This window comes from Amblyomma americanum, chromosome 8 (genome assembly GCF_052857255.1).
Source record: "Amblyomma americanum isolate KBUSLIRL-KWMA chromosome 8, ASM5285725v1, whole genome shotgun sequence".
NCBI classification, from domain to species: domain Eukaryota; kingdom Metazoa; phylum Arthropoda; class Arachnida; order Ixodida; family Ixodidae; genus Amblyomma; species Amblyomma americanum.
In genome coordinates, this window is record NC_135504.1 from 101,204,650 (window position 1) to 101,276,098 (window position 71,449).

The 71,449-nt window shown below is 49.5% G+C and overlaps 2 protein-coding genes across 2 annotated transcripts; one reads left to right on the top strand and one right to left on the bottom strand.

Annotated features, from left to right (window-relative positions):
* Positions 1 to 23,220: 23,220 nt before the first annotated feature.
* On the top strand, positions 23,221 to 30,513 carry LOC144100592 (uncharacterized). Its single transcript, XM_077633488.1, has 3 exons — positions 23,221 to 23,474; positions 23,549 to 23,749; positions 30,187 to 30,513. The coding sequence occupies exons 1-3, from the start codon at positions 23,221 to 23,223 to the stop codon at positions 30,344 to 30,346; spliced, it is 615 nt and encodes a 204-aa protein (XP_077489614.1). The 3' UTR covers positions 30,347 to 30,513.
* A 911-nt stretch (positions 30,514 to 31,424) lies between these two features.
* LOC144102649 (uncharacterized) lies at positions 31,425 to 34,383 on the bottom strand. Its single transcript, XM_077635864.1, has 5 exons — positions 34,353 to 34,383; positions 33,975 to 34,217; positions 33,524 to 33,695; positions 33,303 to 33,451; positions 31,425 to 31,798 (listed from the first exon to the last, which is right to left on the bottom strand). The coding sequence occupies exons 1-5, from the start codon at positions 34,381 to 34,383 to the stop codon at positions 31,695 to 31,697; spliced, it is 699 nt and encodes a 232-aa protein (XP_077491990.1). The 3' UTR covers positions 31,425 to 31,694.
* Positions 34,384 to 71,449: the final 37,066 nt, after the last annotated feature.

The following is a 71,449-nucleotide window of genomic DNA, read 5'->3' on the forward strand; positions in this document are numbered from 1 at the left end:
ATTCGTCTTGTCATGCATGGCAACGGATGGCAGAACTCACAGCACGGATAGTTCGACTTGAGGATGGGCTTTTTTAATCAGGGCATGATGCTGGGACAGTAACTTCGAGCCGAGTATGTAGTCATGAGAACCAGAAGTAAGGATGATCAATTAAAGAAAATACCTTGCCTCGGCAGCTGCAAAGAGGTGTTGGCTGGAGGTGCTGTCCGTTGGCAGTGCGCAGCGACAATCCAGACGGCGATCGTCACCTTGCGAGGAAAGTAAGCGTTTATGACTGAAACCAAATTACGGCAGCACCAGTGCTCAAGAGCAAGCGTCGAAACACCTAGAAATAAAGATTAAGGTCACGGCGGTCAGGGCAGCAGCAACTGCCGACGGGCGTACTCCTCGCGCCAAAGACGGCAATAACGTTTGTGAGGCAAAGATTACTTGTATGTTCGGATGAGTACGCAGTTCGTGCCACTGAAACTTCGCCGGTTATTTTGCCGCCCCAGCAGAAGGAGGTCGGCGGTACATTGGCGAAATAGAGCGGCTTCGAAGTGAGCATAAGCTACGGGACTGGAAGGAATGATGAGCATATGACTCTGTCGCCGCCCCCACCGTAACTGGGACCTGAAGTAACTAACAGGACATCTGAGGTGGTGCATGGTCAGACAACGGATTGCAGCATCGGCAATAGCGTGCGATGTGTGCGAGTATGCCTAAAGCAAAGTGCACCGGGCGATTTTCCGATGCGCGGGCGACTCAGGCGGCGGCCTAGACATAGCGAATGTGCGTGGCGAGTGCTAATGTTGCGACTAATACCAATATGCCGGGAAGGGAGCTGCCCTAGCCGGCTTCTGCATAGGTACAAGGCACCGCCAGATTGGGGTGCGGCGTAAAGGCCTCGGGGTAACTAAGCGGCGCAACGGGGGGGGGGGGTGGAGGGGGGCAGGCGGAGTGAGAGCGCCCTCAGCAAACGGCAGCGGGGCAGCAACAGGAGGCGGACGGTTTGCCAGAGGAGAAAACTTCGGAAACATCCCTTATAAAAATGAACTATAGACAGTCTTTAGACTTCTTATAGACTCTATTGCCTTCTTATACACATTTATTTTTGTCTATTCATAGTGTAATAGACTGTCTATAAACAAGTCTACTTAAGGTGTTTGGCCGTAAATCTATAGATTGTCTATAGAGTGCCTGCAGGATTTGTATTGCCTATAGCCTGTTCTCTAGGGTTTGTCAATATAGAGTTATGAGACTCTATTAAAAGAAGTCTATGGACAGTCCATAGACTGCCTACAGAAATTTTTATAAGGGATGTCGCTGCATTTCGTGCCAGAGATGCGGCGCAAGGAAAGATTGAGGTCCCGGCGGTCAGGGCAGCAGCAACTGCCGACGGGCGTCCTCCTCGCGCCAAAGCTGCTTGCTTTCAGCGGGAAGAAAAACGGGGCTCGATGTCCGTGGCAAGTGCTGCCAGCGACGCGGCACCAGGGTGAAGAACCAAGCTGCTCGAGCGGGACGCTGCTTGCGTGACTTGTCAGAGCTCTGACAAAGTTATCAGACCGTCGCGGTGGTAGTCGGAGTCTTTATATTGAACATGTTGATTGAGCTGTAATCGACGCCTTTGAAGATGGGCCAAATATAATCTTCTTTTGACATAGCCGGCGAGATAATTTGACATAAGTTCACAACGTCTTTGATATAACTTGTGAAGCTTCCTCATGCCTGCTGCACTCGTGAGCGTAGAAACTGCTACTCATGAAATTTGTGAACGAATGTCCGGCGGAATACTTCAGCAAAGATGGTTTTAAAAGTAGACCATTTGATGATGTCTTAATCGCGGTTCCAATAGGACGAAATGGCAACGGCAGCTAAGTAGAACATTACGTTATTAAGCTTCAGAACACCGTACAAATTTTTCTGCTGGCTCAACCGTTCGGAGGCTAAGAACCAGTCCAAGAATTCTTAGTCACAGATGCCAATGACGATAGCGCGGTCTCGTGGACATGAGGCGACCAGTGAAATTGTGGCTAGGTGTTTCCAGCTTGTCGCCGCCATGGGAACGGACACCGTGATACTGAGAAGTTCTAAGGTGGCGTAGGAGGTGAGAAAACTAGCGCCCCCACCAAGTGAGGAGTGGATTTATTGATTGTCTACTGCGGCCAACCCAGGCTGGAGTTGGCAGTACTGAGTCGTTCCATCTTCTTTCTAAAATGAGTATGCTATAATGAGCAGAGTACGCGATTTTGAAGATTCTACAGATAACCTAAGAAAGCTGAATCTGTTGATGTCTTGAAAAATTTTAGTGGAAATGAAAACCATGACCTTGAAAAATCGAAAACTACTGATATGAGAAGGCACCTCGGCAATCTGCTGTGCTTTTTCTATTACACATGTGCTCTTTTGGTAGTAACATGATGCACGGAATTTGACAAAGTATAAAGATAGGAATGGGGCAGTGGTGACCACTGCTGCGTCGTCTGTCGTGCTTCGTGCGCCTGGGATTATTGGCCATTGAAAGTGCAGGCTGTGATGGAAGAGCAGTGACATATTCCTAGTCCGTTAGATCTTCGTACTCGAATCCATTTGGTCTCCGAGGTTAGAAACAGTTCATCCGCTTCACTCACGGTGTCTCCCTGCAACGCATGCGGCGCCGCCTTCTATGAGAACGAGGTTTGGAAGAGAACTGGCTGGGCAAGCATCCGTTGTGCATTCGAGGAAGGCACCGCTGCACCTTCTGCCATTACTCGCGGCGATAACAAGTGAGCCGGAATTTGATTTTGTTTTGCACTTTGGTATTGATTGGCCGTGCAGGACGGGAACAGTGGTGGCCTTAGCGTAGAGAGAACATCAACGAATGTGTGGCGGTCTCTGGCCAATGGCTATATGTGAATTGACCCGCACTATCAAGCCCTTGCAAACATATCGCTTCTCTAAGCATGTGTTATGCTTATGTTGGGAGTCTCTTTGTGTTCTGGTCGTTCAACAGGCAAATGCGATGTTAGAACAGACCACATAAATTCCACTTGCGCGGCGACGTTTCCGTACCATCCATCCCTCTTCAGAAGAAAGAAGTGATTTAAGCTGTGTTTATACAGCTGTGACCGACCACGTCTTTAACATAGACGCATCAACAAGCACTAGCGGGGCACCCGACAAGAAATCGCAAATGAGAACGCGGCTGGTTAAGAAGCGCCTCCCAGTTATATGTGCGACCACGAGGGGCACTGCAAGTATCGCTGTGCACGAAAGCGAATTGGCGAACAGTGAGTTCATATGGTCGCATTCCTCCTCGCTGTGAAGTGCCCTGTTTAGTTGTTTCTAAGCAACAATACATGTGCGTTATTTTGTCTTATTATCTCAAAAGTGATAGAAAAGACAACAAATGCTCTGAACAAAACATCCTTAAGCTGCCAGTGGCAGTGGCCGCTGCGCCAACTGGTTGCAATAGGCTTATTTCGAAGCCATGTAAACGCTGCTACCTAAAGCTGAATGGGAGGTAGTGGTGTTTTTAAGATGTAATGATTATTTCACTTTTCTTCCTTTGAGCCGGCTATGCGGCTGTCTTGGTCACTGTGTCACCTCTGCTCATTCTGCATTTTTCTTAAAGGCACAGTTTCAACAGACACGCACTGACCAACTCGCTCTTGGGGCCTTTCCGGTACCACGACTGTGGGAAAAGCTTCATACAGCGACCGCAACCTGTCAACCACAAGATGGTCCACGGAGTGGAGAAGCCGTACAAGTGTGCTGACTGGAGAAGGTATTTCAACACTGCTTCCAGCCTGAATCGTCACCGCACCGATCAGCACAGCTTCATTGCCACGTCTACGTCATTTGTTGGTCTTCACTGCGGAAAGGGCTTCTTCCCAAAGGAAAACCTTAAGAGACACGTGAAAACGCACCCGGTAGTAAAACCTCACACCGGATTGAATGTGTATGGAAAAGATTCCCGCACCACAGTCGATCGAAGAAGCACGAGAGCTACAAGTGCAGCCTTCGGTGTCATCTGCACAGGACGCTCTGTGATTCCTCTGCGTTTCCATCGAAAAAAAGGAACGCCATTGCAACAATCAGCAGTGAAGCAGGTGCATGGGCGTCCAGAATAAATGCAATGCGGAAGTGTGCTGTTTGCAAAGTGGACATGAAAAAAAATAAAAACTTAATACCAAGGGCTCAGTGAAGCTCCGGGATTTTCCTCGTTGTTAATGGAAGTAATTATACACTAGTGAAAAGCACGTCGACGCCCTGCTGCGTTGGAGCGCTCTTCCGCCTGCTGAACCACTCTTCCGGCTGTTTCAAGAAATTAACTACATGAAACCGTTGCTTACTTCTGCTGTGGAATGCTTTGTGGGCGAGCGAGTTCGCTCGAATGGACGCCGTATTATCAGTATGCCTCGATTGCAAACCTCTAGCACGGCACACCTTTGCACGCATATCAGTCTTCTGGTTCTGGGCGAGTAATTCGTGAACCGCCGGTCTGTCGTAAAACACTCCCGCTGTGTGCCACGTCGCAAACTGAGTTCAACGACACGACTAAATTAGTTCACTGGCTTACGCCTCAATTTTCACTGAGGACAACAGCTCTGCTGGACCAATTGTCTAATTTATCTTTCACTGAGTAGCATTGTCACCTGGGATTATATGTAGTCAAGCGGAACACATGGGTTGCTTTAGACAGCATACAGAGCGTACTTTCAAACAGCGGGTGTTTTAGCAATTTTTATTTGAGCCAGACAAATTGAAAAGTTCGACCGGCCTTTCTGCTGGCTCAGGTAGCCTGCGGGTACTATATTGAAGACCGGTCTCATGTGGCGTATTTGTAGATAAAACGATGTCTAACGCGAATGTGTCGGGGAACAGGCTAGCACAATAAGGATGCCTCACTGCGCTAACACCTAATACAGTATGAGGCGTTAGATAGCGCTGACAAATATTTTGCAATCGTTTCCATGATATTTAAATTTTGCTGGCTCTTGTACGTCAGATGTTAGGCATGCTTGACTGAAGAAATATATGCCTGTTAAATCGAGGTACTTCTTTTAATCAGAAATGCACAATAAAAAGGAAGGTTTCCGTGGCTCAAAGACTCGAAAAAAAATTTCCGTTAAGCTTTGTACTGTATTCGCTTTTGGCAAGCTGGGTGCGTAAATAAATATTTACACACAGAAATACATTGTAGAATAAACAACTGACCAGAGACCCATGCTTTCATGAGATTTATTTCTTCTTACCTACCGCCTTTTTTGAAATCCGCAGTATGGCGTCTATGCACTGTTTCCCAGAGCTCGCAAGGCTCCTGCAGTCCGAAGAAGAAAGACTTGATCCTGTTTACATTGATCTAAATTTATGCCGTTATGTTCGCTGTTTGCTCGCTCTTTTCATGTTCGGAAATTCATAATTTATAATGTTTTTTTCTTCGTAACTTGGGTGTCGCATGTAAACGGTCGAGTTAGTGTTAACCTGTTCGAAATGTGATCCTTCACGCTGGTGTTGCTCATAGATACCCTCAATCACGTTAAATGTTGTCATGCCGTCTCTTTCGCGCCCTGATGTTTGTTGTTGTTGCGTTCGCGCGTAAATAGATTAGTTCTACAGGAGTCATAGATCGCATTCTGGAGGTTGCTATTACAGACGCTCCGGATTCTGATCTATTCAATTAACGGAGTTGGATCACCAGTCTTCTCTTTGATGATTCTTTAGTTCGTTATCTCAAGTGTCAGCAGGAGTGCTGAGTTGCTTAGGGTTGTTGCCGCATACAATTAGACTCAGTACTGCTTCTTTTCTCTGATCTCAGTATGAAACTTGCTGTTGAATTTATTGATTCTTACGGTCTTTTCGGTCTGCCCGCCCAATTATTGCTAGTAGGTGTACTTCGACGTGAAATTTTGTTGCGATGCGTGCCGCATACCTTTGCTTTGTCGGACGTTGTTTTGAATGCTGCTTATTTTTGAGTTCATTAAAAATTTATAGAATTCGTTCTGTGTTAAACCTTGTTATGCAGCCGGTATGAAGTCATGATCAGAGTGTCTATAAATGAGAAAGGTGTGCTCAGTGTCGCAATATAAAATGCATTTTATTGTTTATTTTTTACTGAAACTTACGTCCCCAAAGACGTTGCAGTCTGAAAGGAGAAGAATGGTATGCGTTCACCATTGTGACCTCTCACAATTTATATTTTAATTGTGGTTTGATATAATTTATTTTGGCACGCCATTTTAAATCGACCGCATCAACTGTGATTAACTTTGCTAACACAGTTCCTGACTTACCTATTTAAAGATATAAAAAGGCAGCAGCTGCAGGTTTTTATCAAAATGCTTTGCTGCATCTGTCAAAGTAGATCCGAGAGCAGATATCCTAAATTGTGTATGAGAAACAACTTAATCGCAGGTGCAGCAGTCATTGTGACGTAGAACAATTTTCCGGCTAGCTTAAAATGATGTGCTTTCATCAAATAAGTACCCCGAATTACGTCGGCGGTCCGTCTTTTGAGGAGTTGAATTCCGATAAAAAATAATTATTATTAGCTCAGGCACATGTTATGATTGCGGAGGACGTAAACAGACTCGTGGGTCTAAATCTGCGGCAAAAAAGTTCCATTAACCTCTTAGCAATCGCAACTGTTCGACTAACAGCAAGCGACCGCATTAGAGAGACAAACGCGCTGTTACCCAAATCCTTGAAAAATCCGAATATCTCCATTTCTTGTGCACTGAACGTAGCCCACAGCACTGTTAAGAACATAAATTCCACCAAGAGACGGTAAAGTTACGTTTTATGCCCAAATAAACATCAGAATAAGGTTCGAAGAAAAAAAAAAGCCTTAAGGGGAAACCTTACATTCGTTTTTTTGTGAGGTTATGCAAGAAAAATAAAGGACACATGCCGGAGAGAGTGACGACGGGATTCCGCTGTTTAAATCCCCAGCCCTTGCTTGTAGCGCCACCAAAATAGCAAAATAGCTGTATAACCTTTCACATACAAGCAGTACTAATAGACAACCTAGATTTTTCGCAGAGGGTTCTGATGTCCATACTAACACAGAATATCACGGTCTCCCAATTCCTGCCAGTCCTCCGGCGAAGACACCGCTGTTCAGCACGATGACACCAATTGCTGAGGGTTGACAGTTCTTTTCCGAGCGGACTCATGGCATAGATGCGAGAATACTTCATTGGATCCGCAGGTGAATTCCACCTCATACTCTGGGGGATGTTGTAGTCGTTGTTTGACGGGTGCCGGAACCACGTTGCATCTTAATCCCCGTCGTCATCCATGGGATCCGGTGACGACGTGGGCAGGTCCAAGTTGATGGAGAGTAGAATGACATTATTATCGAAGTAGTATGTCGATGCGTAGCTTACTTAGTGCACTGCGAGTGGCATCGTATATTGAAAGGCAAGTCAATTCTGGTGTCTGGCGATGTGGTGATCTCATCGACGGAAGAGGAAATTCTATTGGCATGTGTAGCGCCGATGAACGCTGGCTTTGAGCGTGCGTGCTGAATGAAACCTCTTTTTTTGCCTTTCTCGATCTACCCCTGCCTTGTGAGGGGCACGTCAATTTAGGCTGGACAGTGGCATCTTGCACAGTGCCTGCCACAGAGGGGAGCGGATGCTTCAGGAGGAGGCCAGCCCCTCCCACATTGACTCTAAAGCACCTCAGCTTGGTCTCCTTTGTTGCACCGATGAGGGGACTTTGTACAACTACTCCTATACTATACTACTACTATAGAGGAGCAGGGGCGCCCCAAATATTTTTCTATTATTGGAAGAAGGTGTCTTGCATTTCACGTAAGAGGATAGTCGCGATCCGTAGGTCTATAAGTATTTCTCTCTCTTGCAACGCCGGCAGTTTCACAATCTGGATTGGTTATGACGTCATTGGCATGCCGCATTTCTGCCATGCGTGCCTGCTACGGCTCTGGCTAAGGCGAGTTTTGTAGCGATAGCTTCATTACGGTAGCAATGCGAGGCTTCAGCGTGGCGGCGCCGCCACGCTGTCATGTGGTTGGTCGGAGCATCTGACGGCGGCGCGGCGCCGTGCCTGATCACGTGGTTCGTCACGTGGTTGGTCGTGTGACTTAGTTCCACACGGCCAGCTGTAGCTGTCGCGTCACTCCAGGTTTACCCAAAGCTCAACCAACACGTATTTTTTTCGCTCAAGATGCCGAGCAAGGTTCGCGCATTAAAATGGTCCCTGAAAGCCCCCCGTCCTCCTGGAAACACACACACTGGTCTCCACCCGCCTTAAAGTTGCCTAACGTCTCCTCAAAGGGCCTGGAGCCTTCTTCCGCTGCCTACCGCATCTTCCGCCAGGCGGTGGGGTGGTTCTTGGGTTTATCCACAAGGACGTGGTAGGGTTTGTCGGTTTTTCACTGAAATGGCGCTCAAGATATTTGCATAGATGATGGTTTCGCGTTTTGCAAACCGCCTTCTTTGATCAACGAGATCCTTGGTTAACGCTTCTTTTCCTTTTCTATCGCTGTTCAAATTCGTTGTCCTTTCTGCTCCTTTACTAACTTGACCTACCCGTTTGTCTCCGCTTTTTTTGTGTTTTATTCAACCGCGGCTCCTGTGAGAGCTGCTGTGCAGTCCATTATACGGCACCTTGCCCACACCTTTCAATTTGCTTTGAGGGCGGGGATTATACCTCCTCGCTCGCCCTGTGTCCTTATATTGAGAAGACTGTAGCATTATAATCCTGCCCTGACGAAGGGAATGCCATTCCCGAAACTGTTGGCACAATAAACCTTTAAAACGAACAGTCGCGTTTGTCGGAATGCTGTACTTAAACTTGTAAACTGGCGCAATAGAACCCCAACTGAATACAATTACTCACCATGGCTGCCAGCAACCCAAGAGCCGTGCCTCTGATTCGTCATTATCAAAGCCATGCGTTCAAATGTGAAATCATCGGCTACTCTCTTACCAAGTACGTACACAACCACTTAACGCCAAGTGGCCCAGAGGCCCCCGGCTTCCTCTCTTACTGTGGCGCCTCGTATGATGACATCCCCATGCTGCTGCAGTACCTCCCTGCGAGAGTGACCACCCTGACCGTACACGTTGGGACAGTTGACATCGGAAAAAATGGCTCGTCTTCGTCTCTCAAGAGACTCTCACTGCTAGTTGAAGAAATTCGCCAGAAACGACCGGAAATTAAGAAGATAGGCGTGAGCCTTCCTCTTCCGGGGGCCCAAATCGCCGACAGAGAGGATATCAACGATTCGTGAAATGGTTCAACGGTCATGTCTCCAAATTCAAGACCAAAGTTCGTCATCTCTGCAGGAGCAAAGAACTCGGCCCCGGTGTGCGCTACATCGACCACGGATTTACATCACTGCCTCTATGGCGCTTGCTCGCTGCAGACGGACTGCACACCTCTTTTGAGGGCGTCGGATGGTTGGGTCAGCAATTCAAAGCGGATCTTAACTATCCACTTCATGGTTGGCAGCCGACCCCGTTCGTGCCACGCAGCAGAGGTCCTGGGCGCTGCTCAGGAGACGCGGCCCCTTCAACATCACCTTCAAGGATACCTCCATTGCCCGTGCCGCAGCGACGCAACAACACCCACCAGACTTGCGCCATGGCCGCACAGCAGGCGGCGCCTGGACAGAGCAACTGGCTAACTGTTGCAAAAGGTACGGCTCGCGGAGAGCAGACGTGGTCCCAGAAGCTCCTGTCAGTGAGGAAAATATTGATAAGCGCGTAAGATTTGAGCTGCATGCATCTCACCTAACGTCTTACCTGTCGCGGGGAACTGTTCCAAACGCAATTCGTCTGGGCTGCACCCTTTCCGTGTCCACATTCAGGCAGAGAGAAAAAGAGGAATGGGATAATATACTATTGGAAGCATCGCTAAAGCCAACCGAAGCAGCGGTCAACCACAGCAAACGGAAGGTTGCCGAACTTCGAGATGTTGAGGAAAGACAGATGCGCCAGCGTGCTCAAAATCCTGCCGAACTGAGCGAACTCAAAACCTACGAGATATAAAGAAGGCAGGAAGTCTCCAAACGAATATTCAAAACGGATATACAAAACCGAATATACAAAACCAAATCAAACGAATATACAAAAACGAAATCATCCAAGTTGAGCTCTAACGGTGGGTTGGCAGCTGTTGGTCGTGAGACCGCTGTCCCAGCTCAAGAGAATGGGACAACTGCTCATAATTCTCCTAATGTTGTTGGTACGGGGTCCGTAGCTCATAACTGCGAAACAACGTGTCAATACACAAATGTGGTGATTTTTTCACAAAAGTATCTCACACCTGCCCACCTTAGCCTTCTATCCAAATGTTTGACTTTTTGTCCAGCACCTGGTAAGTTCAATGAGTTTCAACTCTTTCAGGACCTGGACAATTTTGCGCGAAACCTCCGCCTTAGGGACTATTACCAGGATTACACCAGCGACCTACAACAAACGATGCCCACTGTATCAGATAAGTTGTGGACACCGAACGAACCACGCGATAGACACCTTGATGAATATATATCTACGGTGCAGAAGGATATCGTCAAGGCGTATGGAAAACAACATTCGTTCGGCAGCAATCTTTTGAACTAGGAACGACAGGCTTTGGAAACGTTGCGTAAAGACAAAAACATCGTAATAAAACCGGCTGACAAGCGTGTACCTATAGTAATGCTGGACAAATCAGAATATTTAAAAGAAGGCCACTGCCAGCTTAACGATGTTTAGTTCTACAGGAAACTTCCCAACGACCCCACACATCAGCTAGTGTTAGAGATAAAGGACACTCTTGCTGGACTCTCTAAGGACGGCAAAATAAGTGAGGCAATGTTAAGATCAATGTTGCCGAACAATCCAGCTCCCGGCTTTTTTTATCTCCTCCCTAAAATACATAAGGCCAACCATCCTGGTCGTCCAGTCGTGTCTAGAAATAGGGCTGCGACGAAGAACATATCTAATTTTACGAACTTTCTCATCAAGGACATCCCTCCCAGTTTTCTTTCTTACATCCAGGACACAAGCCATTTCCTTTGGGATATTTCCAACTTCACCATCTCCATAGGAGGTCTTCCAGCGACATTGGATGTTTGCTCCCTGTATGCAAACATCCCGCACGCCGACGGCATAGCAGCAACTATAGAATCCTTCGAAAGTTAAATTGCTCAGTTGATTTTGACAACGGAACTCTTTCCGTCCTTCTTGAACTGGTCCTGAATTCGAACAATTTTAAGTTTCATAGTAAGCACCACCTCCAGATATGCGGTACTTTGATCGGCACAAAATTGGCATCTAAATACGCCGGAATCTTCATTTCATCAGTAGAAATTCTCTTCCTTGAGAAACAGCAAAAAAAAAAACACTTTTCTACAAGCGTTTCCTGGACGTCATATTTCTTATACGGGAAAATGATGAAGCAAGCCTGTTGGAATTCATTGCACAGTTTAATGCCCTGTACCCCTCAATTAGGTTCACCCATAGTATCTCTGACACTATATTTAATTTTTTCTACGTGGAGATATGGGTGGACTGTTACTGCCTCTTGACTGCACTATACAAAAATTTACGATAGACAGCTATATCTTCATTTCTAGAGTAGCCATCGGAAGCACTGCAAAACAAGCATCCGTCCTCTCAAGCGCACAGATACAGAAAAATATGTTCTACAATAGAGGAATTTGACCAACACACAAGGACTCTCGAAGAAGCTCTGTCAAGACAGAAATACCTCGAGGAAATAGTCGATGACGCGATTCAATGCGCTCGCAACCTATACCGCGCATTCATCCTGGCAGAAAACATTGTGAAAGACGAATGCAAAACAAATTTAATCCTTACATTTTCCTCAACGGCTCTAAGTGTAGGTAACGTTCTAAGCCGTCATTTCAACATAATCAAACTGAGTAATAGGTTGTCACTAATAGCCAAGGAACCGCCCAGAGTGGTGTACCACTGGGAAGAGAGCTTGAGAGGCTTGCTTTTCAATGCGAAAGCAAAGAACTCTGCCCAGAGTGGGTGCCACCCATGCGGAAAGCCCAGGTGCAAAGTCGGTCCGCACATTTTAGACACCAAACTTGCAAAATCGATGTTCGACAACTTTGTGTTTCACATAAGAGAAGACCTCGGCTGCGACTTAAGCAATGTCATTTAGAAACTTCATTGTGAGGTGTATGAGCAAGAGTATATTTGACAGCCCAAGACATCATTTTGTTAAGCTTTAACAATCAGAAAGACCATGTGTGATCCTCACCCAGCTTAGCCCATTCCAAGCACCTAAGTGTGTCACTCCACAGTTTCGAAAACATCCACGTCATCCTTCTACAGTCCGTGTTCTCTAGCGCCCATTACAGGTAACAAAGGGAGTCATACCTCATTCACAACTTTGGCATGTTCTCCCATGGCATGAACGCTACTCCCGGGAGGCTCTACTTGCTTGAAGGAGACAACGGAGGAAATTTCAGCCGTCATAGGCTTTGGACAGCATTAAAAATCAAAATACGCCGGATGTTGTTCTTGAAAACATCAGCCACGCTCTGAAGAAAAGATACATATACGACACGGTTGCAGGTTGCCGTTGCGGCGCAGAACAAGTGTCTCTCGTTTTGAAAAAATACAGCGCAAGAAGACAGGAAGTGCTGAGACAACACAGGACGAGCGTTAACTGACTACTGCAGGTTTATTTGAAATACACACTCGAGGAAACCAGCGCGCATGTTAAGCCACGCAGCAACAAACGGAAATATTAGGGCGCCGTTACAGTTATCATGAAAACATCCCATGTACAAAAATTCAGAGCCCCAGACAAAAGACAACAACAAACACCTCCTTTTTGATCTTTACCTTTCAGCACGGAGACAGAGTTTGCTTTAAATTGAGGAAAAAAAATTCTTTATGCAAGAGAGCAAGGGAAGGTTCGCTAACACACTTGTCCATTCCAGGCCTTGCTAGGCTCCTCAATAATTTCTCTGGCAAGCTGGACTTTGCCGCGGCCAACAACCTTAGTTTTGTACACAAGAGAACGGCACCCGCAGTCCCTACAATGCATGGGAAGCGCCTACACATTACACCCTCGAGTGAATCGGAATGCTCGCGTAAGCGATCATTTCAGCATCGGGCAGTTTCGCCTATGTAGACGCTGCCGCAACTTAGAGAGATTTCGAACACAACACAAACATTGCACTCAACAAATTTATAGCATGTTTGATGTTGCAAGCTGGTTTCCTGGCAATATTCTTGCCAGAATGAGCGCAAAGATTTGAAAGCTTTCGGGGGGCTGTGTAAACCGTATCTGCTCCGAATTTTTTAGCTACTCTTTTTAAATTATGCGAAATGCTGTGGACGTAAGGCAGTACTTCAAATTTCTTTTTCTGATTTTCTTTCTGTGATCCGGTCCGCGTTTCTTCTCGACGTAATTTCTTCATCAAGGTTTCTGCCACTGCCGTGAGAACTGGCATACGAAAACCAGCTTGTTTGATTAGCTCAACTTAGATGTCAAATCTTGAACCCACTCTGTGCAAAAAAAGATATTTAAAGCGCAGCTCTAAAAGACAAGGAAGCTATTCCTCTTCTCACAAGTTTAGAATGCGAAGTCTCAAACGGCAACACACCCTTAGTCGAACGTGGCACATAGTCCCAACAAATGTGGCTAGTCTGGTTAAAAAACAACCGCAAATCTAAAAACTGCAGTTAATGATGTGGGAGCTCAAAGGTGAATTTGTGGCCAATCGAAACAGATGAAAAAGCATGAAGTACATTCTCAGCGATAAAAGCGATAATGTCTTCCGTTGGTTTTAACAGGACCACGAAGTCGTCAACGTACCTAAACACATCAGCAACGGGTTCAGTGTTGAATTTTAGGTTTAGAGCGCAGTCGAACTTTGCTAAAAAGTTTGCCTTGGAAGCAGACGTCAAGAAAAATGAGTGGTTGGCCGCGGTGCGAAGAATTGCAATGAAGGCTGTAACGGAAGGTAAGGATTGGTGCCAAGCTGAAGGAATGGCGTCGGTAAGCAGGAACTTTTGTCGCAAGGGCCGCCAACAGTCAGTTCTTCATGATATTTCCGAATATTTTCGTGAGTCGAATATTTCGCTAACGTTCGCCGATAAAGAAGGTGGTGTCACCGCCTTACCAAAAGGCTTGTTTGATGAAACGGAACAGTTGGCGATACAAAAAACTTCAATTTATCAAGATGCCGAAGAAAGCTAAGACCCGTGGTTCTTGCTCTCCTTAGTTACCTAATTTTGGAAAAGCTGGCCAAAAGTGTGAAGAGCAGCGACGGTCACGTTTTGAAGGCCTTCTTCAGTGTTAAGACACACAAGGCGCAGGTACCTTTCAGACCTTTTGTCACCGAGCGCGACGCAGATAGTCCACTCGCGCCTTTCGAGTGGACTATCGACACACATCGACAAGCACAAAATGCTGTATAAGTCGACGCAGCCATGTACCCCGATTCAAAAAATGCGGTGGCGGTCGTCTTAGACACCAACTTCAAGGAAATCGCCAGCGCCTCCCTACGAAACTGCTCTCCCACAGTAGCAGAAACTGCTGCAATTGCCGTCGCAATCCAGCACGGCGATGCTACGAGAAATGAGTTAAAATTATTACCGACTCCCAGTCCGCGTGTCGCCTCTTCCTCTCTGGCAGACTTCCACAATCCGTCGCTCCCATTCTGACTACCCCACAAGTTCAAAATTCCACATGCAAGCACCAAATCACTTGGACTCCTGGGCACGAGGGGCTCGAGGGAAACGAGGCCACGGACAGTCTAGCTCGAGGATATACTAACCGAGCGACTAACCTCCCCGACTTCACCCCTCTCCCCTCTACGTACGCGAGTGCCTCCTCCTTCTCCGAACACAAAGACAAGTCTATCCCCCACCACACCGTAAGCTAACGGCGGCAGAGGCGAGGGAATGGCGACAACTACAGACGAACACCTTTCCTAATATACACAAGTACCACATCATCTTCCCAGACAGATATGACAGCATCTGCCCCTGGTGTGGCGGAATTCCAACAACATATCATGTAACATGGGGCTGCTCTGGTCCCAAGCCCCCCGAACTAGACAAACATCACTCCGAGGAACAATGGGAGTCTGCCCTGCTCAGCTCTGACTTGGCGACGCAGCGAAAGCTGATATCCCAAGCGAGAGCAACTGAGCAACTGCGGTTGACATTGGGGTCCTGAAATAAGGACTCCACCCAAAATCTATATTTTCGCTTCTCTATCCTACCTTTTTGGAATAAATGTTTTCTACTACTACTACTACTACCGAGCGCGAAACGTGGCAAGCTGAGGTCAGTACGATACTACCGCTTCAATTCGGCAAGCTACAGATTGAAGACCCTTTCAAGGTGCGCAACACGAAAGAAAATGCTCAAGTGCCCGGTGAAGAACGACACGGGGCTAACTGCGTCGTTTCGGTGGATATTGAAGAATTATTTTATTCTGTTCCGCACGATGAGCTTTTGGTAGCTGTTCGCCAGAGCATTGATGTTGCTGCAAGCGTGGCCTTTCAAAACTCCAGTGGCCTTTCTGTTGAAGCCTTCTTGGAGTTACTAACATTTTACCTGAAGAGAGCCATCATCCATTTCAATGAGAACTTCTACAATCAAAAAAGTGGAATATGTATCGGTTCTTGCGTGTGGCCTGTATTGTGTGATATCTTTTTAGCAAAGTTTGACCGCACTATAAGCCAAAAATTCAACACTACACCCGCTGCTGAAGTGTTTAGGTACGTTGACTGCTTCCTGGTCCTGTTACAATCAACGGAAGAATATTTCTTCTTAATCGCTGCAAAAGTTTTTATTGCTTTTCATATGTTTCTATGGGCCTAAAATTCACCTTGGAGCTCCCACATCATCATTCACTGCAGTGTTTAGATTTGAGGTTGTATTTTAACCACACTAGTCACATTTGTTGGGCCTATGTGCCACGTTCGACTAAGGCTGTGTTGCCGTTTGAGTCTTCGCCTTCTAAACTTGTGAAAAGAGAAATACCTTTGTTGTATTTTAGAGGAGCTCTTTTAAAGTCTTGTTTGCACAGAGTGGGTTCAAGGTTTGACCTCCAAGCTGAGCGACTCAAGCAAGCTGGTTTTCCTAGGTCTGTTCTCAAGGCAGTGGCAGAATCTTTGATGAAGAAATTACGTCGAGAAGAAACGCGGTCCGATTCACAGAAAGAAAATCAAACAAACAACTTTGAAGTACTGCCGTACGTTCAAATCATTTCGCCTAATTTAAAAAGAGTTGTTGGAAAATTCGGAGTAGGTATAGTTTCCACAACACCCCGAAAGCTTTCAAGTGTTTGCGCTCTTTCCAGCAGGAATATTGCCAAGAAACAAGCTTACAACATCAAGCATGCTACTAAATTTGTTGAGTGCAATGTTCTCCATGTGTACGAAATTCCTCTAAGTTGCGGCAGCGTCTACATAGGCCAGCCTGGCCAAACATTGAATTATCGCTTACGCTAGCATTCCATTTTACTAGGGGGTGTAAGCGGAAGGCACTTGCTCCGGCAATGTAGGGACTGTGGGTGCCGTTCTTATTTGTACAAAACTAAGGTTGTTGGCCGCGCCAAAGACCAGCTTGCCAGAGAAATTCTTGAGGCGTGTAACATCCAAAGGACTGGAAGGGACAAGTGTGTTAGCGAAACTTCTCTTGATCTCTTGCATAAAGAATTTTGTTTCCTGACTTCAACGTAAAATCTTTCTTCGTGCTGAAAGTTAAAGATCAAAAAGGGGGTGCTTGTTACCTTTTCTCTGGTGCTCTGAACTTTTTACTTGTGATATTTTCATGATAACTGCATCGGCGTCCTAATCTTTACGTTTCTTGCTGCGTGGCTGAAAATACGCACTGGTTTCCTCGAGTGTGGATTTCAAATAAGCCTGCAGTTGTCAGCGCTCGTCCTGTGTTCTCTCTGCACTGTCCTGTCTTCTTTCGTTATGTCTTTTTCTAAAGGTATTCACCAAGAAGCCCAAAGTTCTACCTTATTAGGTGTCTCTCGTGTGCGTCCCCAGCAAGCGTCTCAGGATGCATTATACGAGCCACCCGCGCGGATCCCGCGGCGTCTCGCGGGAGTGTAGTAGTAGGGGGTGGGAAGTGCGGCCTCCCGGTGCGCCGCGCGCCGTGCTTAAGCCTCCTTTCCCTTTTATATCGCTGTTCAAATTCGTTGTCTTTCCTACGCCTTTACTATTTCCAGCTCCCCGTTTTTGTCTGCGTCTTTTCTATGTTTCTTTTATTCATCCGCAGCCCCTGTGAGAGCCGCTGCACGGACTTCTATACGGTCCCTTGCCCGCACTCTCAAGTTTGCTTTGAGGGCGGAGATTGTTCCTCTTCGCTCGCTCTGTGTCCATATATTGACAGAACAGTTCCATTGTAAGCATGCCCTGACGAAGGGAATACCATTTCCGAAACTGTTGGCACAATAAGACTTTAAAACCAACAACCGCGTCTGTCGTAAAGCTGTGTACTTGTAAACTGCAGCATTGAAGCCCCTGCTATATATACACACACATATATATATTGCAGGGGCTTCAATGCTGCAGTATATATATATATATATATATATATATATATATATATATATATATATATATATATATATATGAACAATTCCGTTGTTGGTCGGAGGCGTTTAAGCCACCAACTCTCAAGAACATATCATGACATGGAGGAAGGCACAAAACACACCTGGCTGCGAGGATACAATCATAAAAGGCATTAAAAGACACAGAAAAACAACCAAAATTCAAAAAAAGGGAACGCACATGTGAAAAGCAAAAATGTTTGAGGAGCAGACAAGTAAGCATCCTTAGACTATCGTTTAAACCAGCAGAAACCGCACCAAATTTGTGAATGAGTTATGACTAGCGGGTTTTTATATCATGATGTGTCCTAAATCCTGATTGTGAGATGGTAACTTTTATTCTGTCCAATCAGTGACCAGGAATGATGACATGTTTATATAGCGTAAGGTTGGGGGATAGGGGCAGTGAGCTTCGGGGTTGTTGAAGCGCAAACGGAAATTTCTGTTTTTCCTATGTACTGCTTATTGCGCACAGAGCCCTCCAAGAGATTCACTGCGTTCGAAGTATCGCAGCAAAAAGTGCCTTTAATTGTTTTGTGATGGTTAGAAGCGGAGTTGGTAGCTATTACTCAGGAAGTCTTATATGCGCAGATTTTGCATCTTTGCTTTCTAGACGGGCGGCGGCAGCCTTTCTAGACATGATGTGAAATTTTTGAAGAAGTTAGCAAGTCACGCAGATTTTTTGATCGCATGTAGACTACTCAGGGCGGGTCTGTGAACGTCAGTTTAAGTCGTTCGCGTTGTCCGATGTTTTTATGATGCTTGCGAAGAATGCCGGTGAAGTTTGGAAGAAAAGCTTAATGCATCAGTTTCAAGTTGGTTTGCAAAACTAAGTTGGGGCGATTGGATCCGTCAAAGGGGGCCTTTCGGTCAACTTGGGCCCCACGTGCAAACATATCATCGATGAGTGAAGCGGGGTACTTTCGCTCTAATAATGTTTTTTCAATGTCATGCAGTTACGATTAAAATCAGAGTGCTCAGAGCAGATTCGTATGTAGCGGAATGCTTGGCCGTAGCGAATACTTGTTTTGCAGTGCGTTACGTGGTTACTATGGAAGTGAAAGTACCGGTGTCTGTGAGTGGTTTTCTTGTACAGCGAAGTAAATATTTTTTATCACGGCGGGGCCCTGTAACGCCGAGAAAGTTCATGCGGTCAGTTGAGTAGGCGTGCGAAAATGATATCGAATTATGCATGTCGTTAAAGCAGCGATGAAAGAAAGTAGTTCAGGCTCGCTATGCTGGCAATTTAGGAATATGTCATCTCTGTAGGGTTTATAATAAATAAAGGCTTGAGTGAGTGATCGGACAAGAAGCTGTTTCCTGATACACCCACGAATATACCTGCATAGTTAGGACCGTTTTTCGTGCCCAATGACATTCAGCTACTTGAACGTAATGATCGTTATTAAATTCAGAATTGTTAAGCCCAACGATTAATTCAGCAAAGTTTCGTGGTTTAAGCCATCAACACGATTGTTAATCAATGAAGTGTCTTAGATTTGTTTTACGTATTTGCGCCATCCTCGTCTGTATGTCTGTGTACTGCGAACAACAAATCTAAGGCAACGAGAATAGAGTCGCAATTGAGATCGAGGTCAGCAACGTAGCCTGAAAGGGGTTGCTGTTTTTTCTATGAGATGAAAATGTAGAGTGGATATAGCTTATTAGGCGAACAAAAAAACTTCTGAGGTTTTCGTCACGGTTTTAAAGCCCGAAACAATTGGTCGTCCACTGACGTTGGGCTTGTACACCTTCGCCAATAGATGGAATGTGCCTGAATTCGGGCTTAGTGGATGAACGGAGTGCTTGTCATTAGCAGTGATTATTGTTTCTTTGCGGAGTTTCTCAGTGGATTCTTTGTTTATAGAATGGAATTAACGATCCGCCGTTCGAGACGCCTTGGCTTTCCCCCACCGACACCAGAAAATTCTCCAAAGGAAGACCAAAACCCCGCTTTCTAAACAAACCCAGCCGTCTCACTGAACACACCAAAATCAGATGCGCACTAGTGTTAGGCGAGTTCCTCACGTCCTCGTGAAAGGTTAGATAAATACCAATTCCTAAGGGTGACACTTTAACAAAAAAAATTGGCGGTGGTTCAGCTCTGCATAAACCTGGAGTGACGCAATAGCTACAGCTGGCCGAGTAAAACCTCCTTAGTTGAAATGAAAAATCAGCCATTCTCCGCTTCGTTACTGTGCGCATTCCTTTTTCATCTTTTTCCCGCTTGACACGGCGCATGAGAACAGCTGTTGCGGCTCGGTTTCTCCGGTGCGCCGCGCCGCCGGTACCAGCAGTTGCTCCGCCCCACGTGACCAGCCACGGCGCAGCGCCGCCGGCAGGTGCTCCACACCACGGGACCACGTCGCTGCGACGGCGCCGCCACGGCACGGCTAAGCTGAAGGATCGAAACGCTGCCGTAATGTACGCTCCGTTTCATAGATCAGATGGAACGCTGCCAAAAGTAGCGCTCTCTTTTGCGCAACCTGCATCCGCAACACACAGTAGTGCGTCACTTGTGGTGCGCCAGAAATAACGGATGCTTTGCCGGCAGGCTACGTGGATAATACATTTGTCATCAGCGTCACAAAAACGCTCTTATTGCGATCAAGTCGATCGAGATTTGCGATTCTGTATTTTGCGTTTGTCGTCTTTTTTAATTTCACGTTTTCGCTGTCCCCGCAAATCTGGCCGCCTCGTTTACTCTTAAGCGCTCCCTTTCACTTTTAAGAAAATGGCGTCCGGCTCAGCGGCCCCGCCGACATCTCCTGCACTCATTTTCCTGACGGCTCGTACATCCAAGCTGTCAAGGCACGCTAAGCAAGTATTAGCAAATGTACTCCTGGATACGTTTTCCTGCATACCTACCTGGATACGTTTTCCGGTAAAGTGTACGGGAAGTACTGAATGCTGCGAGCGAGGATACCGGAGTATCTCCCCGTACCGTTTCCAGAATAAAGGCGGAGCGTCTGTGTAGGCCTCTGGCGTTTCCAAAGAATAGACCTTGCGACGTGAAGATTTCAAGCTTGCGAAGAGAAAAGAATGACCGCTTCACAGTCCATTGCATCCATCTGAAAGTGCACAGTATGTTCGAGAATAGGGAAGTCCAAACATTAGACACTGTGCTAAAGGCTCTCGATTAGGACAACGACTTGCAGAACTTCAAGTAAACGACGTTGTGGAGGTTTATCAAGGACGTGGGATTCACATTTCAAAAAAGAAAACGGATCATTGCGCTTATCGAGCGAAGTAACATAATTGCCTGGCGTCGCAGGTACCTGTGGGCGATCATGAAATGTTGAGGACAGGGCACGTAGGGGTCGTTCCTTGCTTATTTTCTTACGCAGCACGTTCAGACTGTCTCGACCTCGTAGTCGTAACAGTGAGTGTTGCTTCAAAATAACACATTTAAAAGAAAAGCGTTGCTCTTGGTGACCTTTTGCGTAGAGGGAACGTTTCCCGGCCAGTTTTGCACTAATTCTGGGTGAGGCACTTGTTTGCATAGGAGAGATTTAATCGCTAAATTCCAATTGGTGCGGCAAGCAAAAACAACAAAACTGCCAAAAATGTTTTAGCACTGCAATGGGTAGCGCCATCTCGCAGTCATCGTAGGAACGAATTAACACCCATTGTACACTGCCCGTTTTATTGTGGTGCGAGTTACTGGCGTTACTGCTGCGAATATTGGAAATTTTTGTTCGCAGTCGCCGCAAGAGAATAGAATTGAAAGGCTGCAGAATTGCTCAAGTACCCCATGCAAACATACAGTGAATATAAAATGGCTTCCAAATACCGCCTGGTCGCGGAATATATTCGCGAACAAAGAAGCAATGAAGCAGAGATAATTCTTCTTCTCGATTGTATTTGAGCGGCTGTTTGTGAAACAGTGGTTTGCAGTGTGTTTGTTGCAGTGCGTTTCCTAAACTTACATGCGGCAGTGTGTTTGTTTACTCAAGAGACGCCAGAAGAACGCGCCGTATGACTCGAGAAGCGTCGTAACTAAGATGCGGCTAAAAGAAGTCGTTCTATTCCCGGAGTGACTCTAAGGGCGAAAGAGACCAGTTTGTGCTCTCGAGAGCGTCGGAATGAGAAGATGCGTAGACGACGTGCCGAAGAAACGAGGCTTTCGCAATTCAACTACGGTTAATCAGAGCTAAACCACAGCCAATTTTTTCCTTCCGTTCTTGGGTAAGGAAATGGCGCAGCATCTGTCTCTCATATCGGTGGACACCGGAACTTTGCCGTAAGAGAAGGGATAAAGGAGAGACTAAGAGATGAAAGGAAAAAAGACGTGCTGCAGTGAAGGGTTCCGGATTAATTTTCACCTCGTGAGAATATTTAACGTGCACTGACATCGAACAGAACAGTAGTGGTGAAATTCATTTATAAAGCAATATATACAGAAAGGTGGTCGCGCAGAGGCCCCTAGAGGGTCTCGCCCCTTACAATACAAGGCGGAGTCCTTCATTCTGAGACTCCGTTGGTCCTGACCGCTGCGCATGTCGCCGAACCAGGGCCTGCTGGGCCGATAGTTCTTGGCAGCCGAGCAGAGCCGCCTCCCTGTCCTCTCGGGTAGGGGAAGGGGTGATGGGGAGACAGAAAGACTTTGCCTGCATGCCAAAACCATGTGAATGTTGTTGGCCACCTCCCCATAGAATGAGGAGCGGCCGTCAAAAGAAGAGTTAAAGTGCTTGAGAACCGCCGGGCACAGCAGGGTACGGCCGCTGCTCATTCTATGGGAAGGTGGCCAACAACATTCACATGGTTTTGGCATGCAGGGAAAATCTTTCCCCCACAACCCCTTCCACTACCCGAGAGGACAGGGAGGCGTCTCTGCTCTGCTGCCAAGAACTATCGGCCCAGCAGGCCCTGCTTCGGCGACATGCGCAGCGGTCAGGACCAACGGAGTCTCAGAATGAGGGATTACACCTCCTCATAGAATGAGCAGCGGCCGTCAAAAGAAGAGTTAGAGTGCTTGGTAACCGCCGGGCACAGCAGGGTGTTTGTAAAAAGGCTAAGGAGAGTTCGTTTGCCAGCTTTGCCCAGTCCGTTCATAAGATTCGGGTAGCTCCGGTGTTCGGCCCGACAGTGCTCAATAATATATTTAGAAGAAAAAAGATGGCAGTGATGTAGGTTAGGGTCCTCCAAAGGAACGCCTGGTGCCCGGTAGGTAAGTGCGCAGGATGCCTCATAGGCGGCTTTGTTACGTAGCATGCCTTGGTGCCGGGGGCATATATGATTGAGCGATGAGTTGGATCGCAGTCACGAGTACTTTGGCGAAGAATTTATGGAGCAAGTGGAGCGATCAAACTGAACTAAAAGTTATATGCAAGTCAGCGTAGTCATTAAAGGGGTCGTGAAGTGTTTTCCAAAAATTTTGGACGACGTGTATATTTGGAATTCTGACCCTTCATTCTATAGCGTACAGTGATTCGTTTCATCGTCCGGGTTGATCGAATAGCGAAAAAAAGTTAATTTCGATTTCCCGGCACGCGTCCTCCTAAACTCTACAGGAAACGTCATCATAAGTAGCCAATCCGAGGCTTCTGTCGCCGACACAACATGGCGGCTTAGCGAGGCCTGCTGGCCCATAGTTGACCGAGGTCAGAGCACTATATGTACTCAAATGTGGCGTCAAAATGACGTCACGCTGCATCACGCGCAGAAGGTTATTTAAAAATGGCCGATCTTCCCGAGCTGCAGCGTCGCTTGCTGGAAAGGAGTCGGCTGTTGCGGTTTGAGCCGTACGGCGACACACCTTTGCGGGTGCCAGATGAGCCGTCGTCAGAGGACGACAGCGGTGGCAGTGACAATGGCTGCGAAGACGGAACGTGCGGCCAGCAACTAGCGGTCGTAGCCCGCGGCACAACCGCTACTTGCGGAAGCCCCGACCGTGAGCCTCCCGAACCCGGTCGTGTCGGGAATACACACTGGTATGTCCGAATCTTGTTGCTTACTTTGAGCAGTTTTCGAGAGAGTGCAATCGCTAACTGAAGCATTCGAATAGGTGTTTCTGCGGGCGGTGCGTGTCGATGCCCACTGCACTCGAGAGCACCTGCTGCCGCGAGATCCCTGCAGCGACTGTGAAGCAGCCGTCCGGGTGCATCACGGAGCACCCCCACTTTTACACCCTGTGCCTCGACGAGGTGGTGCTTACGGTGGCACTGCAAATGCTTTTGGATCATGGGCTACGCGTCGAGCACACAGGGTAAGAACAATGCTCAAAGGGAGACGCAGCATGAACAAGCGACCGCCTTTTTTTGCTCTTTTCTCACATGCGAAGCGCTGTAATCAAACGGGGAGCCAGTGCTCATCAAAGACTTCAACCTAGCGATAACTTCTGGGATGGCATCGCTCCCTAGGAAAATGCGTAAATGCGCCGATGTGTTTGCACTAGGTGCCACGGTGTGTATACACATCGCGGCACGCGAGTGCGAACACAACATCGGTGGTCTTTTTTCATATGCGTGGACGATCACGATGTTTTGCTACTCAGGCGGTAAAATATTCTCGAGTAAACGAGCAAGCAGATGAGATGTGTCTTCTGGCATGTGTGAACTTGGATAATGCAGTTGAAGATCATGCACATAGTTGTAAGGATGCTGGCCAGACACATTTCTGTTTTATTGGCTGAGTTTACATCTTTAACAGGTGCAGCACTAGAGAAGCCGATTGCAATGGAAAGGATTGTGAGAACTGCAGTAAAATCAGTACCAAACAATCAATCCTTTATTTCGCAGGAGACTGTACAAAATGGAATTTCATAGCAAGGTAACCTAGCCCCACTCACTGCCAGAACAATCACCATTCCAGCGCTGTTCTCATTGCCATCATTTTTTGGCAACGTGCATTAGGTGGTAACATTCTATAGTGTGCCATACTAATCGTTTCAATTAAAAAGAATTTGCTGATAGACTTCATTGCATCCATCATCACTTCTACTAATGTGTGGATGCTTGTGCCACAGCATGGTGTATAAAATCCGCATCTTCAGCAGTCACACAGTAAACCTGTCTTAAACGTGTCGACACTGGCATCTTGCATGTGCTGACGGTGCAAGGCATACCTCTTTGAAACTCCCAGCTGTTCCGCAGCTCCACCCACCAGCTCTAAAGTTGTAAAGTGGTAGGGCCGACGTGCGTGACAGAAGAGGTGGTATCACAAAATCAAACAGAATTATTTAATTACACAAATAGCTTTGCATTGAACACCGCACAAAAAGTGCTTTGAGCCTTGCTTTTTGAGCCAGATGTGAACAACACTGCGAAACAGAATGTTCTCGTGCCACAGGTCGTTCTTATCGTAGATGACGGTTGCGCACAAGTGTGGACAGTGAATGCCTCATCAGAACCTGTTTTGATCCTGTTGGGGCTTAAACTCGCTTGATTTGATGCTTATGACATTCATACTATCAGATCCATATCTAAGTGTGAGCATTCCAGTCGAGCCACAGACTTCACCGTCAATATCGATCGCATGATTAACAAGTCGCTTTTGTCGTCCGAACTGCTTGCATTACAGGCTGTTCTTAGCCAGTATGTGTCAGTGTTTGATTTTGCTCAGCCAGCCACTTCCTCTCCGCTGCCAATTTATGGCATGCAACACTATAGATTAACACTGGTACCGCTCTGCCCATCAGACAGAAGCCTTGGTGCGTGTCTAAGGCCGAATGGACTGGCCGAATGGCCGAATGGACTCACATAGCCTCCCTCAAATGCTGCCATCACAATGCTGTCTAAATTGCTTGAGGACAAGCTTCAACTGACCTGGGGCGAAATGCTAAGCCGCGCTATAGTGCAGTGAGAAAATGACGACAGACTCGGTGGGCGCAAAAATGAGCTATGGTGCTCGCCACTGACTGTTCAGTGACGTGCCCAATCCCCGCTTTGGCCTTGTAAATAAATGCTTTCCTGCTCTCGCAACTTCGTATGAATATTGTAACGAAGACAGGACCGGCACAGATCACAGTCTCAGCGAAGTCCAGCGCACAGCAGGGAACTCACAAGATGGCTGTCCGAACCACACACACACTTCGTCTTTGTCCACCGGCACACGCACGCTTCGTCTTCATCGTCGGCGCGCTCCCATGAGAACGCGCCATTACCCCCTCCATCAAGGCGGCGGCCCAACGCCGGAAACGAACACGGACAGCAAAGGTAATGTTCGGTATAGACGGCGGACGGCAGAGAATACAGAGAGCTGTTAAGCTGGTAAAGCGGCGGGTTGCAGCCTGTCATGGTAGGGCTTCATGCGCACCACGTGGACAGTCTCGGTCGGATGACGCCGACGTGGTGAGGAGGTCGTGTCCCGCGGAAAAACGTCGTATGTGACATCACTTATACGACGAACCACCTCGTACGGACCGAAGTAGCGTCGGAGGAGCTTTTCGGAGAGTCCGCGGCGGCGCACAGGTGTCCATACCCATACAGAGTCGCCGGGCTCGTACCGAACGCATCGGTGGCAGAGGTTGTAGCGACCAGCGTCGAGTTGTTGTTGATGTCGAATCCGGCACCTTGCGAGTTGGCGGGCTTCTTCAGCCCGCTGGACGAATGTGTCAACGTCAGCGTAGGGGCCGATGTCTCCGTCGTGAGCAGCGGGTAGCATAGCATCCAGCATGGTAGTGACACACCGTCCGTAGACCAGCTGGAAAATGTAAGACGGGTAGTCTCCTGTTCTGCCGTATTGTAGGCGAAGGTTGCATAAGGAAGAAATTCGTCCCACGTACGATGCTCAACATCGACATACATAGCAAGCATATCTGCAAGCGTCCGGTTGAGGCGTTCAGTCAAGCCGTTTGTTTGGGGATGATAGGCTGTTGTCTTCCGGTGACTGGTGTGGATGTGTTCGAAGAGAAATTGCATTAATGCCGCCGTAAAGGCGGTTCCACGGTCCGTGATGACGACTGATGGCGCACCGTGACGCAAGACGATTTATGTCATAAAAAACTGAGCCACTTCTGGAGCACTAGCGTGGGGGAGCGCCTGTGTCTCGGCGTACCGCGTTAAGTAGTCCGTCACCACAACAATCCATTTGTTCCCAGAGGAAGACAATGGGAATGGGCCCAGCAAGTCCATGCCCACTTGTTGGAAAGGTGTTGTAGGCGGTGGGATGGGCTGGAGAAGCCCTGCGGGTTTAACTGGTGGTGTCTTTCGTCGCTGGCAGTGACGGCAGGTCCTCACATATTGCTGGACTGATGAGAGCAACTTTGGCCAGTAATACTTCGCACGAATGCGGGCATACGTCCGCGTAACACCCAAATGGCCAGCCGATGGCTCTTCGTGGCAGGCGTGCAAGATTTCTGGACGGAGTTCGGATGGCACAACCAGAAGAAAGGTTTCCGTGTTATGGGCGAAGTTCCTCTTGTAAAGGACGCTATCTCGGAGACTCTAGGAACCCAAACCTCGAACGAAAAGCCGCGGAACAGCTTAACGTCTTAAGGCCCTCCAGATGCTCGATGAGCGGACGCAACTCTGAGTCAGCGCGTTGACGCCGGGCCATATCGGACGACGTGACGAGAGCAAGAAACGGGAAGTCGTCCTCCGTTTCGGCCGGAGCAACGTCGGCAGGTGCACGTGGCAATAATCGGCGTCATTGTGCTTACGGCCGGACTTGTACACTACCGTGATGTCGTATTCCTGGAGGCGAAGGCTCCATCTCGCAAGCCGTCCCATTTCTTGCACTTGGGATCGTATAGCCTCCCGTCCCACCGGCGACACTCTGTACGGGTGTTGGGATATGGGGCTAGTCTCCTCGTTGACAATGATGCGGTGTTTGGCTACCGGGGTGCGCCCTACCTTTGATGTCGTGGCGAAGCACTCTGCGAAATCGTGAAGGAGCTCTAACAAGCGCTGCTTCTGACCCACCGACAAGCCGGGATTAATGTCCACGGTAGACAGAACGGTTGCTGCATCGCGTCCGTCCGGCGACGGTAGCTCCAGAGCACATATTTCTGCGGGCTCAACGAAGTCGGTAACGTATGCGACGGCCGTTCCTTTCGCAATAGGCTGGAACTCGCTTCCGAAGTTGGTGATCAAGAGCGTCGCAGAGCGATCCCGTAAGCGAACAAGCCCTCTTGCAGCGCAGATTCCTTTCTCGAGTAGAAGGCTGACGTTTCTCTCTGCCATAACGTCTCGATCACCGGGCGAGTCACTTTGCACGGGGACCATCATGCTGCACCGCGGAGGCGCCGTCACGTCATCAGCAGCAATACGCAGGGCGGGTATCCTGGAGTCGTCTGGGTCGGCTATTTCAATTGCTTGCGTCGGCGAAAACGTCACGCGCGGCTCTTGTAAATTGTAACGGCGCCGTTAGCTTGTAAAAAGTCCAGGCCGAGAATGACATCGCGCGAACAGTGAGGTAGGACAACAAAGTCACAAACGTAAATAAATCCGTCGATTGTAACTCTCCCCGTACACCGGCTAACAGGGGTAATTGGGTGCCCACCAGCTGTGCGAATCTGAGGCCCAGTCCACGCGGTTAAAACTTTCCTCAGTTCTTTTGCTAACTCGTTGCTCATAACCGAATAGTCCGCTCCCGTATCAACCAATGCCGTAACCGCTAAATCGTCGATATCGACCGGTAAGTTCGAAGCTGCACATCCTTTGTGATCGTCACGTGTCCTCGTTTGATAGCCGTCGTCTGGTCGGGAACGCGATGGAGGATGTTCGGCTGTTCGCTCGTCAGCGGCCTTACCTCCGCAGGCCGCTGGGTCTAGTTTCCTCGGTGAGGACTCAGTGAGCGGCTGAAACGGCTTGTCGGAGGACGGGGACTCGGCGAACGATAGCGGGTAGAGGTTGGTGGGCGGTAGTCAGGGCGAGGGAAATCAGTGTGAGTATGGTCCCGGCGCGTTGACAGGTGCTCCTCAATTTCGCGGGACCGTTCGCCATTGGGCGGATAGGGGACTCGCGGATGAAATCCGCGAATTCCTGCTCGACGATAAGGGCACCACCGCAAGATATGGTCAGCCTCACCGCAGTGGTAGCAAAGGGGCCGCTGGTCAGGTGCCCGCCACACGTCCGTCTTCCGCAGCCAGGCTTCGGGCAACACAGGGACAGGCGGGGGCCGCGGCTGGAAAGCAGATGCAGATGGGCTGGTGCTCCAAGGGGCGAGGTCGCAGTTCTGTCGGAGTACCGACGTGTACGTCTGGCGCGGGGGCGTCGGTGTAAGTGCAGCAGGGGCAACAGGTTCAGGAACCACCTGCTGCACTTCCTCTCGGATAATTTGTGCTAACGATGGACACTGCGGCTGCGACAGGGCAGAGAGGCGCATTTTGTGCAGCTCTTCTTTGACAATAGATCGAACCAGCTCCCGAAGGGTGTCAGCGGAATCGCTGGAGGCTGGCGCAAAGTCGGCAGTTGATACGATGTTCACGGCGCGATTGTAATAGCGGGCGCGTTGTTGCAGGGTCTTTTCGACGGTAGTGGCCTCCGATAGAAACTCCGAAGTGGTGTTAGGTGGGTTTCGCACAAGCCCAGCAAACAGTTCTTCTTTTATCCCGCACATCAGGTGGCACACTTTCTTGTCCTCGGCCATGTTTGGATCCGCCCTTCTGAACAGTCGTGTCATGTCCTCATAATACATTGCGACGCTCTCATTGGGTCGCTGGTTCCTTGACTGCAGCGCCGACTCAGCTCGTTCCCGACGGTCGGTGTTGACGTAGGTCGCCAGCAACTGGCTACGGAACCGTTCCCAAGAAGGAAACGTTGTCTCGTGGTTCTCGTACCACGTCCGCGCCGAGTCGTCAAGAGCGAAGTAAACATTGTGCAGCTTCCGCTCCGCATCCCAGCCGTTGTACCTGGCAAAGCGCTCGAACTGGTCAAGCCAGTCCTCCGCGTCCTCCAACACTTCGCCATGGAAGGTAGGCGGCGTTCGTGGCTGGAGGACCAGGAAATGAGCAGCTGAGTTCCCGTTGTCAGCCATAGCTGCCGCGTCTCCGTTGCTAGCCATAGGTGCCGCGTCAGTCCTGCGCGTCGCAGCTGGAGCCCTGGTCCTAGGGGATAACGGATCGTACTCTGGTGACTGACCTTGGATTCGGCGGCTCGTACTGCGATGAATCGGAGTCAAATCCGTGTTCATTGAGAGCCTTCGGGGCACGTAGATGTTGGAAAGTACCCAGCACCTCCACCAAAAATGTAACGAAGACAGGACCGGCACAGATCACAGTCTCAGCGAAGTCCAACGCACAGCAGGGAACTCACAAGATGGCTGTCTGAACCACACACACACTTCGTCTTTGTCCACCGGCACACGCACACTTCGTCTTCATCGTCGGCGCGCTCCCATGAGCACGCGCCAATATAGCAGTTCAGCAACATTTGCCTGTGCTGCCTGTGGAGAACCGTGGCACCATGAATAAAAAGTTTCAATGCTGCCACGAAATTGGGGTCATGCCACTGTTGCATTTTTGTTGTCTACCATTCTCTGTCAGTAACTTCAAAATGTTGCAATAGAATTCAGAGTTCACAATGCTGCCAGAAAGAACACACAGTGACAATCACATGATTTAACTTGCAAACAATGACGTTGGAACTAACTGTACAGACACTGATAACATGATTAGCTTTCAGCATTGTAAAAGCCTGAAACTGAACTTTCATTTTGCTATGCTGAAAAAAATAGTGACTCTTGTTTTTCTCTTGTCAACAGGAGGTACCGCTACATCAGCTGCAGCCAGCTTGCACACTGGCTTTGGGGACGCCTGGGCAGACATCACCGGAAGGTCCTCCCTGCTTGTGCTGTATGCCAAATAAGGGAGAGATTTCCATCGGAAGGTTACACTGGTTTCCAGTATGCACAAGGGCTCTAGAAGTTTGTTCAGCAATGCTTGTGAACTTGCAGTCATGTCTTGTTAACATGGACACCTTGCTATAAGGACAATTTTCAAGGACTGATCCCCTCCCATTCCATTCTGCCTTGGTGATATATAAACTCTCTGCGTAGACTATGGACAGCTTATTTGGAAACCAAAAGCAAGAAAAGATACATTTTGTCTCAGTTTTGCAGACATTGCTTTGGTCCTCTGGAACCTTGCTCATTGGGTATAATATGCAGTCGAAAATTGGTTGTTGGGGAAAGGAAATGGCGCAGTGTCTCATGTCTAGGTGTCCAACCATGCAGTAAGAGAACGGTTAGAGGAGGAACTGACAGAAGAAAGACAGAAAGAGGTGCCTTAGTGGCGGGCGCCAGAATAATTTGGCCACCTGGGGATCTTTAACGTGCACTGACATCACACAGCACACTGACGCCTTTTGTGTTTCACCTCCATCGAAATGCAGCCGCCACGGTCAGGTTCGAACAAGGGTACTCTGGCTGAGTAGCTGAGTTTTGACCTTCATTCGTTATTTTTGACCACTCATATTATAAATAATTTTTTTCTGGGAACAAATGTGTCCATATTAACCGCACATCACTGTGTTATGCAATTCAAAAAGTATGGAAGAGGGGAAGGCACCTTTGGGACAAGAGACTTCCAAGTGAGAAAAGTTTCGCTGCAGATGGGAGCATTTGAAAGAAGTAGCACCCCCTAGGTGTTCATTATTTTTGTGAAAGGGTTGCTTTTAAAAATCCTAAACTTGTATCCATCCATTTCTGAATAATATTTTTATAAAGTTTCATCTGCATTCACTTTGTTATCATGTTATTATTTTTAATGTGCTGATGTTGCGTACAAGGCATAGGTAGGGACAGATTGATTGCATTTTCGCACTCTATCCCAACCTATGCTTTTGAGAGATGGAGAGTATTTCTTTTTTTTTTGTCTGAGTGTGTGACGACCTACACTTCAACCTCTGCCATGCTTCATGGCAGACATCATGGAATCACAGCACTTATAGCCGGGGACAAAGAGAGGACACACAGACAGCTGCACAGTTTTGCATGTCCGCTCTGTGTCCTCGTATGCAAGCGTTGTGAATCTACGATGTCTGATCAAAAAACAACTAGCCCAGCAACACGCATTGCATAAATTCATGCATATTAACATGCGACCAGACTACAACTTGTTTTGAAAGTAATGGGCCTATCCTTCAACACTGATTTCGTAATTTTAGGGAATACGCACCTGTACTAGACAGTGGTGCTCCCCATGCTACTGGCAAACCTAGACCTTCTTGCTGCCACGAGTTCATTCTTAGAGGGCCTCGGGAAAGAGTGACTCATGGGGGGTGGGGCAGTCGAAAGGTTTTCGCAAAAGCTGCCTTGAAAGACGGCCACTGTTCACAGCAATGGACTGTCTCCTTCAGAAGCAGGCCAACATAATCTGGAAAACAACAAGCGTGCATATAATATCATCAGCATTATTAATGCCAACATTCCTGACACTAACCAGTTATACAAAAGGAGCGTGCTGAAGCGTACTAAAGAGGGTATAGGAGATACTGCTTTGTTTATGCCCATACACACCCATATTTTAGGTTTTCTTGGAAACGCCTACAATAGAACTTGGTGGCTGAAATTGAATACAATCTTTGTCCGTAATGTTCCGAGAATGAGTCCATTAAAAAAAATGCGTTTAACATTGAAAGTATTTGTGCAACACCCCTTCAGAATAGTCTCCCTTGAAGTCTATACACAGCTCCCAACGCTTCTTGAGGTCTTGGAAACAGTTGGAAAATGCCTCTTTTGGCAGGGCTGTCAGCTCCTTTGTCGTGGTGTCTTGAATGGCCTCCACGCTCCTAATTCAGTTACCTTTTAGGGCTCTCTTCACAGGAGGCAACAGGTAAAAATCGCATGGAGAGAGGCCAGGCGAGTATGGCAGATGGGGAAGTACACTAATGCTGTGCTTAGCAAGAAATTTTATCACGCTGAGAGCAGTGTGCAGCCTTCCGTCATCGCGGTATGATTTCCCTGATCCGAGCCACGTTGTTTTCAGTCCGTGAGGTTGAAGGGCGTCCCTGCCTTGTGTTGTCTTCCACCGATGTTCTCCCCGAAATCAACCTCTTGTGCCACTCGAAAACTTGCGCCCGTGAAAATGTCTAGTTGCTGTAAACGTCACGAAGGAGCTCATATGTCTGTGTGGCTGTCGTGCCAAGCTTCACTCAGAATTTAATGTTTGCACGCTGTTCGAGGTGGACGTCCATCTCCACATTTCGTCACAGTAGAATGCACAGACGACCAGTGACAACGTATTTTCCTACATGAAAATTGCTCAGGTTAGCTTGGAAAGATGGCACATACACACCAACATTTCCTTTCAGGAATCATTTCTAGAGAAGAAAATAAATCAGTCTCAAAACGTTACGGACAAAGGTTGTACTTTGATTGGTTGGATGAATATGCCACCAAAATGCTGGCCAAGCCTATATTCTAAATACAAAGTTGAAAGTTAGATGCTGGTACACGTGTGAAAGATTGTAGTAAAATTTTAATGTATATACATAAAGCGAGGCCTGTAATGTACTCTATATAGTAGCGTGGCCAATGGCCATTTTCAAGTTTTCTTTCATTGGGGGTTGTCTGGTCCCAGGCTGCATCAACCCACGATATTGTGTTGCACTGACACCACCAGGTGGCTTAGAGCAGTCATGCCCATATATGATGGATATCCATAGGCACGCTGTGCTTGATAATATGGCTTCACAATCGTTTGGAGCATATAGATTCAAATATTAAAGAAAAGAATTTGTTGCCGATATTAGAAGTTACACTTTAGTTACTTCTGTTTTTGTTTTCTTAGCCCACATTTTGTTTTGTATCCCTTTGAGGTCTTGGACCTTAAAGAGTTTACAAAAAATTGTTTTTGTAATGCTAAGTAAACTGCTTACCATATGTAGGCTCCGCTTTCACGGGACAAGCAACGGCTGTACCCTTCCTTGCTTTTGGGTGCTTTATTTTCCATCTGGACAGTCCTTCAGCTGTGGTGGCCTGTCCTTTGCTGGCATTCTCATTGAAATGGAGTATTGCCAGTTGTGTTCTGAAAAACCCGACAAATAATTCGAGCGGGTCATCAGGTGTAAATTTTCGCATAATATCATTCACTACTTACCTTGCACGCATGCCCTCAGGTGAGAAGCATACAGACTTTGGTGCAAAGCCTATCAGTACACTGTGGAAAGCCTCCAAGCTGAAGGTGTGTGTACAGGGAGCCAGTTGCCTGATGTCTTTCAGGATACGAGGTGAGCTCACAACCTCTACAAACTTGTTGTGTGCAGTTGTCCCTGCATTGACAAATCAATTTCTCAGGAAAGCCTTCTCCGAAAAAAGCCTTCTCCATCTTTTTAGGCGGGCATAACTTCCAATGACAACAACAAATAATTTTTTGGGAAAGGTTCAAAATTAGCTGGATGCCCGCAACTTCGCTGTTTCACGAAGCATGTCGCATACCATACTTCATCACAAGAACATGATTCTAATGTGGAAAGCAAATGAACATTTAGGAAACAAATTCAGTTCCTTGCAGAGAGCACATCTTGCTTTCAAATAGTTACATTACTCACCAGGAACTAGCCATTCTCTTTCTCCAAGTTCATCGTGTGCACAATGCGTGTAAAGGCCTGGATGTCCCGTGTGTATATTTGCAGCGTGCCGCTCCATGCTTTTCCACATGTCTGTCAGTAGCTCTGCACTGCGATCGCTGAGGGCTGCACACCAATATAGGTGATTACTGGCTGGCTGAGTCCATATTTTTAGCACACTGCATCCAGCTCGTTTTGCATGGGCAGCCAGCTTCTTCTTGATGCCTGGAATGGAGGTGTAATAATTAATGAAGATTAATCCTTCAGTCATTACATGTTAACCTGGCTCTTGAGCTTCCACCCCGAAACACCCACCTTCCCTCCTCTAGCCTGCAGAACTCAAGGAATCCGGTTTCACACCACAGTGCCCATCCGCAACCTGTGCATGCATGGCTGGCCTTTCCCTCATAGTCATTGAGATAAACCACAGCCAAAAAGAACAGCAAACAGATAAAACTTCCCCCATCTTCTTGCCTCTTCAAATTCAGGAACCTCTCCCACTGCTTCACTATATTCACTACAATTTTGATGTCCGCCCCGCTTTTCTTGTAGTAAAGTCTGCTTGGAACAATGAAATTTAGTCTAAAATTTCGCCGCATTCTACAAAACATGATGCAGGAAACAGTCTTATCTGCAAAGCGTAGGTTCATTCGGTTCTACCTTTTGAGATATGCCAACAATCATAGTAGTGTCGGATGGTGGGCTCCTGCGTCCGCATATACTTGGTGACTTGGCCGTGCCGGTCAGTTGTCACTGACGCCACCTTCAGCCCCCGCTCCTTCACCATGTTGAGGCTCTTCACAAAGGCGAACTTCTCCATGGAGGTGCTTGATTGTACATCTGCACACTTTTGTCGGGAAAAAAAGCTAAGTTACATCACAGAGCCATTTTATTAAAAAGCTGTGACCTACCTCCCCGACTTGCACTTGCTCGAAGTGAAGAATTTTGTTTAGCTGGGCAACGTGCAAAGAGTAAGTTAAAAATTTTGCACAAAATCCTGGCGAATCGCAGCGTCCATCGCCAGCCAAGTCCACAGTGCAGCCTTCCAACTGGCGAAACAACTCCTCCTGTTGTTGTTGCCAGATCTGGTATGACAAAGGTGCAGTTTTTAAACATCACATCAAATGCAGAACAATATTACGCTGCTTCTTCTGTTCTTGACAGGTACCATGAAATGATTTTGAGAACCTCTTTTCAGAACTCTTCGTTATTTAAGATATGAGGGTGAAGAACCATTGCAATTCGCAACCAAAAGCAATTAATGTGTTATACATAGTTGAATAAAATGGGACATATAGAAATCTCTGGGCAGTACTGTACGCATGCGTGAAGAACTTTAATTGCTTCACTTGTTTTGCAGCAGATGTTGCTAACAGCGTTGCTCTTTTATTTTGATTATTGTGCTCGTCTGGTGCTACCTATGTTCTAGATGTGCACTGTCGACTTCAGGACTTGTCACTGTAATGACGGTTTGGGCCGCACCATTCATTGGACAGTCGAGGAGAAAAGGCGTCTGGAATTTTCTATCCTTGTTTTCTTCAAAAGTGAGTGCAGTGGATCGAAAATGAATAGCTGTTGCTGAGTCTTTTAGAAATTGAAGATGCTTTGGGGTCATTCTGTCAGAAAATCATTTCATGGACCCTTTATGTAAATTCACGATCAAAATATTATGGGACACGTGTTCTCGAAAAAAAATTTATTCCAGCTCTGTCTTGTGAGGAAGCTGCGTGGTATTGCTGCCAGGGTATAGAGCATATTTGCCCCCACATACCATGACACATTTCAGGCGACTGGATTACGCAACAGAGCCACAATTTTTTTTCCTATGTACTCGTGTCCAATAAACTTTTGATTGCGATAGTATGTGGACCCTCCAGAACACATGCCTCACAGACCAGATATTACATCAGCACATACAGATAGAACTTTGTGTCTTAAAACGAGAGGGGATTTTGATGTTGACTGGCACATGGGCAGACCCAGGGTCTTCACCCGAGAGGGGGATCAGCTCATGAGAGGTTGTTCGATATTATAAGCAAGGTAGAGTGATCAAGTTTCTCAGTGCTTTGACTCCAAATGATGACTTACTGGATGACTTACTGCTTGAACTGAAGTACCTAATTGTGAAATATTGGCTCAGCAATTCATTTTACAATGCACAACCTTTCTCCTACCTTGTCGATTGCAGGAAGCAGGTAGCTTCGTTGGTAATTGTAGAATGTTCGTGGCGTGAACACCTGCACGTTCACATAGTTGAACATCCGGAGCACTGAGGTGGGACTGGTGCCAGCGAACAACATAGCTGCTGACATCAGCACGTTGCCCGCCGCCTTGCCATTGATCATCGGTTGGCTTGACCATGTCAGGAAGTGGTGGTTTGCACACAGTGTCTGTATTTGAAGCCAAGTCCCAGACACATGACTTACACTTTTGCAAGCGGCAAAGCACTTGCGGCACACTTGGAATAGTTCTTTCAGGCAACTTTCAAATATTATAAATTTTTTATCATCCTGTGGAAGGACTTCTTCAGTGCTGGAGTCAAGTCTGAAACAATGTAAAGTGAGTTGCAATGGTTAAATAGTCATGTGATGCTGCCGAGATAACTGAAAGCTAGAATTTAACAGCATTAAAGAGCAGTAAATGTAATGGTTGCCCACACCGACACTGCGCCTTCTGTGTTGTAGTGCGCATTTTTCCATTCTGTGCATTTTTTTGCTTGTAATTAATGTTATGACAGGTTTGCAAAGCTTGCAAATTTTTTTGTCTCATTGATGCTGCATGAGCAGCTGCTTGTGCCATGGAATATTGCAAAAGCATTTCAATGGATCAAGAGCTGCTTTATGAATATTCATAGGGTGCGAAGTTGGCCAGCTGGAGAGAGGACATGTGCACCACCACAACGAAATTATGCGAGCGCAGACAGTACGATACTCATACCTGCCCCTGCCCGAGAAAAGGGAGGACAACCTTATGTGCTCTTCTACCTACTAAATGACTGATTTGATTTTTAGTCACGCCATCATAATGGAATGGCATTCAGTGCACATGCTAAAGGGGTACGTATTAAGTCATAATTACTACCCCAACAAGGTCTCGTTAAGTGATGGGAAAAACTCCGAGCTCTGCAGAGTGTTATGCTCCTCTTCACAGTCTGAGGCTTCGGAATCTATGGGGCTGGATGACTGTCGTGGAGCGAATGAGATGGGAGACGGTGCTCGACCATCAATTGGTAGTGAGGGGACTGTTTGGGAGGGAGGAGGTGGTAGAGGAGAAGAAACAGGTTGCGTTGTGGAGGCTGGAGCTGTGCTTGTATTCGTGCAAGCTTCACAGTGTGCGCTGGTGGTCTGCCCGGCATCTGTCTGCACGTGGATATCCTTTTTCACGGAAATGTGGAGGTTCACTTGTGTATCTGAAAGTTAATGAAGAAAATGAAACTCATGCAATGCCAAGAGCTGTTTGTTTATACAATGTTATTATCACACAGTTATGAATTCCTCATTATCAACTAATAGGCATGCGACTGGCAAACTTGGTATCAGTTATGCTATCACAACCTGCATGTGAAATACGTGATGGCTTCCTTCGGAGGCCCAAAAAATTTTATACATTATTCCAGCACTTCCCCAGATTGGAACTGACAACACGAATGCCTCCTCCAGAATTTGTCAAGCATTCAGTGGTACCAGTGAACAATGAATGCATCAAACAGTGCTCCTTCCCTCTTCCTAAACCGCGAAAAAATTATTGCGACCCAATTTATTCTTGTGGAATGTGGGTAGAACACGAACGCGCCACTGCTGCAAGGAAAATCTTACATCGTGTTCGCACATCACGGCCGTCAGTCTGGCAGGCAACAGTGAAGGTGTTTCTTGGGGTCTGTGTGCAGCTGTCAACCATTTGAGGCGAAGTTTGCGCCTCTTCGGCTGTCAAAATTGCTTCCACATCCTGCGGTTCGGGTAGTTCCTAAAAAAGGAAAAGCTGTTAGCAACCGAAAGAAAGGACAACAAACTGTAATAAAGTTCATCATTTTCGTCTCGCGAACTTACCTCGGACCTTCTCCGCTTTTTTGGCGGTGCGCCGGGCGAGAGGTTTTGCGTCGGTACGGCGTCTCGCTTGATGCGAGCATTCTTCAAATCCATACCGAGGCTTCGAAGGACATCCAGGTTCGTTTCGTAGTCGCCCGGTAGAAAGTGCTCGGAGCACACGTACCCGGTCTGACTGCCCATATCGCGGTTAATGGCTCGAAGCCACAGGGCTCTTCGCTGCGGGTCTCCGTGCAACTTGTGAAATCTCACATTGCTTCCATTCTGGTAAGTCGTGCGGCACTGTCTCACAAGGCACACAGTTGGCATGGCGTGCACTGAAACGCGGATAACACGCTGAAAACCACAGCCTGGATGGAACTGCCACGACACAAAGAGCAGCGAGCTACTGTAGCGTGCAGCCGGAGGCCTGGGTTGGATTGAGTTGTTTGGTCACAAACCGGCTATTGGGATCGTGAAAACGCCGCGAGTCGTGTCGGACTGAACTCGACCCTTCCACTCCACCCGAAGGGTGCGTTGACAAGCAACCGCCTCCGCAAAATACACAATCATTCACGCTTTGGTTTCCGAAAACATTTGTTTTGCAGGTGAGAACAGAAGCGGGAGCCGGTTGACAACTCGTGTAGTCGCACCTCGCAGGGCGCGCCACTAGAGTTGACTCAATCGTATTGAGCGCATGTAAACGGAGAGTCGTCGAGTTTGGCCGGCCTTTCTCAACTCAATGCCCTGACAGAACCACCCGCTATCGAGTTCTTGTAAACGAAAGACCCCACGGAGGACGGAGAAGCGTAACCGAAACCGAAACTGATCCCAGGTCAATGACTGATCTAGGATCACGTGCTGTTCTTTGCCGAGTAAAGTTCTGTGTGCAAATAATTGTCACACTTTTTTTCGCTTTCTAACTTTCATACTAATCTATCATTTTGGGGTAAACGAAACTGAAAGATATATCAGTTTCTAAGCGTCTTAATGTGGCGTAGTTGGGTAGTACTTCTGTCAGCCGCCGGGGCCGCATGGTCGTTTCACGAGCGCAAAAAGGCAACGATTTCCAACGGGCTTTATTAAATGCAGACTCAATATTGCGCTGAAAAATTTCGGAATCGGCATGTACAACATTTATTGAATCAATGTAAATTACAACCGGGCGGCTTCATTTTCTTTTCACAACCCCTTTAAGGATGAATTTAAAATCGGGATAGGAGGCTGCGAGGGAGATCGCTACCTCCTTCGCATGAGTTGAGCTGGGCGCTCTGAGCGAGAGGCCGTCCACCTGTTTTTCCTCGTGTATGACTGCAGCCATGTACTATTCCCCCTTGGAGTGGTATGGAACTGTCATGTCGAAGTAGAAAACGTGTTTCTTTAAGCCACAGTGGCGGTGCAGGGCATAAGCCCGCCCCTGGCGCTGGCCTTTGTGGTACCCCTTGTTCATATTAGTTGGAAGGGGTCGAACAGAGAGGGCACGTCTTTACAGTTCGGGCACTCGAGCCCGTTACATCGTATGGCGGTCATATTTGATTCGTAACTGGTCCAAGAGGCGGCGACCGGACACGGTCTGGGCGATACGCGGGTACTGGTTTACAAGATGCGCCTCGCGAAGTTCTCGATAGGTGTTCGCGACCCCCAACGCGAGTAGTCGCGCGTTGAACTGGAGATTGGGGCGTCGAGGGGTCTCTTGAAAATTTTGCGGACTACAGCCTCCAAGCAATCTTCGTCATGTTTCTGTAAGCGGAGGGAAGGATTCTAGTACAACATTGGAATAGTTACGAAGGCATGGGCGAGCATCTTTATTTCTCCACCCTCCTCGCTTGTTGGAAACGCGGCCAACCACTCAGCCCACCTAGTCGCCGACATTGTGGAGTTTGGCAAGGGTTGTGTCTGCCTTGGGATGCTGAATAATGAGGAGAGCGAGTATTCGGACCTCCGAGTATTCGGAGAGAAAGCTAAACAAAGATTCCTCATTTCGGAGAATGTCGAATATGCACAAATTCAGACTTGGACGGGGAGCACTGGAGGCCGCGGTACGTAGCATAGTGGGCTGCTTTGCTCGCAGCTGCTTGCAGGCATTCCTTCATCTCTCCTATGTTTCCCGTAGTAGGCCAGATGGTGATGTCATCGGCGTACAGTGCATGCTGAACAATGCCGACACCCGTAAGCTGTTCTGGGAGGTGTATCATGGCAATGTTAAAGAGAAGCGGGGACAACACAGCGCCTTGTGGTGTGCCCCGCGATGCCATCTAGAACAGGCCGTATTCGGTTTTATTACGAAGCAATACTACTTTAGGTCGCACTTCAGCCCGTTCCGTGGCGAGGCGGTGGTAGGCACCATTGACCTTTAGCGTGACCTCGCTGCGTGACGTCACACCACGTGACCTAGAGCGACGTCACACCAGCTGTGTAAAAACGGGGCCCCATCTCACGCCGTCGCGAGGCGAGGCGGTAGCCACCAACGGCGGCCTAACACCCGCTCCTCTCACCAGGGGCGCTACGGTCAGAGTGACGTCACACCAGCTGTATAAAACAGCTCCGCTCGCCCTGATTCCTGCCGGGGACATCACGGGGCGGCTGTATCCGCTGTGGTCGACGGGGCAGGAGTACCAACGGTAGCGGCTTCGAGCCGCACAAGAGATGCCAATGCGGCGGAAGAGTTGGCGATAGCGCTCGCTTGCGTCGGTACCAAGGCCACGACGATTTTAAGTGACAGCAAAACTGCAGTAAGAAACTTCGCGAAAGGAAGAATCTCGGAAGAGGCCAAACACGTCCTCGAGGCGAGGCCGATAGAACGTAACATAGAGATAATATGGATCCCAGCGCATGAGTCTATTGCAGGAAATGAGGCTGCACACGAGCTTGCCCGAGCTCTTTATCACCGGGCGGCCGCAGAGCAGCCCTCTCGCCTGGACATGAAAGATGGCCTAATTTCATATCACGAGATCACGGAACATTATAAGCTGAGCAGGAGGATCTATCCGCCGCCCGACCGTTCCCTCGCAACAGAGGAGGCAATTGCGTGGAGAAGATTGCAAGGGGGGAATCATATAAGCCCCTTCTGGGTATCACAATCTCCAAAGAGGAGAAAGACTATTATTGTATAACGTGCGGGGAGAGGGGCACTCTCGACCATGTCATATGGGAATGTGCTGGAAGCCCGGGTGCCGAGCAAAAGATAGAAGATAGAGAAGCCTGGGAGACCTTGCTGCGGAGCGAGGACCCCGCTAAGCAGGGACAAGCCATCCGCCTGGCGGCTGAGGCCGTGAAGCGACAATGTGTCTTCACCAGACCTTAGTTTGCGAGGCTCCTAAGTAGGGCTCCCTTAGGCCTGCGTGCCGGGGGGTCCAAAAAAGAGTTTCATTTCGGTGAAAATAAACGTTTTGATGATGATGAACAGCTCCGCTCCTCTCGCCAAGGCAGTCATACAGCCAGATGTTACGATGGTGCCTACGAACAAGGCAGCTCGCCAGAATGCAAAGAGGAAGCATCAGCGAGCTACGGAGACGGAAGAACGAGGAGAACGACTTTCTAAGCGGCGTGCCCAGTATGCAGCTCAGCGACAACGTGCAACCTCCTCTGTGGAAACAGCAGAACCAAAGGAAGAAATTATGAGTTTGCCCGACAGTGAGTCTCCTTCTAGTTCAGAACGCTGGAACGCCACTAAACGGCAGAGGCGTGTTAATGAATACCCGGAACAGCGGCAGCAGCGGCTCGAGAAGGAACGTGCGTTTCGAGACTCCTCTTAGATGATTCACTGTAAGCCGTAACACTAGCATAACCAAAGACTACCACCAGCCATACTACCAGCTGATCCGAGAATAACACACTATTGCTTCGCGATCACCAGGCTTAACCAAGCTAAGCCACGGCCGTTTTTTTCTTGTTGGCGTGTATAGACCAAGCGGTCTGTTAATAAATGTTTGACGTAGTTGAATGTACGGGGAGCGCAGTTGGTCAGGATAACAATTTTTATTATGACGCCGTGTTTAGCATTATCAAACGCACATTTCGAATTGAGTGCTAGAATTATCTTCTCAATGTGTAAGTGTTCTATAGGTCCGATAACCTCGCGATGAAGCTGCAAAAAGGATGTCTTGTGCGAACTTATGAGGTTGGAAGCCAAGCACTGTGTCGGCGAAGGTGTTCCTGCTCTCGAGATATTCCGAGAGGCGGTCACGGACCATCGTTTCAATCAGATTCTCTATACATGAAGTGAGAGACATCGGCCGGAGATTGGCTGTGTTTACGATTCCCCACCTTCGGGATGAAGGCTACAAATGATGTCCTCCAATCGGGGGGCAACAGTGTCTCCAGTCCAAATGGCGTTGATATATTCAATTAGGGTTTCATATTCCCGTTTGGGAAGATTTGCTAAGAGTCTGGCTGTGACCTTATCCCTTCCGGGCGCGTCCCCCTGCGCATTTAGGCTGGAGCCGCGCGAAGGTCGTGAAGATTGAAAAGCTGACCCAGTTCGGGATTATTGCTGCCTACATAAGAATAATCCTGCTCGCGCGGATCTTGAGCCTGACTAAGGTATTGCGAGCGTAAGACGTTCGCTAGCTTATCTGTGTTTTCTGGAAAATTCTGTATCGCGTGAGCGAGGTGTTCCTGGGTTTTCGAACTTGTTTGTGTAGGGTCTATGAGACTCCTCACGAGCCGCCGATTTCGCGGCTCGATATCTGTCTTGCTGCGCTGTTACATCTATCTACAAAGTTATTGTCAGCGAGCTGGGCAGCATACTCGAAAGCTTGTTGGGTAAGGACAGAGTGCGAACGCGGTGTTTACGATTGCGTTTCTGCCGCCGCCGTCGTTTACTGAGGCTGCGGCGAGCTCCCCTGAGGTGCATCAGGTGGAGGAGGAGGAGGTAAACTTTAATAAAGAAAAGGTGTTAGGCGCGCTTTTGAGGTTACGTTCTCCTCTCCGTGCTTGGCTCCTCTTCTAGGTCAGACGCCAGGTGTCCGACCACGGATGTCGTTCGGCGACCTCTTCGGCCCACTCCATGACTCGGAGTTGAACCTCCGGGTCCGAGCTGAGCAGCGCGGCCTCCCACTGCGATTGGGTAGAGAGCTGCAGACTTGACGGCTTGTCTTGATTACATGAGTATAGGATGTGTGGTGTGTCTGCCTTATTGCGTCCACAGAGAGAACAGACGGGGCTAAACTGCTCTGGGAACCATATCGAGCACATGTACAGATTAAAGAAGGTGTCTGTTTGGAGCTGCCGCCAGCTGACGTGCTTAACTTAAAGATCTACGTGGTTCTGGGAAGATTTGTCTTTTTTTCTTGAAGTGGGTAGTAATTTCTTTTAGGTCGTCACTCGCTCCTTGGCCGACCTGAGCTCGGGGTAGCGCACCTCCTGGTTAACTACGAATCCTCGGGCAAATTGGTGCGCCGCTTCATTTGCGAGATGGCCCGACTGGGCGCGGATCCGGATCAATGTGATCTGGCGGGTATTGGAGATTTTTGTTATATTTTTATGGCTGCGGAGTGAGCCCTGCCTTTCTCAATATTTCGAATTGCGGTCTTAGAATCGCAGTGGTGGAGGTAATGGTTAAAGCTGTGGCAGCTTCTCCGGTCTCGTCCGGAAATTTTATTTTATCTCATTGTCGCGGATGCGAGGGGAGAACCTCAAGGATCCACAACTGCCAGAGAAAAGGCGTCTCTGTCCACATGTTCTTCCACATCCACATGCGCCGTTTCTTTCTGAACTGAAAATCTTTCGTGTAGTATTTCTGCCATAGCCTTTCTTCTGTCCGCATCGTAGCGTGGATGCATGTTTTTGGCAGTTGATAGAATATTAAGTGTTCGTGCACGTGTCATTGAATTGACAAGGCGTGTGCACTGATTCCTTCATATTTTGTTCCTGCCTTCTTTAGGATGAAACATCCCGTTTCAGTGCCTGATAGTCTGTCGTATTGTGCGGGGAGGTGTGCTTCCGTCATTTCCGCTAAGGTGTTATGAATTCCTGACTGCAGTAGGTTTTCGTTTGGGGTGTAACGGTGAAGTTGAGCGCAAATTTATAGGGCTGTCTAATTAAAGCATCCAAGTCGGCTCGTTCTCTGGCTATGATGGTGACGTATGGCGCAGAGTAGATGACTCTGCTAAGAACGGAGGCTTAGATTAGTTTCCTGGTCTCATCCTTTTGAACTCGTCCTCGCCTATTCGCGATGCGCCTGATGAGGAGGGAGATTTGGTTGACGGTTTTTCTCAGTTTCTTAATTAGTGTGCCCTTTTTTGCTTTGACTGTATCAGCATTCCTCATATTCTTAGTGCTTCCATTTTTGCGATGGCTGCCCCTCCCGCGTAGATTTGATCTAAGGCGTTTATTTTTTTTTTGACGCTTTGGGTGTAGGATCAGGACTTGGGAGTTTTGGGGCGAACACGCAAGTCCCGCGGCTTGTACCTCCTCTACTACTACATCTTCTGCTTGTTGCAGCGTATCCTGTATCGTGCCGATACTCCCGATGGTGGTCCAAAGGGTGATATCGTCGACGTACAGAGTGTTCTAGGTCTGGAATTTTGGCGAGTTCGTGTGCCATTTTGATGAGGGTTATATTGAATAAGAAGGGGGACCGGACAGATCCTTGCGGCATTCCTTTGTCTCCAAAACTGAAATTGTCGGATTTGATTGTGTCAGTTTGAATTTGGCCGTTCTATCAGAGAGAAAGACTTTGATGTAGTTAAACGTTCTTTAACCTACATTCAATGGTGAATGAGAATAAGGATTGCCTTGTGTTTGTCGTTATCAAATGCTTTGGTTAAATCTAGAGCTAGAATTGCCGTTCTGCTCCTTTCTTCCTCCTGAGATAGGACTTCGCTTGCTAGTCTGAGCATCGTATCCTGTGTTGATAAATGTGGTCTAAATCTGACCATAGTGCTCGGACATAAATTCTCTCCGTGCATGTGGGACTGCTGTCTGTCCAGTATTACGTGTTCTATCAGTTTTCCTGTGCAAGAGGGAAGCGAAATAGGTCTGAGGTTTTCGAGTGCGAGCTTTTTGCCCGCTTTTTGGATGAATTTAACGATGGCCTGTTTCCAAGACGCTGGGAGTTTTCCGTTCCTTCAACACTCGTTTGCAAAATCCGCGAGGGCGGTGATAGAAGCGTCGTCTAGGTTTCTGAGTGTCTTATTATTGATGGCGTCCTCTCGCGGAGCGGATGTCGGGCATGTCTTAAGGAGGGCTGCTCTTATTTCCGCCATTGTTATGTCAGCGTCCAGGATTGGGTTAGGTTTTCCTTTATAATCGGGTAGGGACTTCATCTATTGTGTTGAGCAAAAGTACTTTGGTTTTAGCGTGCTTATAATATCTTGATCCTTGCCTGCGTCTATGTTTAAAATTTTGGTGATTTCCTTTTGAGTCGTAGATTTGTTCAATTCCGGATCAAGGAGATGCCGCAGAAGATTCCACGTCACTCTCGTGCCAAGATCGCCATTTACATTTTCGCAGATGTGGTTCCACTGCTGTCTCGCGAGTTCTGCGGAGTCGTGGTGAATTTCTTCCGGGAATGTGACTATCCTTTTTCTAGGCTTTTGTTGTATTTTTGTTAAGCCATCTTTTTTCTAATCTTTGCCTTGCCTCCCGTATGTGTGTATGTCTGCTGTCAATCGTATTTACGCCAAGGTCATATACTAGTTATTTAGTGGCCTTTCCCACATCTGATAGGAGGGTTTGTGTCCACTGTTCTAGGTCTGTAGTCGGTTCCTCATTTTGGTCGCGGATCATCCTAAGTTTGTCCCAGTCGGTGATTCTGTTTTTTCTGGGTTTGAGTGTGAGATTGCCAATGGCTATTTCAGATAGTATGATATAATGGTGACTTCCTAGATTTTGTCTGCTGTTGCTCCAGCTTAAGTATGGGAGATATCTGCCTATCGTGAGGTCTGGGCACGTGTCCCTGCTCACGCTGTTTCCTATCCGGATAGGTTTCATGGGGTCCCTGTATTGGGTTAGCCCTCTTTGCTGGATAAAATTCATTAGGACCGGGACTTTTCTGTATGTTGTTGCGGGTCCCCATTTCACGTGTTGAGCGTAGAAGTCGCCCACAATTACGGTTGGGATTTGGCCTGCGATTTGTGGGGTTTTGAGTATCGCGGCTTTCCCTGGTCCAGCCTGTGTCCTGCGGTGGCTGTATGCGTTCATTATGAACAGGTGATTATGCACGTCCCATGCACGCTCTGTACACTGGCGCCTTAGCGTTTCGCCTCTATCGAAACGTATAGTGCGTGTTCTTTCACATGGATGGAGCCACCTGTAACTAGTTGGCGGAGCAACACGGGCGTAGGAACACAGTCATGTAGTGCACACCATCCTGATTACATGAGAGAGCTGTACCATTTATAGTGCTGCAAACATCTTGTGAGACAGAATATAAACAACCTCAAAGCCTTGGAAGCCGAGGAGACCCTGCTGCGCTTGAGCACCCGGCCGTGCAGACCATCGCCACCGCCGGGCTGCAATTTTTATGGACCTTAGCAACATAAACACTTGAGTGCATTGCTGCCGTTGGGGACCGAGCTGCGTGCTCACAATTTTTTTCAGATAACAAAGATTTTCTCTAATAAATATTTCGAATGAAATATTATTGTATGTTACACCTAGCCTGTTTATCTTTCCTCTGCTTGGTAACGTTCCTTTCACACTGACCCTCCCAAGTAATACTCTCGAAGGAGGACCTTCAGGGGTATTATAAATAAATAAATAAGGACATATATAATGTGAGATGATCAGAGGTGAGAAAATACAAAATGTTAACCTCTAACCGTCAGTACTAGTACCTACAACTGCACCAAATAAAGAGGACAGTAGAGATCTGAAATAGAATTGGAAAAACTTTGGACACCCGCCGCGGTAGATCTATGGTTAAGGCGCTCCTCTACTGCATCGAGTATCCGAGCTCGAACCGCACCACGGTGGCCGCATTTTGTTCGAAATGAAAATTGGATTTGGGGAAAGGAAATGGCCCCCTATTTGTGTCACGTATCGGCGGACACCAGAACCGCGACGCAAGGGAAGGGATAAAGGAAGAAGTTAAAGATGAACGGACGAAATAGGTGCCCTATTGGAGGGCTCTCGAATAACCGCGATCACCTGGGGATCTTTAACATGCACTGTCATCGCTCAACACACGGGCGCCTTTTCAATGCCTCTTCATCGAAACGCAGCCGCCGCGGTCGCGTTTGAACCCGGGAACTCCGGATTAGTAGCCGAGCGCCATAATCACTGAGTCACCGTGGCGGGTGGTGGTGGTGGTAGTGTTTTTTTATTAAAATATTAGCAAATTGGAAGGAAAACACTTTTGCTAGCCCTGGCATCTGCCATCGTTAATGAAGCACTTCAGCTGGCGCAGCGGAAATAATGGATAGCAGGCACAATTGAGAAATTAAATGAGAAGTGAGGGGACAGGAAGAGAGGATAGGGGAGCAGTTGCATATACAAACTAGTTACACAATAGAAAATGTGTCCAGGTTGTGCGCGTGATTAGTTCATTTTAGAGGAATTAAAACACACGCGCGCAACTCAGTGTTCTCTACAACTGGAGCAGAGGTGCCAGTTGTTAATCGTTCAAGGTAGAACTCGCGGAGCGTTCGGTCACTGCTTGTAACTACCTGACGGAGAACAGACGGGACATCAAGTCCATGTGTTCTAGGAATGCACACAGGCTCACGAAAGTTCGATCACGAGTGCGCGCACTGCCCTGCGGCCACAATAGCGCCTTGATGGAGTCTATTAGTATGCCCTGCGCCCTATAGGCCACAAGCATATCGAGACGAGCAGCGGCGAACGCGGCGCAGTGAAAAAGCAGGTGTTCTAGTGTTTCCACTGCACCGCATCCGTCACATACAACACTCGTTGTGATTCCGTGACGCTCCCGTTGTTCCCCGTGCCACACGCTGCCAATACAGGCGGGGAGAATCATTGCACGTTGCGACCGTGTAAGTCCGCGACAGCCGGTGATTCTGTCGATGCGCTTACCTGAAATCATGAAATCATCAAAACGCAGGCGCCGCTGTCGGGTTCGAACGCGGCAACTCCTGCTCAGTAGACGTGCGCGCTAACCACTGAGCCACCGCGGCGGGTCCGAAACGCAAAAGGCGTCCATGTGTGCGCGATGTCAGTGCTCGTTGAAGAACCCCAGGAGGTCAAAATTATCCACAGACGAGCACTACGGCACCTCTTTCGTCCGTTCTTTTTTCACTCTCTTCTTTATCCCTTCCCTTACGGGTGCGGTCAGGTGTCCGCCGTGATGAGTAAGACAGGCTAAGCAGAATTTGAATAGAATTTAAATGCTTTCGCGTTAATCGCACGTAATTTCCTTAATCCACACGTAAGTCGCTGAAGTAATATTGGGCTTCAACTTTTCTCCAAGCTAATTTTCACACCGCTTTCACTGATCACTCCCGCCATGGCTCATAGAGAGGTGTGGAATGGGCTGAGGAATGGGAGAGCACGCATTCTTCGAGAATTGGCCGCGGCGCTCTTAATAATGTTCATTATGAGCGATACAAATCACGGTGGAATTTCCTTTTGTGATATCTACACAAACGCGGTTTTGAAGAGAAAGCTTCATTACGCTACCTCGTAATGATTTCGCGGTGCTTGCGGTTTCGCGCTTCTAGTGAGGCAGAGGTCAAACCAAGACTAAGCCATGGCATAACTATGGTGTTCTTCCACATGCTATCCCAGGCACTTCAACGTCAATTCAGCGTCAAATGCCATTGTCGAAGGTAAGGGTCAAAGTTCAGAGGTCAAAGCCAAACGTCAAAGGTGAAGTAAACACTTACCTTTCTTTTGGGGGGGGGAGAAATGGCGCAGTATCCTCTTCATATATCGTTGGACAGCTGCACTGCGCCGTAAGGGAAGGTTAAATGGAGGATTGAAAGAAGAAAATAAGAGGTGGCATAGTGGTGGGCACAGCACACATCGCACACCACACGGGCGCCTTAGCGTTTTTCCTCCATAAAAGCGCAGCCGCCGCGGTCGGGTTCGAAAACGGGAACTACGGATCAGTAGCTGAGCGCTTGAGAGAGAATAATGAGATGACAACAATGATAAACGTCAATATTCAATTTTCTTCTAAAGCAAATGACCCGCCTCGGTGGCTCAGTGGTTAGAGCGCTCGGCTACTGATCCGGAGTTCCCGGGTTCGAACCCGACCGGGGCGGCTGCGTTTTGATGCAGTCAAAACGCTAAGGCGCCCGTGAGCTGTGCGATGTCAGTGCACGTTAATGATCCCCAAGTGGTCGAAATTATTCCGAAGCCCTGCACTAACGCACCTCTCTTCCTCCTTTATCCCTTCCCTTACGGCGCGGTTCAGGTGTGCAACGATATACGATACAGATACTGCGTTAATTTTTTCCCTCAAACCAATCATTATTATTGAGCAAAGGAAAGGCGCATAACGGTCCTCCAGGGACAGTGGACACCTCATTGGCATTTTATTCTACTTGGCACGGCAGAATAAAATGCCAATGAGGTGTCCACTGTCCCTGGAGGACCGTTATGCGCCTTTCCTTTGCTCAATAATAATGATTGGTTTGAGGGAAAAAAGTAAGGCAGTATCTGTATCGTATATCGTTGCACACCTGAACCGCGCCGTAAGGGAAGGGATAAAGGAGGAAGAGAGGTGCGTTAGTGCAGGGCTTCGGAATAATTTCGACCACTTGGGGATCATTAACGTGCGACGTCATGGGACTTTACTCCACCGGCTACGGCTTGGCGTTGCCTACACCAAACACTATCTTCACAAGATCGGCATTGAAAGTAACCCAAATTGCGCACAGTGCAACACACCAGAGACTATTGGACACCTTCTTTGCGCGTGCCCGAAGTATACTTCTGAAAGAACAACATTGGAGGCGACCGTGAAAAACCTGGACTCTCGCCCTCTCTCTGAGGAAACTCTTCTGGGCGCATGGACGAGACGTTCTGATTGGTGGCGTGTGACAAAAGCCCTGCTCAACTTTTTGTGTGAAACAGGCCTGGATACTCGTTTGTGACCGCCTGTGCACAACCTACATGGTTAATGACATGTGTCGGTGTTGTGTTGCAGACACCAGTTTTGAGTTTTATGTGTGTCCAGTAACCGCGATGCGAGCGCCAGCCAGTGTTGTGTGTGTGTGTGTGTGTGCGTGTGCATAGACATCACCCGTGAAACTCATTGTATTATGCCATCATCAGCCTTCATTCACACTTTCCTTTTCTTCCTCTTCCCTTTCCCCTGTGTGGAGTAGCAGGCCAGGGCCCTGTTACCACCGGCCGACCTCTCCGCCTTTCTTTCATTAAAATTCCCTTTCTTCTTCTTGGCACGGCGGTAGTAACAGATGTGTCCTGCATGCGTTAATTGGCATTTGCAACGTTGTGGCAGAAGCGCGGCGTCGGCGTTATTTCTGTTCATGGGCGTTGAGAACATCCTAGACTTCCACGATTTTAAGGAAAGGAAGGCGAATAACTGGCTCCCTTGGTAACTTTACGCCACAATCGCGCTTTGAGGTACGTGGCAGTGGTGACAGTGAGAGGGGGTGAATGCATTAGCGCTTAAAACATCGTGGCAGACACGCGGCACCTCAGCAATAGTCCGCAGCGTTCATTGGGTGATGAACCGCTCGCAATCAATCGTTAACTGCCACCTGCCAGGGTGGCAGGGTTGGTGCGTTGCCTATGGCTTGTGCAGAACGCAATCAACGTTTCAGACGCCGACGCGTCTTGTGGCTCGCTTTCGCTGTCTAACCGGTTCAGCAGTACTACTGAAGCTAATTTTTTTTTGTAGCGGGAGCTACACAAGGCTACAAGTCGAGCTTTTCGCAGTACAGGCGTGTGGCCAGTGGTGCGCATGCGTCGTTACCATGGCAACCAAGTAGGAGTGGGTGCGTCGTGCGCTTCGTCGTTTCCTCCCTTCTTTATCCTTTCCTTTACGGCGGGGTTCGGGTGTCCACCGAGATATGTGAGGTGGATACTGTGCTTTGCGCGCTCGTGGCGCCTTCTGGGATGACATCACACCGCCACCACCGTTTCGTGTGACGTCAGACCGCGTTCATTACCCGAACCGCGCGTTACGCATGCGCAGCATTGCGTATAAAAAGCGAATATGTAATCAGCGGCTGTATCGCAATGCTTTATATCGACATACAGAAGGAGAGTCCAGACGTTGCTAAACAGCGGTATATAGAAGAGAACATTAACTCTTCCGATCCTGAGGTTGTCGCATGGCTGTTGGCTACTCAGCAAAAAGAGAATGAGCGTCAGAAGGCGCAGAGAGCACCGGAGACGCCCGAACAGTGAGAGGAACGCATTGCCAGACGAAGACACCAGACTGCCGAGAGTAATAGACGCCGCTTAGCCGCCGAGATAGGGCCCATGGAAGGAGTCAGTCAAGCGCAACAAGCCGAACAGGATGTGAAGGCCCGTCGTGTGACTTACATGGAATAGTTAGAAGTAATTGATTAAAAATTCCAGGCAACGATTTGGGTATAGCGTTGTCATAGTATATGAGTACTCTTTTGTTTTTTGCATTCATAAACATGAGCAAGATACGCTAGCGAGAGCGTAGCAACGATGTGCGCTCACATCAAAGTTTAAGGTGGGAAATTCATGACCAGACGGTTCCGCAAGCTGTCGGTCTTCGGTTCATATTGATCGTTGAACAGCTCTTGTAAACTAAGCGCAAGATGCATAAACACAAACATGTGATCAAAATCTGTGGATTAGGCCGGCTAATCCACGATATACAAAAGGAAAGCCGTCACCGTTCTTTGACGTGCCTCGTAGCGATTTGAATTTTTTAGCCGTTTGACCAAATGAGCCAGAGGTGAAACACCTTTACGGCGTGGTTCGGGTGTCCTCCGACATATGCGCGCCAGTTACAGCGCCGTTTCCTTTTCTTGATAACAAATTAAAAAATGCTGGTGCTTCACCTCTGGTTAACCGTGTTCGAAACCGAAAAGCTGCATGCACCTGGCTTCATTAGTGGTCGAATGACTGGCGGTAACCATAGATAGCCGTACTGATACACACACACCGTAGTAGGCTTTTTTATTCGTTAAACATAATGCTTTCTTCGAACCGTCATTAAAAGCGCTCACCCAAGAGAGTATATATTTTATATAGCTTCGGTGATATTTACTAGTGTATTATGCCTGGTTATGTTCGGAGATAAGGAAAAAAATCCCCACCCCAAGCGACCCGCAAACTCTGCAGATAATTTCAGAAAGTCAATTTGAAAAAGAAATTGTTTTTTTTTTGGAGAAAGGGAACGGCGCAATGTGAGACAGGCATCATTTCCTGTTGTTAAAACCAACTTTCAATTTCCTTCGGCACCTCACCCCATCTCCTCTCTTCCTCTCCCCTCACGTCTTTCATTTCATTTGTCCATTCTGCCTGATATCCTTTATTTCCTCTGCCCCAGCTCGGGTGCTTCAGTATGCTGCTGCTGCTGCTGTTTCTGATAGGAAGAAAGAATAGAAAAGTGCACGGGCCTGTTTACTTACTCAAGTCGAGCCATGCTCACTGCCGCGTGCTGAATATAGGAGAATAAAGAATAGGAGAGCAACGGTAGAAAGAAAATGCGCGCGCTAATACGGCCTGGGCCAATCCCGGAGGCAGTGATACAGCGGTCCGACCCAGAAGAGAGTGCTTCAAGCCAAACACTCCGCCTGCTGAGGCTAGCAAAAATCTTTTCCTTCCTTTTTATTATTTTACTAAAAACACCTTGCTACTACTACTACGCTTTCTTTCCGTTAAGGCACAGTTCGGGCATATTCTGAGATAACTGAGACAGGCGTGATTTCTTTTTCTTAAACAAACTTTCATTTATATTTGCTTGCGGCGCGGTTCATGTGTCCACCGAGATATGTGGAACAGGTGTCATTTTCTTTCCTTCAAACAAAATTTATTTTCCATTCCTTGCCTTACGCCACGATTCGCGTCTACAGCCACAAACGCGAGACAGGCGTAATTTTCTTTCCTTGAAAGGAATTTTATTTCATTTTCCTTCCCTTAGGGACGCAGTTCAGTCTATCTAAATTGTGAGAGGCGGCATTTCCTTGTTTGAATAATAGGTCAAACTTGCCGCCCCGCTGACGGCTCGAGAAGCTGGCGTAGTGAAGCTTGTCGCTTCAAACCGAATCTTTATTTTTTATTGCGAAGCAATACTACTTTAGGTCGCACTTCAGCCCGTTCCGTGTCGAGGCGGTGGTAGGCGCCATTGATCTTTAGCGTGACCTCGCTGCGTGACGTCCCACCACGTGACCTAGAGTGACGTCACACCAGCTGTGTAAAAACGGGGCCCCATCTCACGCCGTCGCGAGGCGAGGCGGTAGCCACCAACGGCGGCCTAACTCCCGCTCCTCTCACCAGGGGCGCTACGGTCGGTGTGACGTCACACCAGCTGTGTAAAAATGGGGCCCCATCTCACGCCGTCGCGAGGCGAGACGGTAGCCACCAACGGCGGCCTAACTCCCGCTCCTCTCACCAGGGGCGCTATGGTCAGAGTGACGTCACACCAGCTGTATAAAACAGCTCCGCTCCTCTCGCCAAGGCAGTCATACAGCCAGATGTTACGATGGTGCCTACGAACAAGGCAGCTCGGCAGAATGCAAAGAGGAAGCATCAGCGAGCTACGCCGTAACGTGGGAACCCCTTCCAGTGGATTACCCGTGCCCGGATGGTTTGACGTGTAGCAACGGTCGATTCGTGTTCACGAAAAGTGGGTGTGAAGCCATGTCGTGCACGCCGTTCGGGCCATACCGTCGTCTCGGCGGTCAGTCAAAGACGCCACCCAACCCCATAAAGCGGTCTACTCGAACCATGTTCAACAAAAACAATAAAAACGCGTTTTGCTACCTGGACGAGGTCTCTATAGGCGACGCGTACGAGCGCGTACCGCGCTTCAAGAACGACATTGTAAGACGCAAGATGGGTCTACCGCCGGACCCCGGGGCAGCCAGCGACACGCCGGACACGCCGATGCACTAGTGGGGCAAACTTAAGATGACCGACGAACGATGGGGGTGTTATGCAGACAACTTGGCCTTCTACAACGTGGCCGAAACATACAAGCTACCGCTAATGCATCATGAAGACGACGAGGAGACGTACAACAAACTGTATCGCATTTTGGACGGGGACAATAACCCCTGCATTTATTACGGCGTAACGCTACCGTACTTTAACGAACGCTACTGCAAGCAACTAGTGGGCATATCTTACGACGCGGAGAAAATGGAGTGTTACCGCACCGTCGGCCAATCGATACTGGAAGATTTTGTAATGGGCGCGCTGGTGAGGGAAATGTTTGTCGGTATACATGGATTCGACGGATGACTTCCTCTTAGATGATTCACTGTAAGCCGTAACACTAGCATAACCCAAGACTACCACCAGCCATACTACCAGCTGATCCGAGAATAACACACTATTGCTTCGCAATCACCAGGCTTAACCAAGCTAAGCCACGGCCATTTCTTTTTCGAAAGAAAAGGAATTGCGCATAACTAGTCCCCAGGGGTGGTGGACGCCTCAGTCGAGCTTTAAACAACGTGGCGGTAGTGACAAATGTGCGCTGCATGCGTTGCCATTCATAACGTTGTAGCAGAAACGCGGCCCTGAAGCTATAGTCCGTCGGCGTTATTTTTGTACATTGGTAATAGCGTTGACAGCACTCTAGACTCCGAATATTTTGAGGAAAGTAATGCGCAAAGAAATGCGCATAACTGATTCTCTGGGGCAGTGGACGCCGCAATCGCCCATTGAGGTACGCGGCGGGGAGGGAAGAGATGTGGGCTGTATGCATTAGCGCTGACAACGCTGCTGCACACACGCGACACAGCATAAATACGCGGCAGCGTTCATTGGGTGACCAACCTCTCGTGATCAACCACTAATTTAACTGCTATTTGGCAGGGTGGGCGCGTTGTCTATCCAGTGTGCAGAACGCACTAAACTTTAGAGACCAAACCCCGGCGCAATAGAGTTGTTTCTCTCCCCCTCTCTGGAACGTTGTACTCAGACCCAAACCTAAGCTGAACAGGGTCAGAACGACACCTATCGTACCTAATCATAAGCTATACACCCCGTCTGAGGTCTCCCCAAGCGTGAAAATATCCGTCTGCCATAGGGGAAATGCCATAAACTGACGCCGCAGCACAGTGCTAGACTTGCAGAAGGAGGAGGAGGAGGAAAGGCAGGGAGTTTAACCGAAAGAGTAACCGGTTTGCTATCTTGCATGGTGGAAAGGAGTGCGGGGGTAAACATAAGGAGAAAACAGAGTAGCAGGCACTTGAAGCCACTATGGAGAGCGACAGAGATCGGTAAAATCACAGCCTATCGTGCAGGCCAGAAGTCCTCAAGAAGCAGAGCAGTGCCTAGGAGGCCTTAACCGGCGGCTATCGCAGTGTCCTGTAGCCGAGAATCTGCATTCCGTTCAGTTCGCATGGATCTAGGTGCGCCAACGCTCGGCTGTAGGCTGGGCAGTCACAAAGAATGTGGACTATAGTTCTGTCACACAATTCGTGTTCCTGTCAAATTTTCCTGTTCCAATAATATTTAAGGTGCTCATAATCCGCCGATGTTAAAAGTGATGTGTCTTGCGTGCTTAAAAACGCACGTCGCCGAAATCTAGACTCTGTAATATAGGCTGTAGCCGGGATGATTGGCAACACGGCGCCGCTGAGGGAAGCCTTTGCGAGATTGTCGGCAATCTCATTTACTGTCACACTGCTGTGACCAGGAACCCATACTAAATGAACAATGCTCAAATGCGGAGGAAGTAGGGATGAGAAAGTTGTTGAAATGAGACCGTCAACATATGCAGCGAGGGACGAACACAAAGATAAAGAATCAGTAATTTCTGCAACTGCGTGCAGCGGTCGCGAGGTCGTCAGCTTCTTCGTTGCCGGCGATGCCGCAGTGACTGGGCACCCACTGTGCACGCACGGCACATCCTCTCTGCACGAGGCGCTCGATGCGCGATCGAATTTTCCGCACTAGTGGGTACCGCGGAAATAGATTGCAGGCAGCTGAGGGCGGCGCGGGAGTCGCACAGCAGAGCACTCCTGGGCTGCGGAGGGCCGAGTGTGAGCAGCAGGTCAAGCCCAAGCCGGATCCCGTCAACTCCGCCGTGCTGGAAGAGCCTAGGAAGGACGTGTGTTGCTGGCTGTGCAGTCGCAGGGCGGAGATGGTAGCTGCCGCTGCAAGGGATTAGCTATCGCGGGCCACTGAGCCGTCGGTGTACGCGAGGAGATGGTCCTGGAGCTTTTCGTGTATGACGGCTCTGGCCAGCTGCTGCACAGCACAGAGAGTTGTGTTCCGCTTTCCCGCAACGCCGAGGACCTCTCGCTGTACCTCCGAGGCAGCAGGCTAGGGAGATCAGGAGCCGTAAAGGGGTGGACCTTGTGTGAATTGCTCATAGTCGAGCAGCGCCACGCCCATTCGGGAGCGCGGGTGCGAGCGCATACGCTGCAGCAGCGAGCCGCCGTCGGTGCGCGGTGAAGCCAGTCGATGTGGTTCAGTGCCCTGCGCGCTGCTTGGAGCTCAAGTGGCCACGCTCCTGCATCGGCCAACGTTGCGGTGCACTGCGAGTTTTTGGGCAGGCCTAGGCACACGCGCAGGGACTTGCGGTGCTGGAGCTCGAGTTTCTTCTAGCTCTGCTTGAGCACCGCGACGAGCGGCAGCGCACAGAGAACCGCTCCCAAAACTGCGGCAGTGTATAGCCGCAGCGCGGCTTGCTGGGAGATGCTTTGCCCTCAAGCGGTGAGCTTGTGTGCGGTGGCGGTGATCCTCTTCATCTGCAGACAGGCCTTGGTCACCGCGGGGCGGAAGGAAAGGCGCCAGTCAATGTACAGGCCAAGGTACCGCACCGATTTACGCCAAGGAATCGGAGTCCCGTCCAGTGACAGTGGCGCAAGGTGCGCGCGCGAGGGCGAAAGGCAGGCCACGGCCACCCGTTTGCCCGCGCTCAGCGACAGACCAAGGCCGCGCAAGCTGGCATCGATTGTGGCTAGGGCTCCCTGAAGACACCTTCGCACAAGGAACGCCTCGTCCGGTGGTCCCCTGCACCACAGAGCTATGTCGTCTGCATATATGGACATGTACACATGGTTTCGGCCGCTCGTGAGAAGGGAGGCCGGCACCACCGACATGGCCACATTAAACGGAAATGGTGATAAGACAGAGCCCTGCGGCACGCCGATGTCCACCCGGCGAGGCTTGGAGAACTTACGCCCCACTCGTACGCGCATAGTTCGCCCGCTCCGGAAGCCATGAACGTATCGCAAAAGGCGCCCGCTCACACCAGCCCCCTCAAGCACCGCGAAAATGGTGCGCGGTGAACGTTGTTAAAAGCGCCCGACACGTCCTGTAGTAGCAGCAGCGCAACCTGGCCCGCCGCCCTGACACGCTCCAGCGCTTTAACAACGTCCGATATAGAATCAGCCGTGTAACGCATCCCACGGAAACCCGTCTGCCGCTCGTCAAACAAATCAGCCTCCGCAGCCCGCCATATGCTCCATGAGCTTACCTGCCGCCGATGTTAATGCCACTGGCCGGTATCCGCTCAGCTCCGTAGGTGGGCGCCCTGCCTTTCGGATGGGACAAACGACCGCGATTCGCCAATCCTCCGGTAGCTCTTCGCGTTCCCACACCAGGTTGATCTGCTGCAGGAGGATCTGTCGTTGCTGTGCATTCAGGTTTCGCAGCATCTGGTATGTCACCCCGTCCGGTCCGGTCGCCGAGCGGCGGTAGCAGCGCATTGTTCAGTTCCGCCGCGGTGAACGGCGCATCACATGGACCTTCTGAGGTGACAGGCGAGGCTTCTGAGGCGTCGCTTCTGGGGCTCTCAAGAGCAGCTATGTTAGCTGCGTTTGCGGGGCTGGGCGGCACGAACCGATCGGCAAACCGCTCTGCCAACTCTTCAAAGCTGAGCCCGCTGGAGATTGCGAGGGCGGCCAGCGGTTGACGGTTTGCCTGTGGTTCGATAATGCGCCGCAGGGTGTCAAACAGCCTCCGCGAGCTGACATCTTCCTCCACCATTCTTTGGCATAGTGAAGCCCACTGCCGGCTGTATAGCTTGGTGTGGCGGCGCGCTGCCGCGTCCAAGCGGTTGCAGACAGTCCAGTCGGCGGCAATGTCAGTAAATCGCGCCCGTCGCTCTGCGCGATCTCTCTTCTCGCGCAGATTGAGCAGCTTCATATCAGGTGTGGGCTGCCCTGCCCTTACTTCTGCTCATTGGGTGGCTGCGAGAGTGCTTCGGACTAGACTTGAAAATAAATTTGCGCCAGTGGCCACCGCCTCGTCGACCACCCGCCTGAACGCACTCCAGTTCGTAATGAAGTAGGCACGTTTGGGGCGCGCCTCCAACGAAGTGGGTTCGATTAGGATGGAGGAATGATCCGAGCCACCGAGAGATGGTGATCGGCGCCATATCGCCTCGATGCCTCTGGATGCGAAGGAAACGTTGATGCAGGAGCAGGTTGTTCCGCGTCGTCGAAAGGTGGGCTCACCGGTGTTCAAGGGGGTGAGTCCCAGCTGCGTTGCTGCGTCATGCAGGTCGTCTCCACGCGCGGAGTGGCGCGGACTGCCCCACGCACTATGGTGGGCGTTAAAATCACCACAGATTATTTGGCGCGGGGCACAGCACGAAGACACAGCACGAAAACACAGCGCGTTCCACGTGACAGCTGGACGCACATAAACACTGGCCACCGACATGTCAACACAACCGACGCGCACTGTACCCACCACGCACCCCTGCGCGTCAGGTGTCGCCGCCGCCGAGCCGACGAGGTTGTGCTGGATGTCTTGCCGCACGTATATCGTGCACCTCTAATTTCTCGGGGCGATGAGATGTGTCACAAAAGGGCACTGCGGCACAGGTGGGTTCCTCGCACGTGGGGGCAGAGTGATAGCCAATGTATCCAGATAGCCGCATCTGGGGCTCCTCCTCACGTGAACGTACGTACGTCTCCTGCAGCGCGATAACTTCCGGAGAATCCTGTCCAATGCGAACTCGCATTTCGGCGTACCGCGGCGCAAGTCAGCGCACGTTCCACTGCAGGATGGTGGTATGCAGGAGGGAGTCCTGCGGCTAGCCATCATGCTGGCTTGTCTGTGCGGGAGCACCCGCTGCTTCTATGCAAGCCCGGTGTCCATCGGTGCCCTCCTGGAAAAGTGCTCTGAGGGCGCGCAACGCCAGCTTTAGGCACGCGATCTTCGCATCCCGCGCGTCATGGGGCTGGCCATGCGAAGCGGCCGCAGGATCGGGCCGCGCTGTACGGGACGCCGGGCCACCGGGTCGCCACTGCCGCTGCTGGCGCTGCCGTTGCTTCGGTAGCTGCTGCTGCTGGGGTGTGCCCCTGACGGCCTGTGCATAAGAAAGCGCACGCGGCGTCTGCTGAGGTTGCTGGGCTGGGGCCGCTGTTTCAGCCTGGACGACGGCTCGGACAATCCGCCTGGACATCTGTGCCATGGATGTGGCCATTAATGTGGCAACGTGACGCTCTCGCTTCCAGTGCGGGCATGCTGGGTCAATGGCTGCGTGCCGCCCCCCGCAGTTAATGCAGCGGGGCTTGGTCGCGCAGATACCATGCTCGTGCGGCCCGCCGCAGCGCATGCATCGGGCAGGAGCTCGACACACCTCAGTGGTATGCTCCAGGCTGGCGCACTTGGCACACTGGAGCGGCCGGGGACGGCAGGGGCGGACCGCGAGCCTACACTTGAGTATGGTGATGAATGCCGGTGGTTTCGGCGTCGCAAAGCGGAGGGCGAGTGTGCTGCCCGGCAGAGACGCCGATACCATCGGCACTGTTGACTCCGCCGCCGATAGCAGCTCCTCCGCCGTCCTGCGCCCGTCCACACAGAAGACCAGGCTGGAGCTTTGGTTCCGAGGAGGAGGCTCCTTGGCGCTGACCGGCACGCAGCGGATGACGACTGCGGCTTGTAGGGCCTCGAGAGGATCGCTGCTCCCCGCGTCCACTGCCACCACATTCCGCCGCATGTTTACCCGGACGGCGAGGACGTCCGGACGGGATTCGATCTCCTCGGCCAACTCCCAGCCCTGTTCCCTTGTAAAGGCGGTGCCCCGGTTCACCGGCCGAAGCAGCACCGTCCCCACCAGGCTGGACGGGACCTCCACGGCAGCCGCGGCTCGCTTCAGGGCAGCTCTCCGACCCCGCTGCGCCTTAGAAGTGATGGTGCGCCACGGGACCTTGCTGGCCCCAGCATCAGCATCGCCGCTGTATGCGGCGCATTGCTGCGGCGCGCCGCGGAGTTTGGCGCGCCAGCTGCCAGCAGACGAAGCCCCAGCCGCAGCCTAGTCTCGTGCGGCGGGATTTGGCGAGGTCGCACACGGTTTTCTTCCGGACGCCGTCGCCCCAGCAGCATCAACAACAGGGTGGAGGTGGGCTCTATGAAACTCGTGCTGGGCAGGCCCTGGTCTCCTGAGTGTCAAGGGAGAGCGAACAGTGACGTTGGGGGGGCTTCGAGCTTCCCGCTTGGCCACCGCGATGTCTGTGTTGGTTTCCGCGTCCCTCTAGTCCTCTGACACCTTTGAGCGTCGTCGTTTCCTGAGAACAGACTCGTCCATCGAGGTTCATATGCTTTCCTCGGCTGCAGGTGTCCGCGGTGAGCCCGCAGCAGCAGCATCATGGGGAGAGGGCATCACAGCCGGTTCCTCAGGAGTAGCAATGGCAGCGGAAGGGGCAGGGGGGGGGGCTGAAATGGCGGGGAGGGAGCCGCCATCGAGTCTTGCGTCTGGTGAGCAAGCGCCATGGCGTCCCTTAAGGCTAGAACGCGTGGGTCCGCCGGCGACACGTCCATGGTCCCGATGACGGACTCGAGGTTCTCCGAGGTGGTGATGAGCGCCGCCGTCAGGCACCTCACCGTGTCCTACAGATCAGCGATCTCGGGCTGCATTCGCCGAATGGTGCTGGACGACCTTGCTCTGGATGGCGTTCATCTTCGTGATCGTGAGCGTGAGCGGCCCGCCCTGCGCTGCTCATTTTCACCGCCGAACATAGGCTGTCGCTGGTTCACGGTGTCTGTGGCCTCCATGGGGAGGCCCCGCAGCGCCGCGAAGCCTTAGCCCCAGCGTCCGAAGGAGCGGAGAGCTAAACAAACACGTCCGCTCGCTTCGAGCGCCCACCGAAGGCGCCCTAACACCCATACCGATTGTAAAAGAGTACTGCTTTGTGAAAGCTACATCAAGCCACAGGCGACACAGCAAAGTTGCTTCACGTCGTGATATGCCGGGTTCAAGCCGGTGCTTCAGTTCTGGGTTCAAAGTTTTTAAGTGGTAGTAGTAAGTGGTTTTATAAAAATTATTATAAAAAGGAAGGAAAATATTTTTGCTTGCCCCGGAATCTGCCATCGATACTGAAAACCTGAGCTGGGGCAGCGGAAATAAAGGACAGCAGGCAAAATACAGAAATGCAAGAGGTGAGCGGAAGGCTTTTAAACGCGAATTCGAAAATTGGCCTGAATTCCAGGCGGCAAGCTTGGTGTCCCGCGCCATTGCATTAAGTCTAACCGCTGCGTCGGCTCTTGTGGTGGGAATGGGCGCACAATCGCCGTCATGGGGAGCAGTTCGCACGCCCTTGTCGGCGCGGTGGTTGCCTGCGATGCTGATGTGTCCTGCAGACATTAGTACATAAAACATTTGTAGGGGACAGTGAAGCTCCTCGTACAGGGTACGACGCGATAGCGCAATAGGTTATTTCCCATATATGCAGAAGGTCATTTTCCAAAGTAATAGATCCCTGGGAGTCCTCATACCACTGAAAAGCGCGGGAGACGAGTTGCAGTCGTAGTTCATCTGCACATCATCCTCGATAAACCCGATGTCACTAACGCCAGCATAACTTCCTTGCCGGAGGAACGGGGAGCAAGCCGCAGCTTCGTGGTGAACACGCCTTAATAATAAAATATTGGTTTTTGGGACAGAGATATGGCGCAGTATCTGTCTCATATATCGTTGGAAACCTGAACCGCGCCGTAAGGAGAGGAAAGGAGATAGCGAAAGAAGCATGGAAGAAAGAAGTGCGGTAGTCGAGGAATCCGGGATAATTTCGACCACCGAGGGATCTTTAACCTGCTCTGACATCGCACAGCGCACGGGCGCCTTAGCGTTTTTCCCCCCTAAAAACGCCGCCGCCCTGGTCCGGATTAAACCAGGGAATTCCAGATCAGTAGTCGAGTGCGCCAACCACTGAGCCACCGCGGAGGGTTCTTGTGAACGCGCCTTGGGTGTGCGCTGCGTTGTTTTCCATGCACCGCGTGATTCTTGCTACCCTGCACGGCCCCACTCCTCCTGAACGAGACGAGCGGGAGGCGCTGCGTTTGCGCGCTATCTCTTGGGGCAGTGGCGTACATTGCGAGGAGGATGTGGAGGAAGTGGTTTTAGTGGGCCCCGCCTGATGGCGCTTAGTGCGCGCCAAGCTAAGGGAAAAAGTTGCGGGAACGTACTTTTTTACTCGATTAACTGCGACTTCTATATTTTCAAAGTTCGTTATTACTAATATACACCATAGTACATATCTCAACAGCACCCTTCTAACACACTTTATTCATTGCACACCATCGAGCTGGCGCGGTAATGCAAAATGAAAAATGATCAATGAATTAATAATAATAATGATAATAATAATAATAATAATAATAATAATAATAATATGAACATCCATATGTATGAAAATAACAAATAAATAAAATTAACAAATTATTATTTTTACTGTAGGGGTGTGTTTATTCGGTGAACCCAGATGATTCCAGCCGCTCAGGGGAGACTCGCAGCGAAGCGTCAGGCGTGGCGAAAGAGCAAGGCAGCGAACAACTTCTTCGTCCTTGAGAGCGGCAGCACGCGACGCATGTCAGTGGTTATATCGATGAAGATTACCACACTACAGTTTCCCCCCGGGCAGAGAAGGAGCCATCCTGGCGACTCATGGTGCCGAAAGGACAGACGGATCGTAGTAGGGCTTGATTCGGTCCACATGAACTATTTCGCGTCCACGGCGACGCAAGTCCGCAGATGGCGTAACGGGCTCAACTACGTAGTTCACAGGAGATGTTTTTTGAAGCACTCGGTATGGACCGTGATACCGAGCAAGAAGCTTCTTTGACAGGCCGGCGGTTGTGGCAGGAACCCAGAGCCACACCAGGGAGTTGGGCGCATATGAAGGCGCCTCACCAGTGTCACGATGGTGTTTTTGTTGCCATTGATTTTCCTTTGTGAGCGAACGAGCGAGCTGACGGCATTCTTCTGCATACTGGGCGGCGTCCGAGAGTGGCGTCGATTCAGAAACATCAGGGCGGTAGGGAAAAAGCGCGTCCATTGTGCAGGTTGGCTCGCGCCCGTAAAGAAGAAAAAAGGGAGAGAATCCAGTGGTGGTCTGTATCGCAGTGTTGTACGCGTAGGTTACGAAGGGAAGAACGTGGTCCCAGTTGGAATGAGCGTCGTTGACGTACATGGCCAGCATGTCACTCAGAGTACGGTTGAAGCGTTCTGTCAGGCCATTCGTCTGAGGGTGGTAAGAAGTAGCGGTGCGATGAATTATGCGACATTCTTTCAGTAGGGCCTCGAGAGCGTCGCACAAGAAAACGCGTCCGCGGTCACTGAGCAGTTCCTTCGGAGTCCCGTGGCGAAGAATCAAGTTGTTGAGAATGAACAAAGCAACGTCTCTTGCAGAGGCAGAGGGTAACGGTGATGTTTCAGTGTAGCGAGTCAGATGGTCTACTGCCACAATAATCCACCGGTTTCCAGCAGGAGTAGTCGGAAGAGGGCCATAGAGATCTATGCCAACGCGGTCAAACGGACGAGCAGGGCAGGGTAACGGCTGCAACGAAACAGAGGACTTCTGAGGAGTTTTTCGGCGTTGACAAGATTCGCAAGCGCGCACGAAATGTCTTACGAAGCGGTACATTCCACGCCAGTAAAATCGCAGACGTAGGCGTGTGTAGGTTTTCAATACGCCACCGTGAGCACATTGTGGGTCACCATGGTACGCAGCACAAATGTCGGCGCGGAGATGACGCGGGATGACTAGAAGCCACTTCCGTCCATCAAGCAAATAATTGCGGCGATAGAGAAGACCGTCACGAATGGAGAAGTGGTGTGCTTGGCGGACGAGCGCTTTGGAGGAATGACCGGGAGTAGGACTTGAGAGAAAATTCAAAAGTGCATTGATCCAGGGGTCATTCCGCTGCTCGGTAGCCATGTCGATAGTTGTAAGAGTCGACATATCGTAGGCACAGACGTGGTCAGACGAATTATCTCTAGGCAATGGCGAGCGGGAAAGAGCATCCGCGTCCGTATGCTTCAGCCCTGATCGATAAATGACATGAATGTCAAACTCCTGGAGACGAAGAGCCCAGCGAGCAAGGCGACCGGATGGGTCTTTCAGAGAGGCAAGCCAGCACAAAGCGTGGTGATCGGTCACAACGTAAAACGGTCGACCATACACATAAGGACGAAATTTTCCGATAGCCCAAATAATGGCCAAACATTCCCTTTCTGTGACTGAATAATTAGATTCTGCCTTTGTCAATGTTCGGCTGGCGTATGCCACAACATACTCGCTGTAACCAGGCTTACGTTGGGTAAGGACGGCACCAAGCCCAATACCGCTGGCATCAGTGTGGATCTCCGTAGGCGCAGCCGGATCAAAGTGGCGTAGAATGGGCGGCGAAACCAAAAGGCGGCGTAAAGTGTCAAAGGCTTTATCGCAGGCTGGAGTCCAGGCGGAAAGGTCGGAGCTGCCGGCAAGGAGCTGGGTCAGAGGAGCGATGATAGAGGCGAAGTTCAAGATGAAACGTCGAAAGTAGGAGCAGAGGCCGATAAAGCTCCGAAGCTGCTTCAGGGAGGTTGGCTTCGGGAACTCTGCAACTGCGCGAAGTTTGGTGATTGTCACGAGATACAAATTCGGAACTGGGCGGATTTCTCGGCGAGGGCTGGTCTGTATTGTAGGAGTAGTTCCATAGTTCAGGTCGAGAAGGTGGAAGGCGTTGACGGCAAAGGCGTGCGACATGGCCCGGCAGCCCGCAAGAGTAGCAGATTGGTCGGTTGTCCGCGGTACGCCAAGGGTTCGTAGGGCGTTGGCGTACCCTTGGAATAGGGACATGGAATGCAGACCCAGGCAAAGGCGAAGGAAGGTTGGAAGGAGCGGCCTGGTAGGAAAGAGATGCTGATGGCATGAGCGGCCTGGCCGCAACTTGGGCGTAAGTCAGTGGTGCCGTTACTTGCGCTGGCACGGGGCTGGGCGGCAGCACAGGGCTGGGCGGGAGCATGGAGCTGGGAGGAAGAACGTCAGCGATGTGATCTTGAACGGCACGCCGTATGGTAGGGGCCAAAGACGGAGCCATGTCAGGAACAAGGCGGCCACTATCCTGTAACTGAGGGACCAGCGATAGCTGGCGGGCGACCTCTTCTCGAACGAAGGCTTTGATTTGCTGAAGTAAAGGGCTGTCCTCTGATGGGGTAGAACCGCCCAGCGCAAGTGTAGAGATGGCGTCGTCTCTAACACCGGACCGCCGGGTAGAAGCGCGCTTCTTACGAAGCACGTCGTAGCTCTGGCAAAGCTTGATCACGTCACTCACCGTGGCAGGATTTTTTACCCAGAGCATTTGGCACGCGTCGTCAGAGATGCCTTTCATGATGTTCTCGATCTTATCCGCTTCAGTCATTAGCGGATCGACACGCTTGCATAGGTCCACGATGTCCTCTATATAACTAGTGAACGACTCATCGACTTGCTGAGTGCGCTCACGCAAGCGTTGTTCTGCCCGGAGCTTGCGAACTGCAGGGCGGCCGAACACTTCTGCAAAATTCTTTTTAAATGCAGACCAAGATGGCAGGTCTGCCTCATGGTTGCGAAACCAGAGGTTCGCCACGTCAGTCAGATAAAAGATTACATTGCTTAGCTTGATAGCGTCGTCCCATCTGTTGTAGCTACTGACGCGCTCATATGCCGCCAACCAATCGTCGACGTCCTGGTCGGCTGTGCCACTGAAGAAGCACGGATCACGCTGCCGTAGAGCTCCAGAACACAGCACGGTGGTTGGGAGGGGCGACGATGTCGTGGCAGTGTCATCCGGCATGCTGGAAGCAGAGGGTAACGTGCGGCTTCTTAGTTCCAGGGTGGACGGGAACGTACCCAGCACCTCCACCAATTGTAGGGGTGTGTTTATTCGGTGAACCCAGATGATTCCAGCCGCTCAGGGGAGACTCGCAGCGAAGCGTCAGGCGTGGCGAAAGAGCAAGGCAGCGAACAACTTCTTCGTCCTTGAGAGCGGCAGCACGCGACGCATGTCAGTGGTTATATCGATGAAGATTACCACACTACATTACAAATAATGAATATAAATTTATCTATTTAATAAAACATGAAATAATTGATGCAGAATTATTAATTAAAGCACGATGCGTTTCTTTTACAAACAAAGAACGTGTTAGGAAAACCTTGGTTGAGATGAGAAAAGTTTGGCAGAAAAGTGAGAGGAATTTAAATTAGATGGCAAAGTGAGGACTATCGAAAGGTCCATAGATATCAAACATGCTAAAAAGGTGGGGGTTTAACGTCCTAAAGCGACTCAGGCTATGAGAGACGCCGTAGTGAAGGGCTCCGGAAATTTCGACCACCTGGGGTTCTTTAACGTGCACTGACATCGCACAGTACACGGGCCTCTAGAATTTCGCCTCCATCCAAATTCGACCGCCGCGGCCGGGATCGAACCCGCGTCTTTCGGGCTTTGGCAGAAAAGTGAGAGGAATTTAAATTAGATGGCAAAGTGAGGGCTATCGAAAGGTCCATAGAAATCAAACATGCTAAAAAGGTAAACAAAAACCCAAAACAGATACTGAAAACATTATTCACAGAGGAAAATATATCTCTGGGACTATACACTGATCTTATCAGCGTTGTTAAAGCCAAGCTTGAGGATATCAATGTGACAAATTTTCAGGGAGCTGCAATTCGTGCACGAACGGATCGCTTGCTGGCACATCATATGCCCAGTAAGCGGAATTTGACGACAGAATATATTCTAGAAGGAAAGATATTGTAGAAATTGAAAACAAAGGTGCTCTGACAAACGATCCGAAGGTGATAAGGGAGGCTTGCAGTCAGTATTACCGTGATTTGTTCGTATCCAAATGGGCGGATGTACAGGCCTCTCAGGCTGAATTTTAAATCTATAACATCGACTGACCAGTGCAGACATTGACAGCCTGCCGGCGACTTATCAACAGGGAAATTGGAATTCGCTATTTATGAGTTCCACTTGGGGAAATCGCCACGTTCTGATGTGATAACAGCGGAATTTTATAAGACGTTTAAACACGAAGCTGCTCTCATTTTACTACGCGTTTATGAAGAGTCATTTAGAATGGGTATTTTACCACCGTCGTTTTCCGCGAGCATACAGTACTTATACCGGAAACTGACCGTCCTACTAAGCTTAAGCAAGTTACTGGTTATCGGCGGATAGCTCTTACTAATGTTGATTATAAATTTTTATGAAAACATTAGCCAAATGTTCCCAACTCACAAATGTTTAACCAACGCACGGAGACAGGCACTGCAGATACGAGAGCTGTGATTTGTCCAAATCTATAGAAAAGCTCCCTATTTCTTTCGACGCAGCGTAGATGACCTACAAGAAGAAAAATTCAACCAAGAGACATTTCAACTACTTTTAAGGTTGACATAAGCATAAATTTAAGGTTAGAAGAACGTTCCTGTTTTCGGTAGGTTATGCAAGACAGAAACGGACTGGTCGCTGCGAGTGACGACGGGATTACGGTGGTGGGTTGTTTATATCCCCAGCGCTTGCTTGTAGCGACCACAAAAATGGATGTAATGCCTTTACATATAGAATGAGTACAAATATCCTACTTTGGTTTGTCGCTCGCGGTTTGATTTTCCAAACGAACACAGAAAATCCAGTGTGCCCTTTGCAAAGCAACCTGCCGCGATTACACCATTCTTCAGCACTATGACACCACTTCACCGAGCGTTGGCAATACTTTTCCGAGTGTACCTATGGTGTTGATGCGACATTTCATTATCGGGTTCGCAGACGCATTCCAACCGATACTCTGGGCAGAAGTCGAAGTCATCCGACGGGCGCCTGTGCCGCGTTGCATCTTATTCCTCGTCGGCTTCCATGGGCTCCACCGACGACGTCTGCTGGTCCAAGTTGACTGACAGTAGCGACGGCATGCGGTGTCCGCCTGGAATGGCCCAACCAAAGCATATCGGACGGCAGACCGGTGTGGGTCATGGAGCTGCAGGCGGCTGCACAGGTCTAGCAGAATTGCGCGGCGCGCGTACCACGGGCGAAAGAGATACGCATTATGCCGGGAAGGGGGCTGGGCAAGCCAAAACTTCGGCATAGGGACGCAGCGCAATCAGAATGCTGTGTGTGCAGAGGCCTCGCGTTAACTCAGAGGTGCAGCGGTGCAGGAAGTTGGAATAGGTCCCCCGATGACAATGCAACCGGCCGGAGGCAGCAAACTCAGTCGACACTCGTGCTGTAGCCACCAGCGATGACGACAATGGGCGGCAGTTCTGAGCCGTCCTCATCTATCTCTTACTATTTAACTTTAAAGCGGTATCCCGATAATATCGGACATCGAAACAGCCAGCCGTCTTGATTGCATATTTCGCTTGCCATAGTAAGTACAAAATTGATATCGGCAGATGAAAGATCAAACATTGTGCAAGCAGCAGTGCTTTTATTTTAGTTTAACTTCCTGTCTGCCTTGGAGCGCCGAGCTCTTACTGCAAGGGACGCCATTTTCGTGATGCAGTAAATAACAAGATATGTGACAACACAAGCCGTTCATGACCGCAAACACGACAGTAAAACACAGTAAAACCGCAGTAAAACCGACAGTAAAACCGCAAACACGACAGTAAAAGATTGCCAACTACAGATATGTTAAAGCGCCACGACAACTTACTGTTATTTTTTCTACTACACGCGCGCACTTTTGGTATTAACATGATAAAGACAACGTCACAGATTGTAAAAAGAGGAATGAGGCTGTGGCGGCCATAGATGTGCGCTTTCTGTCGCGCTTCGTGCGCCTGTGGTGATGGGCCATTTAGAGTGCGGGCTGTGATGGAAGAGCAGTCGCGTATTCCTGCTCCGTTAGATCTTCGTACTCGATTTCTTTCGCTCTCCGAGAATGGAAACAGTTCGCCCGCTTCACCCACGGTGTCACCCTGCGATACGGGCGGTGGCGTGTGTTCTGAAAGGGAAATATTGGAAGAGCAGCGACTGAACGAGGATCGGATGAGGCTGCGAGGGAAGCACAATTGCGCCTTGTGCCCTTACTCCACCGATAAAAACTAAGCCGAGGTTTGACACTGCATTTGTGGTTTCCCCTTGATTTTTTATAGGACGCGAACAGTGCTAGCATTAGACTGAAGCAAACATCAAGCAAAGTTTTGCGCTCTTTGGTAAACGTCTATGTATAAATACAGCCGTAGTACGAATCGTTTTCTGTGATTTCGCTAATCTAAGCATGGGCTTTAGTGTGATAACTTCAAGTGGCAAATGCGCTGCTAAATCTGATTGCCTGTCGCATTTTACGGCGACGCTGTCATATCTTTTCTTTTCTTTCAAAAGGATTTAGTGATTTAAACAGCGCTTTTAATTCGCGATAGTTATCGTCGTTATGGAGACACATTGATCTGCACTGATGGGAAGATCCGACAAAAAACAAGTGGTGAAGTAGCGCCAGTTTTCTACACAGAGCGGCACCACTAGCGAATCACCGAATAATGTGTTCAATTGTTCGCATTCCACTCCGCTGCGAAGTGCAGCGGTCTGCAATGAAACTGAGTGCGCGAGATGTTCAGGTGGTTTGGAAGCATCAATGCATGTCTGTATCTTATTTTGTCATTTTATATGATATATAATATTGCCACGTAGTGCTGACGGCCGTCGAATGAGCGATGAAAACGGACAAAAGGTCTTCTAAAAGAAAACTGATTATTGGGCTGACTTGCGCCCACAACGCAGTGAATCACTCGGCGGCAGCGAAGCGACAAGCGTTCTCGGCGGTCGTCGAACAGAATGCCCGCCGCTGTCGGCCATGCTCAATTTAAAGCTGATAGCGAACCTTAGAGATACAGCGTGCAAAGTTACTAGCACATACCGGAACAACGTAGAATCAGCTGTTCCTGGCCGCGATCAACCGAGATAAATCTAGGCACGTCTTGCGTCGCAAACAAAACTATAAAATGGTGTGGGGAGAGATTTGAAGAACGAACAAACATTGCAAATATTCGCGGCATTACTCCGCTCTCAAAGAAGCATCAACTCGATGCATTAAAACAAATAATGCTACTCGTAAGGGATAAATCGGATCTTGCGAAAATAGAGTAGGAAAATGCAGCGTCCTTTAGCGCGTACAATATGGCTTCAGACAGAATACATCAACAACTTCTCATCGTACGTGGCGTCGCTGGGATGAAGTCATTGCGCCAGGGATGACTTCATAATCCAGTTCACCTAGCCGTCGAAGAAACTTATACGGGCCGAAATAGCGGAGCAAAAGCTTTTAATTCAATCCACGGCGGCGAATGGGGGTCCAAACCCAGGCTTGGTCTCCTGGCTTGTATTCCGCGTTGCGTCTTGTAGGTTGTAGCGTCTGGCATCGGACCGGTGTTGATCTTTAATCCGTAATCAAGCAAGCCTTCGAACTTCTACGCGTTGAAGTTAGGCGGCAACGTCGATGTTCTCTTCTTCTGTAACGTTGGGCTGCATGGCGCCTAGCATGGTCGTGGCCCCCTGCCATGGACGAGCCTAAAAGGCGTCGTCTGGGTGGCTTCCTGCACTGCGGTGTTGCAGGCGAAAACGACTTAAAGCAGGATGACATCCCAGGGTTTGTGTTCGGCGTCGACATGCATGGCGAGCATATCGGCGATGATTTTGTTCAGGCTCTCGGTCAATCCGTTGGCCTGCGGATGGTATGCAGGTGTCATCCGGAGGCTGGTTTGGATGTAACGTAGGATGGTTTGCGTTAGTTGCGCCTTGAATGCTCTTCCTCTTTCCGTGATGAGCACTTCGGGGGCGCCGTGTCGAAGAAGAAAGAACTCCACGAAAAACTTGGCGACTTCTGCGGCTGCTTCGTTCGGTAGAGCTTTCGCCTCGGCGTAGCGGCTCAGGTAGTCGGTCGCTATGATGATCCACTTATTTCTAGATGTCTACGTTGGAAAAGGGCCATGCAAGTCCATGCCGATCTGCTGAAAGGGCCTTGAGGGAGGTTCAATAGGGCTCAGAAATCCTGCTGGTCGTGTTGGAGGGGTGTTTCGTTGCTGACTATCGCGGGAGGTTTTCACAGAATGTGCGACTTCCGCAGACAGTCACGGCCAGTAACACATGTCTTGAATGCGGCGAAGGGTGCGAGTGAACCCGAGATGTCCAGCAGTCGGC

Excerpts from the sequence above, each read along its gene's own strand:
- LOC144100592 (XM_077633488.1), top strand. The coding sequence starts at position 23,221 with ATGGCCGATCTTCCCGAGCTGCAGCGTCGCTTGCTGGAAAGGAGTCGG. Across the intron at positions 23,475-23,548 it reads CGTGTCGGGAATACACACTG|GTGTTTCTGCGGGCGGTGCG; the intron begins GTATGTCCGAAT and ends GCATTCGAATAG. Across the intron at positions 23,750-30,186 it reads CTACGCGTCGAGCACACAGG|GAGGTACCGCTACATCAGCT; the intron begins GTAAGAACAATG and ends TCTTGTCAACAG.
- LOC144102649 (XM_077635864.1), bottom strand. The coding sequence starts at position 34,383 with ATGCATGCACAGGTTGCGGATGGGCACTGTG. Across the intron at positions 34,218-34,352 it reads GGTTGCGGATGGGCACTGTG|GCATCAAGAAGAAGCTGGCT; the intron begins GTGTGAAACCGG and ends CCTCCATTCCAG. Across the intron at positions 33,452-33,523 it reads CCTGAGGGCATGCGTGCAAG|AACACAACTGGCAATACTCC; the intron begins GTAAGTAGTGAA and ends CGGGTTTTTCAG.